The sequence below is a fragment of the Neomonachus schauinslandi genome, chromosome 11 (genome assembly GCF_002201575.2).
Source record: "Neomonachus schauinslandi chromosome 11, ASM220157v2, whole genome shotgun sequence".
In the NCBI taxonomy this organism is placed as follows: Eukaryota; Metazoa; Chordata; class Mammalia; order Carnivora; family Phocidae; genus Neomonachus; species Neomonachus schauinslandi.
Window position 1 is genome coordinate 82,676,324 of NC_058413.1, and position 72,089 is coordinate 82,748,412.

Consider the following 72,089-nt stretch of genomic DNA (forward strand, 5'->3'; position numbering starts at 1 on the left):
CTCAGACTGGAAGACAGGAAATTAATGCTGGACTGTAGGGCCATTTGTGCTAACCCGCCCATGGTTGCTTAGGAGAGCTCATAGGCACCGAGCCCTGGCCGCACCTCTGTGCTTGCAGAGAGCAACACCAGGCATTTCATAGCGAGAATTTAGACCTGAAAAAGAAGTGACCTGTTCTGGGTGGGTCATACCATGATGCCTACTTTCATGGCATGGAAATGCTCTAAATGAACGGGCTTAAAGAAGAAGAGGGAGATTGTTGTTTACTTACTTATTGCCAGAAGACTGGGGCCCAGGTTGGGGATTGCTGAGTTCCTTCTATGAACCTTGGGCTGCCAGTGGCAACATCAGAAGGACAAGGCCTTGATTCTGTGGGATCACCCAGGGTTAAACGCCAGCACTATAATTCAGTGGGTGATCACACAGGCGTTAGAATTGAACAGACTTGGGTTTTAATGCCCAATCTGCTGTTGATAAGGCAAGGGAAAGTAAGTTACTTAAAGGCTGTAAGTCTCAGTTTTCTCATCTGTGAAATGAAGATCATATAGACCTCAGAGAATTCCTATGAGTGGTGAGTGTGAGACATTAGAGTTAACATACCCCTCTATTCCCCACCACTGAATTTGGAATCAATCAAGCAGAAGATAGATTTTTTTAAGGAACAGACAAACAAAAAGATTAGGTTTATTGCTATTAGTGATATAGTAGAGAACAGGCTTGGATCCACCGCTAAAACTGGGGCTTCCGAATATTCTCAGAAGGAAACTCTCATGTCCAGAAAGTCAGCCCCCCATCTCTATCCTCTCTATTGTGTGCACATAAGCACGTGCACACACACACATGCACACACACGTGCACACGCAGTGGGTATTTCCTTCAGGAAGAAGAAATTCTGATGGGAACATAGAGAGAGGGGAATATGAGTCCAGGCTGAGAATGAAAAAGGTGAATCAAATAATTACTGGCACCCCATATTGATAGTATTATTATTTTATTGATATAGCTTTTCACTCATCTCTAAAGAAATGGGTTCATTAAACACTTTTTTAAAGGAAAGAAAAACAAAACAATAATAACAGAAAGCACTGCATATTTCCTTCATTGCCTGTTGTCTTTGTGTGGGCTCTCAGAGGGACCTGAAGGCAGATGCTGATTCTCATGGTTTTAGTCTCTTCAGTCATGGCAGGTGGGTGCTTTCCACACTGACAGATCCAAGCTTGACATTCAAAGGGGCTTTGAAAAACGAGTCCTGGTGGAGGCTGGATATACACGTCCATGGGACAATGAGTATTACACCAGTGTCTTCTGGGTTTACTCTCAGAGTTCCATGGCGAAAGGATCGCACTTCCAGAACCACAGCATTTAAAGTGGCTACTCTGACATTGCAGAAGTAACCTTAATGCTGGAGTCAGGATACATGCTTGAATCCCACCTCTACAGTGAACTTCAACATTTCATAACTTCCTCTCTCTTCATTTCACTTTCCCCACTTATAAAACGGACAATAATACCTGTCCAGAGTTCTGGACAGGATCAAATAAAGTAATTCTTGGTAATAGTAGGTGTTCATATACATAGATGCTGGATCTGGAAGGAATACATATAGAAAGGAATCATTCAATTCATTCCCCTCACTCGCACCCCCAAAGCGCCACATAACTTGAAGGGGAAGGATTTGAGGGTGATATAAAATAGTTATTTTGCAAGCTCATATGGCTAGTCAACAACATTTATGTGGCAGTATCATTTCTGCATGATAGTATCTTTATCCAGAAGTGACCTAAATGCCTAAGTTAATACAAAAATTAATGAATACATAAACATTTTCATCTTTTTATATCAGAAAAAAATGACGTTTTATTGGCTATAAAAATGTATGACTGTTAATTCCTCATGTTGATCTATTTGAACATTTTATTTCTTTTAAGATAAGCAAATTAGTATGAAAGCAGGACTTTTGGACAGGGCAGCAAATTGATTGCAACTGTGCAGGCCTGGTTAGGGAGTTGGTAGTGAGTTAAAGTTGATGGCTGGACTTGATAAGAATAAGAATTTGAAGATGAGAAGCAGCCAAGCACGGAGAGGAGTCAAAGATGGCTCAGTTATAAGTTTTTAGTCTGTGTGGCTTGGCTCAAGGAGAAGAGGGTTCTAGAACATGTGGTAATGAACAAAATTAAGGATGCCAGAAAATAGAATTTGTTTCTGACTAAATTAAAAGAGTGGATGAGGGGACGCCTGGGTGGCTAAGTCGTTAAGCATCTGCCTTTGGCTCAGGTCATGGTCCCAGGGTCCTGGGATCAAGCCCTGCATCGGGCTCCCTGCTCTGCAGGTAGCCTGCTTCTCCCTCTCCCACTCCCCCTGCTTGTGTTCCCTCTCTTGCTGTGTCTCTCTCTGTCAAATAAATAAATAAAATCTTTAAAAAAATAAAAAAAATAAAAGAGTGGATGAATTTTAAATACCTGCAGGAAATGATAGATGATAAATAGATAAATAGATGACAGAAAGATAGATGATAGATAGATAGATAGATAGATAGATAGATAGATGATAGATATAGTGGAAATATGTCTGAAACTTGAGATTTGGAAGTCTTCTGTACAAAGGAAGTAAGTAAAGCCATTGAAATGGATGGGGTCATTCAAAGATCTTGGATAATGGCTAAAATTAATGACAGGGAAGAGGTGGATGGAGAGATTTGTTAAAGAAGCTACAAAAATAAATAAACTGGGTGGTCTAATGGCCTCAGTATCACGGCAGAAGAGCATTTCAAGAAAGGGAATGATCAGGGTCAGGCACTGTAGAGATTAAGAAAAGTAGGATATAAGAAAAAGATCTCTTGATTTGGTAAGTAGGAAGTCAACATGGATTTAGAATATTTCCACAGGCCAGGGTGCTAGGGATTAAGGAATGGATGCATGTGGGGGTGAAGGCATTAATCTTTTAAGAAGACTAGGGTAAAAAATGAAGGAAAGAAAGAGTCTCTCTTGTTTTTTTCTTTCGTTGTAAGGGAAAAATTAGACATGAGCATGTTTATAGGTAGAAATAAAGGCAAGTGGAAGAGACCGAAGATCTACAAGTGGGAAAGGACCAAGATCCCGTAGGATCTGGAAGGATGGGCCAAGATCAAGGGAGACATGGAGGAGGGGCCACGGGAGACAGGGGTGGAATGAGCTCAGCTTAAATGAATTTACTCTTACTAGCAAGAAGTGGGCAGGATAGATGAAGGGTGAGGTTTGCAACAGCTATGAGGGGAATGCAGTGGGAATTTCCTAAGAACAGTAGAGGGAACTCCAGCAGTGAGCACTCAGCTGACGGTGAAAACACAGTGAACATCACCACCAAGTTCTTATTTTCCCTCATTGCTTCATTTTATTTGTATAGCATGTTAGACTTGCCAAGGTCAGAATTTGTTTTTCAGTGCTGCACTTTGGGATGTAACAGGAGCCGCCTATATTTTATTAATAAGTATCCTCCTAATCATGTTGATGTTTCTGGGTGAGTTTCTAATGTAATTGTCATTTATAAAACATTTGCTGTAACAGATAGATTCTTGATTCCAAAATATGTAGTTTTCCAAAAATTGTTTCTCATTTTTGGGAGTCATTCTTTATACTGAATCTTGGGCTTAATCTTATCTTTGAGACTTTGGCCACTATTCATTCTCTAACCATACCTCTTCTTTTTTGTTTTCTATTTGGTCATACTTTAGTGGGGACGTGGACAACATAAGCCTCTCAGAATGACAAATATGACCAAGGGATTAAAAAAAAAAAAAAGGTAATAGTTTGAGTAGTTTAATGATATGACTGTCACAGTCGGAAATGAGAACAAGGTCTACAATTCCTTTCTTCTTTTCATCAACAGGTAAATATTAAACACCCATGTGCTGGGCACTTTGCTTGGTGCAGGTAATACTTGGTGGATGAGCACATCTTCGGCTCCCAGTGCACTTAGTGTCCAGCCGAGAGAGGGAATGTTTTCAACTGTGGTATATAAATCTCAAATTGTCATTCTCCTGGTGGGGCTGGAACTCCTATCGGTGTTCGTGGAGGCAAAGCAGGATGGATAGTGGTAACATTCTCGAGGTCATTGGTTTCTAAATGCCAATCCAGGCACCGATGCTGGTCTATAAGGAAGCCCTGATCTGTGGAGGAATATGAAAAAGAAGGAGCTCAAAGCCAGCAGAATGTCCCCACATCCTGTCCTGTGAACAACTGTCCTTCAAACTGAGATTTTTATCCCCACATCCTTGTGAAGTAAAAATGTTTCCTTTATTTTTAAGAATTAATGATAAGTGGGGCGCCTGGGTGGCTCAGTTGCTAAGCGTCTACCTTCGGCTCAGGTCATGATCTCAGGGTCCTGGGATCGAGCCCCTCATTGGGCTACCTGCTCGGCAGGAAACCTGCTTCTCTCTCTCCCACTCCCCCTGCTTGTGTTCCCTCTCTTGCTGTGTCTTTCTCTGTCAAATAAAGAAATAAAATCTTTAAAAAAAAAAAAAGGAATTAACGATAAGAGATAAGAGACATTTTACTTGGCCAAAGACTTGCCACCTAATTCTACCTTTCTTTTCCTTTTAAATTTTACTGGCCTATACAACCCTGAAGTCTGAGAAATTCTGTTCAAAATGATCCCTGTTATGCAAGGAATACATATTTTTTGAGGAAAAAAAAAAAAGAACTCCTCAGTTGGGAAAATCCAGGTTGACTGCTGAGAGTTGATCAAATTTCCTTGTTTCCCTTTGCCTGGATAGAGTGCAGATTCTTCCAAGGAACTCACTATGAAGCTGAAGGGTGCTTTGTCAGTAAATCAATTTAATTACTGATTGTGGCCCAACACAGAAATATTCTTGAGACAACTAAAATCATGGCTGCATCTCTGACCATAAGGGCAGGAGACGTAAGTTTGAAAGACAAAACTCTAAGTGTCCCAAAGCAAATTAAAATAAACGACACCCAGAACTTCTGACAAAGAGAAGGTCTTAAGCTTTCCAGCTGAATTGTGTTTTCCTTTTTATCTCTCTGGCTGTCTTTTGTAGGATTTGAGGTGGGAATTCCAAGAGAAACCTTAATGTTGGGGTTCAACTTGACTAATTCTCTTCAAAAGGTCTGTGAATCAATATGGAGTGGCAGTGTGGGGGCCACTCTTGGCTTGACTCTAAGCTTCTGGAGAAGGGAGGCTATTCAGTTCATCAAAAGTAGCATTTCTGGGTTGGAACAGGTTCCTAGGGCTGCTGTAAAAAGGGGCCACTAGCTGGGTGGCTTAAGAACCACAGAACTTTATTATCCCACAGTTGTGGGGGCTAGAAGTTCAGAATCATGGTGTTGGCAAGGCCATGCTGCCTCTGAAATCTGTAGGTGAGATTCTTCACTTGCCTTTTCCTAGCTTCTGGTGTTTGATCAAAGATTTTTGGTGTTCCTTGGCTCACGGGAACAGCACTTGAATCTCTGCAACTCTGTCTCTGTGTCTCTTCTTCTTTTCTTATAAGGGAACTAGGCATATTGTATTAGGGGTCCAACCTACTCCAATATGACCTCATCTTATCTAATTCTATCTGCCACAACCCCATAGCCAAATAAGGTTACTTTCGCAGGTACAGGAGGTTAAGGCTTTACCATACCTTTTTGGAAGACACAATTCAACCCATAAAAAGTGCTCGGCAGTGAACATATGAATAATTGATTCTTGGAACTCCTACCAGTTAGGACTTTGGCTGTGGGCATGACAGATAGTGAACAGAGAAGTGTCTACTTTCTTTAGATCTGGAAGTGGCTATGAGTGTGTCTGTGTGTGTATAAATATATTTTGTATGTATTTGGATATCACATATGTAACTGTTAAAAGTATACTGTTTTTACTGTGTGCTTTCAGAGGATCTAATACATGGATTTTGAAGTAGTAATAATTGAACTCGCACATATTGTGGATCTCACCCATAGTCTTACAATTTCACACTCATGAGATTTTCCCTTATTGGAAGATTTCATTTATAATGAGAAAAATCAGCTTGCAATGGGACTGACCATTTCCTCCCAAAACAATCAAGTACTCCTGAGGCTGAGAGGGCCTCCAGAAATGGTAAGCGGTTCTTTCTTAAGAAAAAGGGACCATTCTTCTGCAGAAGGAGGAATACCATCTCTCTTAGGCTTCTGGCTTAGCAGCTCCCTTGAGGAATTATTTAAAGCCCAAGAAGAATTTTTACTAATTAATTTTAAAAAAAAAGTTTCTGCAAAACACACACACACACACACACACACACACCACACCCCACTTCTGTCTCCTGAACTCCAGTTCTGCAAGAGAAAGAACATAAAGTCCTCACATTATTACAATCTTGACCTTTCATGGAGAGGCTTAATGAGACAGAGGAAATAGGTTGAGGGCTGTGTGCAAGGAGCAGTTCTCAGCCCCTCAGGCCTCTAAAGGATTTGCAAGTAGGGTTTGGTGTGTGGTGGGGGGAGCTGATCCTTAGGCCCCCGGCCTCCTGCACTTGCTCGTGGGCGTTCACACTTGCTCACTTGTATCATTTAGATCACCCTCCACGTCCCCCCAGAGCTCAGAGGCCTGTTAATCTTTCCAGCTTGTTCTTAGGATGCTTTCTTCCCTTTTAACCCTTCCCCATTTTTCCTGTTCACTTCATTGCCTGAGAGAAGGTGCTGATTTGTGTCTGTTCTGTGGACGCCAGTTTGAGTAAAATAAAAAGGATGGTCATGCAAGTCAACAAACTTTTAACTTCCTCGCATGGCAACACCCACTTCCAGCAGTCCACGGCTGCCTCTCGCTCTATCTAGCTCTCCTTGAAACCCCTGGCAGCCGTCTGAGATTAAATGCAGAGCTCTTGAATAATCCAAACCCAGCAAGAAGCCACTATCTCAGCCAGAGGCTGAGTGTTCTAGACTGTCGTATTAAGAGGAAAGGGAAATTTTGATTTAAAGGAAGGCCCTTCATTTTCCAACAAGGAGTAGAAGTGATAACGTCTCTTCCACCCCTTGGCGACTCACCACTTTATTGAGACTTGGTTTCTCCATGTCCCACTCATTCCTTTGTGCTTGGATAGTTTGTCAAAGACTTTCACAAAGAGATTTTCTTTAACAAGAAATGCACTGAGGGAACAAACTGATGTATATTTGTGAGTTTGGTAAAATAAGAACTATGTGTTCTCAGCATGTGATCCTGCATGTTCAGACTTAGCTCACGTGCCACTCCTGAAAGTCACCCCCACCTCCCGGCTCTTTTTCTCTTGACTTACACTCCGCACCACAGCATCTCCCTGCTAGGCTGAAAAGAAATGGCCATGCCTTTCATGTGACCGTAGGGGCTGAGTCAGAAACACAAATACGATTCCATGACAAGGAATACTGTTTAAAGATTTTATTTTATTTTATTTATTTATTTATTTACTTATTTATTTATTTATTTATTTATTTATTTAAGAGAGAGAGAGAGAGAGAATGAGCAGGGCAAAGAGGCAGAGAAGGAGAGAGAATCTCTCAAACGGACTCTGCACTAAGCACAGAGCCCAACTCGGTGCTGGATCCCACGACGCTAAGATCATGAACTGAGCGAAAATCAAGAGTCAGACACTGACTGACTGAACCTCCCAGGCACCCCTTAAAAGTAGTGTTCTGTATATGAAAATCTACATTCTGATGTATTCCTCATAAATACACCACTTTGTAGATCTGGTTGCAACATAATTTAGTTAGTCAATAATCCTATACAATACTGTCTGATAAGAAATAACTGCAATTTGCATGATGTTCTGGGCTGTTAGATCTTTTCTTGTTACTCTACTAGCAAATTGCTTTATCTTCCACCTTTTTTTCCCAGTTCAAATGCCCTACAGCTGCTTTATAGAGCCCTTCAACTTACCATTTATCACTAATCCTAAATATCCCAGCAAGCAGTATAAGAGCTAAGAGACAAGAGCCTCTAATAAGAGGTGAAGCAATAGATTGGGACTGTTCAAGCAGATAGGGACTAGATAGGAAGCAGCCTTCTCCCCTTGGGAATGGTCCCCAGGCTCAAAGAGCTTGTCCCTAGATGAACATCACAGTGAGGAGCACAGATGGGGATGTGGGTGGGGGTCCAACCTAAACATGTTGCATTTTTTCACTAGATTTGCCTGAACAGCTTAGGTGCAGGGACTGTAGGTTTTCATCTTTTTAGCCCTTGCATTTAGCATACTGCCTGGCACATAATAGTGAGTGCTCACTTAATTTTGTAGAATGAATCCATACGCAAACAAATGAATGAGGAAGTCATTCTGGATTCCGTATAGTATAACAGTGCATAGTTGACTCGGGTGTAAGGTAAAATTCTGGTGGCAATTTTATATTTGTAATAGTTTCTGGAACATTTTCATAGTGTGGTAATGTTGCACAGGGCTAAGAATGTTCGTTCTAGCAATGACAGCCCCTAAGGTTCAGTTTCTTCCTCTGAAAAATGGGACCCATGGTGCTAGCCCCTTCAGAGTGTTGTACATGTATGTGGTCAGTAAGGAATGCGTGGACTTAGCATGGCGCCTCACACACTGTAAGTGGTATCACGATCATTGCTGAGGTGGTGATGATATCCTCTCTTCCTACTATTTAACCCTACTAAAATTTTTATCTCTAATATGTTTAAGGTCCATCTTCCTTCATGTTTTCAGTGTACATTCAGGGAACGTCCATCAGCGTCAAAGCTCTAGGGTTTGAGAACTGAAGAGCCTGCTCTGTGTGTGTATGTGTATGTGTGTGTGTACTATTCCTTAAAACCTTAAACATGGTTCAAGAGGACTACTATTTACTGGATGCTCAGACTTTGTACCAGGCTCAGGGACAGCAAGATACTTTATGTATATTATCCTCAGTAGTCTCTCAAAAAATATTTTGAAGTACATATTATCATCCCCTTATTTTACAGGTTAGGAAATTTAAACACGGAAAGCATATGTGACTCACCTAAAGTCTTATGTAAAGAAAATGGCAGGTTCAGGCATTCCTGGCTGCAAAAGCCATTCTCTTTCTGCCATGTTAGATCAGGGTGCTCTTCCTTATAGACTCTTAGTGAATGCCAAATTGGTAGGTCTACTTCAAGAGGTAGCTCAGAATCAAATACACAGACCTGAACTAGGATACAGCAGACCTGATACTTAGTCAACCACTCCCTCTAGCCAAAGCTTCTGGTAATCTCTCTGGGCCTCCTTGGCTTCCTCTGCAAAGTTGGTAGCACAATGGAGACCGTGCCAAGGGACTCAGGGTGCCCTTTACACAGCCTCTTACCTCTGACTCCAGACTTGGAACGCATCACACTTGTGACAAGATTAGGATAAATGTGAACCTTTTAACTGGAGGGAAATTTTCTCTTTCCTTTTCTTGGTTGTCTGAAATTCTGTGAGCCCTTGCATTGTTTAAATATAAACTGCTAAAATTAGCTGCTTAGAGTGTTCTCAAACTCTCAGCCAGTAAAACTCCGTATTGAATTAAACAGGAAATGCACACATCTGAAACAATAAACAAATACCCAGATATCTATGTTAAATGGAAGACAAAAATATGTCATTGGTATTTAGTATTTATCTCCTAGAATGCTCCCTACAATAGGTCTCCAGGAATCAGAGAAACATGGAGTTTTGGACCCTGGAAGGACCAGAGGTAACATTTGTCTAGGCTTCTCATTTTCTGGATAAGGAAAGAAGTTCTTTGCTTTACCCCAACTGTGTAATATTTTTAGGTTCTCCAGTGGCCTAATTTCCCATCTAGCTAATGCTCATAGTGTGAGGCCACATGGAGAAAGCATTGAGAACATCATACTTTCCACAATATGCCAAATCGGTCTAAGAGAATAGGTTTGCTTTCTATTTTCTGTCAATCAGTCAATCAATTAATCTATCCAACCAAAAGATCTCACCAAAATAAACCCTGAAATTAAACACCAAGATGACACAGTAACAAGGAGTCTGTTCTTGCTGTCTTTGCTGTCATTCTTAACACCTCTACATTGAAAGGACCACAGACAAAGATGTGAGAATTAGATTCAAATGTCTGCATTCAGGAGCTCCCAATTCCCATCTTTTACTTAAGCTTTCCTGTATTTTTAAGTTATACCTTTTAGTTATCTAGCTACGAAAATAAAATGTATAAAATCACACCTCTTGGAGGTATTTTCATTTTTTTCATTCCTTTCATTATCATGAAGAACTTTCATGCAGGGGTGCTAAGGTTTGCCCGAACCCTTGCACAATGCTCTCTTCCTTGGTAAATGATAGGATATTCTTCTTCCTCTTAAAAAAAGGTAATCTTATCAACAATGCTTCCCTGGTTAGAGGGATGGTTTGCTGCTCTTTGTGCATATGGATGATATTGTCTACTTCTGATATGGAATTCAGCCCCCACGTGCTCCCATGTTTAGCCTGTTAATGTGAGTTTTTGCCACTGCCTAAAAGGGATAGCAGGTAGGCTTAAATGAAATTCAGTGTTGTTTGTTCTTTTTTTTTTTTAACTGTCATTAAGAAAAAAAAAAAAGGATTAAAGAGAATCCAGTCCATAGCAATGTGACAAACTGGCCTGGCTGTTGGGAAATAGAATGTTAGCACATCAGTGAGCAAGAAGGCCATGGAGCTCCCAAACCAACTGTGCTATCTCCCTATGGGGGAAAACACCTGTTGCTCTGAGATTTTTTGAAAAGCATCTCTCCTCCCTGTTGAGAGTCACATACAGCTACTTTCTGCAGAATGTGTGCATCCAAGTTTTTGTTTGTTTGTTTGTTTGTTTGTTTTTTCCCCACCTCCCTCTCCTCCCCACCCAGGGAATTCCAGTTTGGGATTTGATCAATTCCCATGTTTGATGGTATCACCGAAAATGCCATCTGCATTGAGTGTGATTGTTCAGAGATGTCTTTCTTCCCAGATAAATGAACCATTCCTCCTCGACATAAAGAGTTGTTTCCAAACTGAAGAACTCCTAGGTCTTTATCGGTCTGAGACTCGGGTCTGTCCCCATGGATCTCACTGTCTCTAGGAAAAGGCAGCACATTATTGGTTCCCAGAAGCCACCAGCTTCCCTGGAACACAGGCTGAGAAGCGCATTTACATATCCTGCAGTGTAAACGGTGCCCTCTAGACTGTACAAACAAAAACACAGTACCAGTTGATTCTGCATTTTGCAGTCACTGCAAGCCCTTGGGACCAACGTTTTCTCCTCCAAGACCTAAACAGCATGGTGCCTTTTGAGAAATGCATGCACTACTTAGCCAGCTTCACTTCATTTCATGTGAAAGGAGAGATTATCTGCCCATATCATACTCATAGCTCCTCTATCTCTATTCATACTAAGTTATTATATTTGGAATCTACAAATTCTCTTTTATAGGGATGGTGAATTTAACCTGCTCAATACTAATCATAGTCTGGAAACAGTTTTTAATATATGCGGTACCTAAAAATTGTTAATCTACAGTTTTGCACTTTTTACTGTCGATCTATAATTAAATCATCTGAAAACACACTGATTTTACATCATTATAATAAAGGTGTATTCTGATATCTCTGATCACTGTGGCTCCCTCACATTCATTATTTAATTGCTAGACATTTTACTATCAGCTCATATGGTGTTATCTAAATTAATTGTGAACTTTAATGTACTTGGATCTAAAAAGGAAATCAGCTGTCTCCTCTGTAAAGAAGTCTCAGAAGGCTGAATAGACCAATTGTATGTTAAAAACCTAATATCCTCATTCAGTTAGGAACAAAATCTGAATGTTTAGGGAAATGCCCTTTTCAGTTTATAAGAGGTTCCACATCGTGACACTATTCTGTCAGTTGACTGGAAAGAGAAGTGTTTTATTGAACTGTTTGGTGATTGCATTTCTAAATTAATTTCAAGACAGCAAAATCAGTTTAAGAAATCCCCTAAAATACGGTATGTTCTGAAGTTCCAGAACTCTAAAGAGTTTGTTGGAAATTCTTGGCTGGACTAGGAAAGAGAGGCACGAGGGGACGTAATCAAGTATGACAGAGCTGTTCATTTTTGAATCCATGAGTGTAGATGCTGCAGATCACACAAAAGGAAATATATGTACTGTATGGACTAGAGAGGTAGATAAAAGGCAGAGAACAGTTACATTTTACCATGGATCAGGGCCAAAAAATATTTGACAAAATTTTATTGTAACCAATATAATAAATAAATGGTAAAGATTTCTGTTTGTCCTCTGTTATGATGCAGATATCCAGTTAAAAACTTTTTTGTACCTCATTTAGTCCTTACATTATGTGTGCAAGGAGATTTGATTGTCCCATTTTAAAGATGAGAAAACTGAAGCTCAGAGTGATCAGAAAACTTTCTTAGAAACACACAGCTAGAAAGTAGTAGAGACAGGATATGGAATCCTTTTTTTATATGCCATTGTCAAGAATTATTGAGGCTCAAGTCTGTAATATAATAATCTATACAATTCTATAGCAATGCTAAGAGTAGGCTCAGAGAGACTGTAACTTGGTCCAAATCACACTGCTAGTAAATTGCAGAGCTGGGAAAGGAGCCAAGGTCATTTTAATTCCAAAACTTATGCTCTTTCCAATACACCGCATTCCACCACCCACAGAAGTCCTCCCTGCTTGACTAAACAGTCTCTCTAGGGAAACAAACAATTATTTATCTGTGCAAGGTGCAGACAATGTAGTAGATGTATCTTAAAGGTCTCTATCTGTTCAAAGAGTGACAAGCAAATCTCTGAGATGGAATTTAAAGGGGGATCCCCATTTAGACATCTCACCCACTCTGAAACCTGGGGAAGCTCTCCAGCACGAAAAAATCTATTGGTATGGGATTCTAATCTAAAGCAATAGCATATGCCATGGCATTAACCATAATGTTCTGGTTTGGAATGTTAAAGCTTGCTAGTTCTATTCTTACTTTATGCTCAACACTTCCTCATTCCCTTGCACTGTGTGTGTCTGTCTTAACCACTAAATTGAAAGCTTCCTTAAGGCAAGGAGTGTGTCTCCAGTTAGTCATTCAATACATATTTATCGAGATCCTGATATGTGCCAGGCATTGTTCTAAGTCCTGAGGGTAAACTGTTAGGCCAAACAGACACAGGTTCCTGCTTGCACATTTTAGTGGGAGATACCAACAGACAATGACAGCAACAGGGTGTGAGAGAGTGTGATGGGAAAGAATAGTATATTGTGGGAGCACACATAACCCAGATTTAGAGGTCAGGGGAAGATCCTTGAGGGAACATCTAAGAGAAGCCCCAGATGATAGACCAAAATCACTCCTGAAAAGTGAGGATCATGGAGGTTGGTGAGAGCTCATAGTGGAAGGAACAGTCTGTAAGAAGGAGTGAAATAATCAAGAGAATGGGGTCTTCAAATTGGTGAAAGCTCAGTTAAGGTGCATAGGGTTAGAGAAAGGGAGAAGCAGGGGAGCACTCTGAGCTAGTTGCTACCCTCCCCAAGTCCTGCAGGACTTGCATAAAGAGTCCTATATCTGTTTGGATGTTTGTATGTTTTTTGTTGTTGTTGTTGTTGGTTTGTTTTGAAAGGCTTTGGATTGGTTACTCCAACTTGGGATTTGACGTCTACTTCTCTTGGCTTGTTTTTTCCCTAGTGCTGCTATCAAATTGCTATTTTGATCCTTGGCCGGGTTGCCTCATGTTGCCCCACTCCTTACCCGTTTTGTAAATGGAGGTCTATTAATACTTCATTCACAGTGAACTTGTTGGGACTAATTATCTGATGCCTGCAAAGCCTTGTGAGCCGATTAGCTGAGGGATGTGCCACCAGGTCTCATTGCTTCTCAAAAGCCCTGATTGCTTCCGGCACATTTCCCCCTTCTGCCTTTGTTGGTCTGCAGCAGCAGTTTATCCCAGTGCCTGTTTTCCCAGAGTCCGTTACTCACCAATCATCTGACACCTGGGGGAAGTGCTGGCAGCATCTCTGATATGCAGCCTGATTCCTTCAGACAGACCTTCACCCACGGACAGAGAAAGGATGCTGATCCCACTGTGAGGGGGACACAGCCCCACATTCGAATTCTTGTGCAAGAACGGAATCAACTTCCTGACTCCCCAAGCCTGCTTCCTCTGTCTCGTTTCAAAGTAATCCAATCCTGCTTTCTCTGCTCTCTGGGATATTACATCCTTCAATACTTGTCAGAAACAATTAATGGTGAGGAGTTTTTCTCCCTGCTTGTTTTCGGAGGAGAAATTAATAGTAAATATTCAGGCCTCTCTCCCGATGCTGCATTTTCTAGAAAGACAGAAAACAGAAAGTGGCAGCATCAGAGATAGAAAATGCCTATCAGTCTGTCAAGACACATTTCACTCAGTGACGAAGGACGGGAGGTGCCAATGCAAATAGCAGAGAGATCAGATGCTTGAGGAACTGGGCTGAGGAGGACAGAAGCCCCCTTTCCTCCGTTTCAGGAGCATCCTCTCCACCCCTCTTTACCCCCTGGCTATAGGATCACACTATGTTCCTCATCTGTTCCAGAGAGTTCTCTAACGTTCTGTCATTCCACTGCCACTGCATTCCCCTAGTGTGCTTTTTCCAGTGGGTGGATGGCAAAGAACAGACCTGGGCTCAATCCTCAGATCTCCTGGGGGCTCTCTATAGGACCCTGGGCAGGTTAAAATCACTGAGCTTTACTTTCCTCCCATGTAACATGAAGATAGGCACTAAACCTACAAAGGTGGCAAAAGAATTCTAACATCTAATTAACTTAGGTCTATACATGAAGCAAATATTAGGTCTACCACATGAAGCAAATATTAGAATCCTACCGCCTTAAAGTACTCAGTTTACTGAATTTTTATGCACTGTTTATAATTAATTATGATATATTGATGACAGTTGTAAAGCCATGCACATTTTTATAAAGAGCTACTGCGTGCATTTTTTTCTGTTGATTTGCAAAAAGCCCTGTGAATTAGGTAAAGATGGTATTCCTATCATCCTGATTTCAAAGTTGGGAAATCTGAGGCTTGCACTTATTTCTGAGTATGGTTCTATGCTTGCCATCTGTGCCTTAGTTAATAGTTAACTCCGGCATGTGAGTACACCCACAGTGCCCCGGAGGTTGGCTACGCAGTGATTACTGGGGTGGGTAGCTCTTGGTTAGATCAGACACTGATGTAGAGAAGGCCCTCCATTCCAGGGACCCACATATCTGTATTGGGTACATAAGGATAGATGGAAGTTCTCAGGTGCTCACTTATAAGACATAGAAAAGCCTTCTGAACTTTTCCCTCTTGAGAATTCACTGAGAATGGTTTTGATTGTGTTTGTCAGCTTCATCAAGTCCGGGAGATGAGAACATGCTTTTGTTCGTGAAATGATAGTATCCTGTCCCGCGTGTAATAATTTGCAATATGGTGTTTTCATCACTTGGAAGAAATTATTTTTTTCTCAGCATCAGTGCTTACTTTGGGGATTATTTTCCTTTGGGTATTAATTGGCCTTGGTCTTTACATTTATTCTTATTCCTTTTATTTCTCTAACTTCCAGTTTCCCCCACCTTCCATTCTTAACAACTCCAGTGGTGAATTTTTCTTTCTATTCTTCGGTATCAAAATATTAATTTTCGGTGGAATTTTTTGTTGCTGTTGCCTTTAGATTCTAGGAGGGAAAACAAGATAAGGCAATATCTCTTCTCTGTTCTGTTTGAAACACGGTACCAAGAGTCTTGAGGACAGCTGTGTAATGGAATTGTTGCTGGGTCCTCCCAAACTGAATCATGTAGAACTCTTACAAAATGACTCCAAATGCACTTTGGAAAGCACCAAGCCTAAAATATAAGTCAGATTTTGGTATCTGTGTGAGAAATAAAAGGAAATATGTGCTTTTATGTATTTTTGGTTTCTGGTTTCTCTTCCTGGAGACATCTTTCTCTTGTGCCTCAAGAAGACCTAAAAGCCCATATTCTGTCTTCAAGCCATGTCCTTGGCTCCTTGTCCATTAGTAATGCATACTAATAGGTGATTAAACATAGGGCATCCACCCCAGCCCCTCACAGAAATACAAGTCATGATCCAGGACAGTCAGTAACTACTGGAGTGTCTTTTGCTTTATATAAATTTTTAAATCCCTGCAAAAGTCTCTGTCAAATAGGTGACATTATCTCCTATCATTTACATTTCAAAGAAGTCCTTTTTCTGTGTGGAGTCACTTACATCACAGGAAGTTCCTGAGCTAAGATCCAACAATGTACTCTTCATTTCAGATTCCACATATTTTATACTACGTGACCACTTTCCCAACTGGATTGTTGGTTTGGGGTAACTTTAAATAGGGCATCCCATCTTTTATCTCTAGAAGTCTCAGGGTATCCTCCCCAGTTCCATCTTGAGGCATTTCTCCTACACATCATTGAACTACGGATGGTGTAGGATATCTACAAGCAATTTTTGCTGCTAGACACTCTCCTTTGGGACAAATCCGCCTTCAAGCATGAAATACTCTTCTCAGGGACTTCATAGTTGGGGTCCCTTGGCTGGAATCACCCTGCTGCTACTCGATAGTCAAGATATCCTGATATAATCCTCAGATGGAAGTATATCAAGGGAGCATGCTGGTAAGAACTGGATGGGAAGCCCCAGAACATCACTAAAGATATTCAAAAGTTGGCAAATGAGGCAGTGCCTATAGGGTAAGGATTTCCAGGTGTATATCCTTGTCCACTCACTGGGTGTGTGATTTTAGGCAGGAAGACTTGTCTCCTGGAGCCTCAGTTCTTCCCTCTGTAGAATGGATCAAACATCTGATTCCCATGCATGATGAGAGTCAAAGGAGTGCTTATGAGATGGTAAATGTTGGGCCCAGTATCTCCAGCTTTCCTGTTCCTTTCTGTTCCCTTTGCTAGAATGACGCCTCAATTGCTAATGCTTATTGAATATATCCCATGCCCAAGAATGTTTCTGAGCATTTAAAATGCATTCTCTCATTAGTGTGGAGAACATGTTTCTAAGGGAGGATCCTATCATTAATTAGATTTTATAAGAAATTGAGGCAAGGAGGAGGAATGTAACTGTGCCCCATGTCAAGTAGCTAGTGAGTACTGTAACCACCCCTCATCCAGGCAGGCTAGGAAGAGGGGGCAGGTATGTGTGTGATCAGGAATACCAGGATGTTAGAAAGCAAACAGAGGCAAGGAGGAGAGAGAGAGTCTGACAGCCTGGAGAGCACCTGCACAGACCTTGCTCTTGCACACGGCATCCCACTACTGCTGCTCCAAAGCCAGAAGCAAAGACTTCACATGGGCCAGCGAGGGTGTATGATGATTGTTGAAGAAGAGACCCAGAAGAACTTACTCTCTCCTTCTCTTCCTCCCCTCTTCTTTCCATGCCTCCCTTCTTCCATCATCCCTCCCATGTATTGTGCATCTATTACATGCTATTCTTCTAGATGTTGAAAACACAACAGTGAACAAAAACAGTGAGAGTCCACCCATCCCAGAGGTCATCCCTGGGGAGGCAGTGCTTGTGCCTAGATGCTTCCAAACAGGTAGAGACTGATGTGGCCCATGGTGTAGCCTCCATGACTTTTTGCTGGGATGCTAGCCTGAGCATAGATAGGGATACCATGGTTCAAGTTCATATCCAGGCACCAAAATGTTTCCAACAAGAAAACAAGACTGAAGAGATAGGACAGGATCAGACCTCCCAGACTCTAAAGCCAGGGAGAGCTGCAGGAAGAATCAACCATCTATTGGCCCAGACAGGGCATTTCAGGAATGGGAAAGAACATTTTTTTCTTATTCGCAGGGCCACATAGTGGTCAGACCTGGATTGTTACTTGTCCTAGTTATACTGGGTCCCACATCCTGAGGCTTTCTGCACGTTTAACAATAGCTCCAATCTGAGGCTATCTCCAGTGACTTCTTGGAGAACTTGCCTTGGTGCCCACAGCAGGTTAGACTGGCAAAAGAACTGAGCTCATCAGGCAAGTGCACTGAACAGCCAGGTCACTTGGGTTTGGGCTTTAGTTATGTAAGAATAAGAACTTAGTGTTGCAGGAAGTCCTCTGGACACTCTGCTCCATCTTTTCTCCTTCCTCTTCTTTCCTTCTTAGTCTGTTTTGGAAAAGACCATGTACTAAAACATGGAGGAATAAAGTAAATCTTCCTATTTGTAAATCAGGGGAGCTCAGGGGAGCAGAGTATTCCCAATCTAGATACGGTCATAGCAACTGAAATCTGGCCTGAAGCCACTGGCTCAGACCCAAATTTCAGTTACCCTGACTCCTCACTCCATCTCTAAGAACCCCCTCCCCTCCACTCTTGATCTACATCCCACAAGCTCTCCGGCTTGGCTTCTTTCTCCCTTCACCTTCGCCCGCATGGCATCAGCCCCACTGGCCTCTTGCTTTCTCTCATGTGTGTTTCCACTCTGGACCTTTGCAAGTGCTCCTTCCCCTGGCACTCTCTGCCGCAGGTGACTCAGGATCATCCTGTATTCGCTTGCACTATGGGATCCACTCCCCCCCTTGCCTTTTCCTTGATTTATCATTGGCCAACGTATTATATATTCTGATCTATTTCTTTTTTGCTTATTGGTTGTCATCTTTTTAATTAAAACGTAAGCTCTATGAAGGCGGGGACTTTGTTATGTTCACAACTGCCTACCCAGAACTTAGAAGGTACTTAATAAATAATAATAAATTGATTAAATGTTTAATAAGTGACTAATAACTAATTCATTAATATTTGTTCAGTGAACGTTCCCAGGGCATAAAGAATGGATTTGGCCATCTTGTTCCTAACTGCCCTTATAGTATGATTTCCTCTCAGGTAACATAAATTTGGATTAATAATTAACATTCTAATTTTTAAATGTAATTCTCATTTTTTAAAAAAATATGATTTCCTTTTAACTTTCCTTATCTCACTTCTGCATCAAAGATTGAGGAGAATCAGCTTGTTCCTACCAAATACAATTAACTCTTGAACAACAGGTTTGAACTGTGTGGGTCTACTTACGCAAGGATTTTTTTTTTTTTCCAAAAAAATGCAATACAGTACTATAAATGTATTTTCTCTTCCTTATTATTTTCTTTTTTTTTTTTTTTTAAGATTTTATTTATCTATTTGACAGAGAGAGACACAGCGAGAGAGGGAATACCAGCAGGGGGAGGGGGAGAAGGAGAAGCAGGCTCCCCGCAGAGCAGGGAGCCCCATGTGGGACTTGATCCCAGGACCCTGGGATCATGACCTGAGCCAAAGGCAGTCGCTTAACCGACTGAGCCACCCAGGCGCCCTCCTTATTATTTTCTTAATAACATTTTCTTCTCTCTATTGTAAGAATGCAGTATAGAATACATAAACATACAAAATAGGTGTTAATCATGTTAACTGACTATTTCTGTTATCAGTAAGGCTTCAGGCCAACAGTAGGCTATCAGTACTTAAGTTTTGAGAGGAGTTAAAAAATTTTGATAGGGCGGAGTTGGGGGTGGGCTGGTGCCCCAGCCCTTGCGTCATTCAGGGCTCAACTACGGATAGAGAGACTTGTGCTTAGATGGAAATGTATGGGTTTTTATTACATTAAGTGTTCTCGCATCTCAGACTTAAAAAACTAGCCTTCCTTTGAATGACAGTGTATTCTAGGAAGAAATACAGTGGTCTGGGTTGGCAGCCTGGTGGTGGTGAAAAGCATTGACTTTATAACCTCACTATTGAGGTTCAAATCCAAGCCTGTTCCAGTCACACACTCTGTGACCTTGAGAAAGTGGCTGAATCTCTCTGGGCTTCAGTTTCTACTTTTGGAAACTAGAGAAGGTAATGATGACATTAATTATGTAATCCCACAAATTTGAATTGAGAATTAAATGTGGGAATACTTGAACAGTATTTGAAACCAGGCCTAGCACACAAAAATGTTTGTTTAAAAAACAGAAACATAACAGGGCACTTCCTTTCCTATCTTTGAGGAACAAGTATTTCCCATCATACTGGGCCTCAATTTACCTACTGATAGAGTAGAGAGGAATAGGAAAGATTGGATTATTTCTAATTGTGATTTTATCCACTTTAACATTTGAAGTCTAAGGTGAGGTTGTCTGAGAGCCAGGAAGACAGATTTCGTGCTTCTATTTTAATGTAATTTTTACATTACTTCTGCCCAGGCCTTGAGGTTTCCAATGGATTATCCTGATCTCAAACCCAAAGCCTGGCAGGCCCTTCTGTTTCCCCTGCAGTTTTTTCCTGAAATGCAGAGCGGATACCCAGGGAGCATTCCCAGAAGCCCCTGAGGAGCTGGGCTAGGTGGGCGGGGCCACAGGGTCTCAGGGCATCGGGGCCCCCTTTGCTGCTGGGGCTCCCGGCATTGCTGGGGCGCATCGGGGGACATTGAATCACCAGAACTATGTGTGTGAATGGGAGTGGCCAAGGGTGAGAGGGTGGCATGTTCCTCAGAAGGACTTGGCAGAAGTCGTTCCAGAAGTCCCCAGTGACCCCGCCCAGCAAATCTCCAGGGCGGTGACTGGCAACCCTGATCTCTGGATGGTGTGACAGCTGAACTACACCCAAAGAGCTATGTTCACTGGGCTTCTTTACGTTCTCAGGAAAAATTGAAAAAGCTGATTCGTTGTACGTCTGGTGGACCTCCTCATTCAAAGTGTGACAATGAGTGGGGCGCTTGGGTGGCTCAGTCCGTTAGGCGTCTGCCTTCCGCTCGGGTCATGGTCTCAGGGTCCTGGGATCGAGTACCCCATCGGGCTGTCTGCTCAGCAGGGGGTCTGCTTCTCCCTCTGCCTCTGTGCTTGCTCTCTCATGCATGCTCTCGCTCTCACTCTCTCTGAAATAAATAAATAAAATCTAAAAAAAAAAGTGACAATGCGTTCATTGTCACTGCCTTCCATGAAGAAAAGGGAGTTGTGCCTATAACTCATATGCCCGTAGGCAAGAACCTCACTTCCTCTTCTCCTCACCAGAGCCCACGAATTCTCGAAGCCTTGAACAAGATGCCTATCTGTAACGCTTGCCTTATAGAGCCAGTTTTTCCTACTCAGGTCATTTGTTTGTTCATTTCCTCCATGCCCCATTCACAGAAATAAAAGGATCTTTGTCATTCTATACTGACCGTGACGTGTGTGGCCTTTCAAAGCTGGATATTGTTCAAATGGCAGGGACTGGGGCCAGCAGGCTGTGCCAGGCTCTCCTCGTCATTACCCTCGGTGCCAACATCCCAGCCTGTGTGAGCTAAGGCACGAGGACCCCAGGGAGAGGCTCCAGAAGACATTGCTGCTAGTGGGCTGTCATGCTACCAAGAGAACAGAGGGAATGTGGGCCAGTGCTGAACCACTTGAAATTCTCAGCAGTTTACTACCAGAGAGTTTCTTAAATCACCCCCAGATACATCCCTAGAGCAAATCTAAAGGCCAGTGAGCTCTTCCAATAATCAGTGGGTTTAACAGTCCTTACCTTGTATTTTCCAGAAGCTACCCCAAAGGTGTTGCACTACACTGAGCTCCCTGAATAAAGAAAGGAAAGAAAAAGTGAGGCAGGTAGGAAAAGAAAAAGAGAAAAAGGAGAAGAAAGAGCACCTGGCATATAATAGTGCTCAGTGAGTGTTTATTGGGCAGATGAATGGATGGACGGCATGAGTCATAACAAGGTCGCTGTAACAACGGAAGAGCAGACACCCAGAGTGGACCCTGGGCTCTAATCGCAGTTCTGCTGCTGTCTAAGGTGGCGTAGCTTCTGGAAAAATCACTCACTGCAACAGAATTCTGGTTTCTCATCTGCCCTCAAACAAGAGAATACCTTAAATCTAAAAACTGTTTGTGCATTCACCCATTCCAGAAACATTTGTGGAGGCTGTGCTTCTTATAGACTCAGGCAATAAAAAGGGACAACATGAAGGAGGTGAAGGAGCTCCCTGCCTCCCACGTGCGTAGGAGGTGGTGTTTCCAGGGGACCTGGCTCCTGCAGCAGAAGCCCACAAACCACAGGAGCAGAGAGGACTGGAGCACGCACGCACTTGGCACAAGTCACAGGTACCAAAAAGCTGACTGGAATGCATTCCGTTGGTCTCATCAGAGAGCCCTTCCTCAGAGACCATGGCCCTGTCGCAAAGCACAGTGAAATGAGAGTCATCCCATGGGCTACCTTTTCTTGGATTAGTGCCCTTTCATTTACAAACCCTGGCTTGTCCCTAAACCATTCAACCCCTACTTAGAACTAACCTTTTCTTGCACATTTTTGAAATTGTAGATCATTGCGATAGAAATACAACCTACAGAGACAGAATGCTGAATGCTATTTTTGTACCTGGTTTTGTCCACTTCAGTTACCAAAATCTTTACTTTAACAGTTAAGTAGGACAGTGGTGTTTAGGAGCCGTCACAGATCAGTGTGTGAGGAGCTCATTGTTAATATTCAGGGATTTTGTAGCCCGGTTTAAATCGTTGGCAACTTCAAATTGGCCCTAGTGGGAGTATTTACCTCACAGAAATCAGCAAACAGTACAAATCAGAGCTTGCTTTCTTTCTTTTTTTTTTTTTTTTTCCCAGAGAGCTGGTTTACCAGCCTACCACTGGTGTAGGTACTAGTTAATAGAATTTACCCAGAGGACTATTTCACAACAAATGCATGGGAAAGAATTGAAGCAATGCATGATAATAATACAGAATACTAATCATTCCCAAACTTTAGCCATTCCCAAACTTCACACTTAGCCCTATTTGTACATAACCTACATCAACATGCTTACTATTTTCTAATTTAAAGCTATTGATTTTTTTTTAGATTTTTTTTTAGAGGAATTTTTCTTATTGCTGTAAGTAAAAAAAAAAACAGTATCTCTGTTCTAATTGTAATAAATGAATAACATTAAGATAATCACATATAAAAATAAAAGAAAATAATCATATATATGGTATATATATATATATATCACCTAAAATCATCCTACACACCACCAGAGGCATATACAATGAAAAATAAGATTATAAAATGAGTTCTTATTATAGTCTCCAGTGTCTTTTCTCTAAGGAATGGTCATTGCAAAGGTTACAGTACATATATTAATGTATATCACATATACATTACGTGCATATAGTTATACATACATTAATACAAATGCATTAGTTATAGATATGAACTCATTTAATCATTGTAAAAAAATTCTATGAGGAAAGTATTGTCGTACTCCGGTGTTACAGATAAGGAAGCTGAACATGGAGAGTTTACATAACTTGCTCAAAGTTAGTGGCAAAGCCAAAATGGAGCCCAGGCAACAGAGCTCCTGTTCTTATGCTCTACATTTCGTGGCTATACTCAGCAACTTCTGTTAAAACTAGAAATACGTGTAATACCAGGATTGCACCAGTAATCCTGAATCTTGGAAGACGTGGAAAGCTATCCCATAAAAATAAAAGCAATATAATTTGAAGTACATATTTATGATTTAGGCTATTATAGGTTTGCTAGCAAAAAATAATGAATGTCCACTAGTAGGTATGTTATGGAAAGTGAGATGGAAAAGGAAAGAATCCTCTGTTCTTTTCCCTGCCATAGTAAAGAATTATAGGAAAGTAAAGCAAAGTTTTATTAAGGTGCACTCCAAGAGAAGAGCAGGCCAGTCAAGAGAGACGAAGGCCCTGGAAACTCTGGGCTGTGGGCTTACATCAGTTTTTTTTCTTTTGGTCACAACATTTGAGTGACAGGCCTGGATGATATAATAATTAGCCAACTAGGCATGTGGTTTCCCAGGATGTATTCAAAATACCTGCAGGGGGTAGGAAACCGCAACATTATTTCTATTCTAGACACATAGGTCAAATAAGAACAAGAGGCTACTTTCTGCACAAGTGCAACATGCACTTCCTCTTCCTTTGCTGGGAGGCAGTAACCACAGACCCACTGCTAGATGGCTGCAATGGGGTGGTCCCCGACGTGGTCCTCGGTCGGGGCTCTCCCTCAGGACATCTAAGGTCCATCCTCCTGCCACTCATGCCCCGCCTCCTGCCTAAGAGTAAGTGGTAGAATAAAAGGTTGTAGGTACAGCATAGAATTTGTGCGGCTTCTGAGAGAATAAATTCAAAGTAGGCTAGATAATTTGGAGGGATTTCCATGGGATATCACTGAATAAGGAAAGAAAGATGTAGACAAAAACTGTACAAGCATCCCAGTTTTATAAGATACACGTTGAAAGTATTCTTTCCCTGTCAGCTGTAGGTGGTGAGAGGCTTGCAAGTGTCTGCCCCGTCGTAAGTGTGGGGCAAGCGGTGCGGTTTGTGTTTCCCACTACTGCTGAGTATGAATGTGATTTTACGTCACCTTGCCATTTGTACTTGTTCTGTGAATAATCCGTTGCACATTTTTATCTGTTCATTAATCACTCCTTTTTAATTTGCAAGAGTTCTATTTTTTTTTTTGCTTTCTTTTTTTTTTTTCATGTATGGCCCCTTCCTTGTAAATCTCTCTCTCTTTCTCTCTCTCTCCCTCTCTTTCTTCCAACAAATCTCTTGTTTGTCTTTTGACTTTGCTACAAAAGTTTTGGATTTTCTTATAGTCCCACGTATTTATCTTCTTTTTAAAAAGCTTCTGTTTGTTTTCAGTCTCAGGTTAAGAGTTGTGAAAAGGAAAACCAAATAGACATAAATAAAACCTTGGCTGGAGGGAGGGTCTCTTTCCTAACAAGACCAGGAATCTAAAATTAATCCCCCTTCTGTTCCATACCCTGATCTTCCTCCTAAAACATCATCAAGTCCCCTTCCCAGGCAGGAGAGGTGACATTACTACTTAAACATTTTATGCCTCAGTAGCATGCTCTAAACACCCATTCCATTCTACCGACCAGTCCGTGCCATCACTGGACAAGCTTCCGAACAGGAGTGTGAGAAAAGAAGGTGGTAGGTTGAGTTACATTAGCATATTGATGGCATAGCACTCCTTGTATTTTATTATCCTAATGAGATGGGTATTAAGTTATATTTAAAGCTTAAATCTTCATTATATCCTATTACTATTGTGGATTTTTAAAAATCCAACATGGCTTTGAATCAAGGTAGATTCTTAATTTGGCTTTCGGGCTTATTATTTTGTCTGCTTGCCAGATTCTTCCTACTTTTTGAACTCAGTGCTGTATTTAAGGGGCTCGTCAAACATATAGTTAATTTAGTGTTCCTTATGAAGGTCCTCTGGGGCCTCATGAAGCAATGGAAAGATTACTGATTTTCTGGCTCTCCTCTGCTTTTGCCATCTCCAGTACACTCCCCTGCAAATTTGTCTCCCTCCAACCATCCCCAGACAAACAAATGCCCAAGCTTGAAGCTATGGATTCACCTGACTCCTCTCACCTTCACCCCAACCATGTAGGAGCAAATACAATCTGAGGAGACCTGTGTTTTAGCTGGCTCCTCTCCTCTCTTCTCTGGTCAAGCTCTCTCAGGCTTAGCCTCAGCTTCCTGGGCCTGGGCTATCATAAGAGCATCAGATCTCAGCCAATTCTCCATTCTAGTCTCCATCTGCTGCCAGAGCTGGCCTTCTAGAGAACACATATTTTGCCATTCTTCTTTGAAGAACCTTGAGGTGCTTGAAGGATAAAATGCAAGTTCTTTGTGTGGTCCCCAAATGCTAACCTCATCTGATCCCAACTTACCTACGCAATTTTACCCTCATTGACTGTCCCATAGACAAGCAGAAATACCCTGGTATGAGGAGTGTAGATTGAGGTGTGAAACAGAGCCAATTCACGCCCATCATGATTACTTAATGGAGCTGCTCTTGATTTTCCTGCTGCCTGGAATGTCCTTTCCTTTTTCTCTGGGAGATTAAATTCTAGTGGGTATTTAAAGCCCAATTCAAGTGTCACCTCCTCTCTGAAGCTTTCCTAATACCCTAGTGAAAATGAAGCCCCCCCTCCTTTGGTGCTCCTTGATCATTTCTAATACCCTCATGCTAGCATTTGTGTTGTATCTTGGTGAGTTGAGGTTTTGTTGTCATTCAACTGATTGCACACCTTTGAAGGGAGAGCCAACATCATGGTCATGTCTGCAGATTTTGCCCATAGCATAATCGAACGTAGCTGTTCCTGAATACAAGTATGTGGAAGGGAGGAGGGAGAGAAGGAGTGAGAGAGGAAGAGAAGAAAAGCAAGGAAGGAAATACGTTTAACCTTAAACAGATACCTCCCTGGACTACACATAGCTTGTTTGCTTCTTGCTTGCTTGTTTTGTTTTACTTCCTTGTTTATTTAAATTGATAAAATAAGCACTACCAAATAACTGTGATTCTTCAAGTTTTGCTTGTCATGAGGATTTAAAAGGTGACTTGCACTGTATCACACGTAGAGTACTGTATGTAAAAGTAAAAAATCACTTATCATTATTTTCATCATTAATCACATGATCATTTCTATTTTTATTAATTCCAGTTCTGATTCTAATGCATACTAAGAGAAAAAAAGGGCACTTGCACAGAATCTAGGGTTAACATATCCTGTGTATATTTTGCTGTACCTCATCAAGAAATTGATCCTTATCCCTCCTCCTCAATCCCCTACTCAGCAAACAGGGAAAGAAGAAAAGGCAAAGATGCTGGCACTTTTGACGAGGTGCACAGGGGAATGGGCAGAAGCGAGACAGGAGGTTTTGTGGAGCAAAGCCCAACAGCTAATACTAACGAGATTCCTAGAGAAGATAGCCAGAATTAAAAACATTGAGGGCAATGCTGAGAACTGCCTGGACTAAGAGAGTTAATCAGAAATGGGACCTCCAGAGGTTTGCCCATCTCCCAGCTAAGCATTCCAGCACCTGATCAGGTGACTTCAGTTGCTGATGGGTGACAGCTTAATTTACAAGAATGCCGAGCAACAGCAAATTTGAAAATAAACCAAACATACACTTTATAAGGAAAAGGAAATGTGATTCCGAACTCCATTGCATAGTTTCCCTGAAGCTTTACCAACCTTATAATTAGATGATAGCTAAATTGGATGAAACGTTCATATTAAATATTATGAGAAATTTATTGGAGATTGTGCTATACCTCCTATTTATACTTCTGGTCTAACTTGTCTCTCTTATATTAGCAGAGAATATGTATGCACGTGTGTGTATATGTACTGTAGAATTTCCATTAGGAATTATTTCTGATGTCTTAAAAAAAGATTAACCTTGCTGGTACCTAGTATAATTTATTTTTAAAAATGAAATTCCTACCACTGCGAAGGTTTTAATGGGTAGGCTTTTTTGGTATCCCTCCAGAAATCTCCCTGCCTGAGGCTTTCCTAAAAGGCTCACTCCCTGCAGATTCCAGTGGAAGCTCGCCTGCACAACAGCTGTGAAATCAGACCAGTACTTCTCAATAAAATCACTCTCAGACAAAAGATGGGACTCACGACTACCTGAGCATTTTGCGCAGTCTGAAATAACTTGTTTTTTTTAATAGCATGAGCCTTTGCATGCCTTTTCTGCCCACCCTCCCTGGGCAACCAAGGGGCATTTTGTTATTCTGGGAAGACAGATAAGCATCAGCCTCCAGGTTAAGGATGGCTCAAAGGACCAAGAACTTAGCTCCTCCTAAAGCCTAGTGCATTGTGGTTCTCTGAGATACGATTTTAGCAAACTCTTTGATATTGACTTTTCTGAGAAATTGTGATTCTAGCAATCCTACTTCCTCTTTTACACAAACCTAAGAGAACTCTTCCAGGGTTTCCAAAAATATAAAATAAGATCTGGTTTGCGTGGGCACTTGAAGGGTAGAAGGTGAAGGCACAAATTTGGGAGTTCCTCACCTTTATCTGTCACTTTCTGTCTCACAGAGAGGGCACCTGGTTCTTTTAGCTTCATCAGGACTGTCCTGGTGTTTCCTAACAGGTTCAGAGAGACCTCGCTCTTCTAGGTTCTTCTAAGAAGTGCCAGGACAGAGCTGGTGACAAGAATTCCACATCATCTAACATTGAGAGTGCACAGCTGCCTCTATTTCCGTAGATATAGAGACTTGTCTGTTTGGGATGCTAAGCCTTCTGCTCTATCCCCAATTCTGCCTTACAATCCTCTTTTTGTTTGTCCTGTAAAATGGTCCATGTTCAAATCCCACGTGTCTTAAATGATCTCTATGTAGAGTCTTTCGTTGTAGTCCACTCTCTAGAAACATGTTTTATTGAGTATCCTTGAGGTTTCCTGTCTTTGGTGAGGAATTTCCTTTCCCAATAATCTCTTAGCAATAAACATGTGAATATGGAATTTCCCAGATAAACCTGATAGGGTCACTAAAGCGTTCATGGGTTCTTTACTCAAAGGACAAAGGCTTCTCTTATTTCTAATAGAGCTCCAGTAGGATCTCCAGTAGGTATGTTGCAGGAAGCCAGCCAGTCCTCTTCCTGCTCAGTACGGTATTGTGTTAGCAGGTGCAGCAGAGATGAGAAGTGGAAAGAGAGTAATTACGGGACCGGCAATCATGTTGAATTCTAGAGGTCCATTGCTAATGATAGTCATAGTAATTAAATTAAAGAAGAGCTGTCAACTACAGTTCTTTCTTTGCTCTTTAAAAAATTTTTTCTTTCCTTTCAGGTGCCCTATTTATGAGCTTGAAAAAATTCTAATTAAGGAAATCTCTCCTGATTTCATCCTTAGTAAACACTGTATTCTTTCAGTCTAATCGAGATAAGACTAGGGCGATGTTTCTGCTTACTCTCTTCATTTACTGTCACAATGAACTATGTTAAAAATTGCACTTTCCAAAAGAATTTTTGTTTGATTTTCTTGTTCTTTTCTTCTCTTCTCCTCTCCCTTCTGCTTCCCTTCCTTTCCTTTCCTTTCTTCTTTCCTACTTTTATTGACTGAAAAGTTATTTCACCCAAACCCTGGATTGATGGTTTGGCTGAAATAAAATTATACGTTATTGTTCAAAAAACAATAAAAGATTCACTCTTTTGTAAACCTTTTCCTTTTTAAATTAAACAGTATATTGAATAATGTCATAAGTGTAGAAGAGGACATAAATTATGAATGTTAAGCTTAAAGAAAAATTTAAAAGACAGACATACCATATTACTACCTAAGAGGGGCTTGGGGTTACACGGATGTGTTTACTTTATTACATTTTGAGCATCTATGATGTATAGAAAGAACTTGTGCTGTATGAAGATACTCTTTAAGCTGATTTTGGTGACTTGGTTGATTCCTTCATTGCCTCTGACCAGGGAAGTTGGGTTTCTGGAGGTTATTAAATGGTATCTCCCAAGCCCAGGGTTGGTAATCTGAACTGTGTTGCTTCTTCTTGGCTAACTCCTGCTCTAGCTTCTCCCCATAGTCCATTTTCTCTCCATCACACTTCTGACAAGTCTTGCTCAGACTGTTGGACTGCCTTCTGGTATTGTTATGTGGAAAAATTAATAAGCAAGTCATAAAGTGCTTTGACATTCTAAAGTGCTATAGAACTGCTTAATGATGATAGAATTACCATAGAGCTGTCTGGTTCCAATCACATCTTCAGAGGGAGCCTAGATTGAATTGACAGCTTTGGTAGGTGAAATTGAAAATATATGAACTGTCAAAAAGATCAGAAATGGGTGGTGACATTGTCAGCTTTCCCTTCTTTGCCTTTGTCTGGGTTGCCTCACCCTATTGTAAAATATCTCTTCTAGAGCAGAGAATGCATCAAGAAGTCTGTTCAAAAGTCAAATGGGGATGGGTTAATAGCTATTCCTGTTGTGTTTTTGCTTGCATAGACTCCAGGTGGTTTCGTGAAAGGAGCTAGAAGGGATAATTGATTTTATGTGCCCAAACAACTCTACAGTGTTAGGTAATGAAATTCTGCCATTTTTCCAAAACATGTTCACATCCAGGGACATGACATATTTAGTACCTTAATCCCATAATTTCTCTTGAATTCTAAAGACCTTCACCTTCACTCCCCTTCAGTAGTCCCCTTCAGTTGTCCACTCTGCTGGCCACCTCCTGGGATTGGAAACTACTTGAAACTTCTATAACCTTAAACTCCACTTTCTGATACTGTCATTCCCTCTTTCTATGGCCCTTGATCTTCTCTCATATCTACAACTCTTCTATCGTATCTAAAAGTCCTCTGATTATTCCCTTTTGTCCAAGTCTATCGGTTTCCTCTTGGTTCCACCTAACTTCTTTATCCATCTTAAAACACACTCAACTTACCCTACCCCCTTTTCCTTTTGCCACAAGTGCCTCAAACAACCTCATTGCTGAGCCCCCACATCATCCTCTCTTCTTTACATCCAGGATCCCAAGCACTGCTGCTTGGAAATTATTTAGCTGTGTAGACTGGTATCCTTATAAAGTTATGGCTGGAGGCTAAGCTGTGCCCTTGGCATTTCTTGGTACTTTTTTACCTTTGACTATTTCAACTCAACCACTCCCTTCCAGCTTCCTACACATTTTTTTTTTCACTCTCAACAGATGGTCTTGCCCCAAGTTCACCTGATGAAATAATCATGTATCACTTCTCTCAAATTTCATATCTGCCTCCCATTTACAAATTTATCTGCATCCTTATCCCCACTGCCTTCTTCCTTTCCATCTCAGCCAAAGAGGGGGCAAGTAAGCCCTACTTCATGTGAACCCCACTCCATTAGTGAACCCATATGCTCTATTTTATATTCAGAATCATCTATTTAGCCATTATCTTAAAAAAAAATACACTCAAGTCTTTCCCATCATTGCAAAAATCTCCCTCAACTGTACTTTTCTTGCTCTTTCATTGGTTGAAATTGTAACCTACACTCATTTCTGTTTCCTCACTTCCTGGGAACTCCTCAAGCCACAGGAGTTTAACTTCCCTATGTCCTTGTCTGCTCGCATTCCTTTCACTAAAACCAGAATGGTCTTCCAATGCCCAAGCTCATACTCATTTGATTTTACGTCTCTCTGGAATCGATGCTATCAACTATTCCTTCTCTTTTCTCTTCAAAACTCAAAGTCTCCTTTGAGACTCCTTTGACACTGTTTGCAAAAAAATTGTACATTTCTGTAATTATCTGATAAATATTCATCTCCCCAATTGTAGTGTATACTCTGTAGAGGGAGAAATCATGTCTTTCTTGCTACACAAGTTAAACCTACTGCCTAGCATACATATTAGATTTACAATTTATGTTTAATTGATTGACTGGATGCTTTCATGGAAGATGTAATGCCATTCTTTCTCCTAGTCTTTCTCTCACTTTTCTGGGCTCTCCTTTTTTATTTCCTTCCTAGCACACTCTTTACATGTTGGTGTGTCTCAGGGTATCACTCAGCCTCTCCTTTCTCATTCCTGATAGCATGCTTAGACAACCTATTCTATGGCCATGGCTTCAAGTGCTCACTCTCTCCTGAGCTTTTAGCCTTATATAACTATCTTCCTACTGGATGTTTCATTTGAATTTCCATTGGTACATTAACTTCATCTCCACCAAACTTGATGTCTTCATCTCCCTCTATTTTCATTCCAGTCTTATATTATAGTCCATATCATAGCTATTGACATAATGTGCAATACCACAGCCCAAGAGGCCTGGCAATCACTTTAGATTGCTACCTGTTCTTGTCCTCCATGTCACTACTACTACTATTACTACTATCACACCCTGGCAATTCTATCTACTTAACAGATTTTTAATTTGCCCCCTCTTCACCATCCCCAGTGTTCTATTTTATTTTCATTGTTAGAATTTCTTGGTTGGAAGATAGTTTCCTAGCTGGTCTCCAAACTTGGTACTGTCCATTGACTTTCTGTAATGTTATCAAATTTTTTTTCTGTAATAAAATTATAATTCTATAATTCCTTGCTTTGAAAGATTGAAAAAAAAAAATAAAAGACTTCTGAGTACTTTCTGTGAGAAATACAAAACACTTGATAGCATTCAAGTCCAGCATAAATTTCCCTCCACCTGAATCTGTGCCCTGTCCTCACCCTGCCCTAGACTGCTACAGGCCTTCATGCATTTTCATGCTTTCTTTCTCTGCCTGAAGTGTGCTCATTATTTCCCCCTACCAGCTTCCTTCCTGGAAAATTTCTCTTCCTTCATATTTTGCTTCATGTACATCATCACCTCAGGAAAGACTTCTCTGAACAAGCATGTATTAAGAGCTCTCCTTTGTACTTCCATAGATTCCTCTCTCCCCTTCTATTTTAGTGATTATCACATTATTCTCTACATAATCTATGTTTGCTTCTCTGTCCTTCTACTAGACTGTGAAGAATTTGAAGGCAGAGACTATATATCCCCCATGCCTAACATACATAGTATCCATCATATATGAAAAGTTGAATAAATCTACATTAAATGAGTTATGAACTCTTCATATTTGTGGCCCTAGTGTGAAATAATTGGGCCATTTTCTGATCAAGCCTCTTAATTTTGGGGGGGAAAAAACTGCAGTTGTTTGGGGCAAAAGAAAGAAAGCATACGCTACTGCTGTTGAGCTGTGGGAAGGATGTGTTGGAAATTCCAATACTCTGGCATCAAGAAGGTTTTAACTCAGAGACTCCATGATGCTTCTTCTTTCCCGGGACCTACAAGCTGCACTGGGGGCTCATGTGGTCTTCTTCTACATTAATGGCCAAAGTGTAATTCCCAGATGGCTTCCCTTACCATTCAGGCTTTGGTAGGCTTTGACCTGCCTTCTCCAACAGCCAGCTGGTGTGTGCTTAGGGAATAGAAACCCATTTTAATACTGTTTTAAGAAAATCTGCTGTGCCTAAAAGTACCTAAGAAATAACCCTAAAGAATTTTGAATTATCCAAGAGTTTGCACATGCCTACCTTTAATCTTCCTCAGTCATGCAGACAGTTGAGAATTGGCTAGGATTCAAGTGACATGACACATTGTTCTGTTCAGCCACATACTCCAGAGAATTAGATGAGGGGAGTGAGCTGAAGATCTGACCACAACTTATCAGTAAGTCACTTCTTATATAATGGTAGACTTCCTTTAGCATCAACTGAGTAAAATCATGAAGAAGATGCACATATGGGGAGGTTCCTTGCATCCTCATGAATTATTGCAGGAAGATAGAGAGACCAGGCAGTGGGACCCTGAATGCCTGTTGCCTGACAGGCTGCAGGATCTCTGGGAGGCACTCATCTTCCTGACAACCTCGCAGTCTATATTTACCCCAGAACTTACCTGCTCTAGACCCCGTGCATTCAGGAACACACTCTGCTCTTTCCGTAGGTTAACTCATTGGTCGTGATCATGTTGGTGGTTAACAATACAAATAACCAACATTACTGAGTGCTTGGCAAATACGCAGAGCATTGCATGAGGGATCTTATTCCGTGCTACCTCAGCCCTTTCAGGCATGTCCGTGCATTGTTATTTTTGCATTTTCAAATGGAGAAATTGAGATATAAAAGATAAGTAACTTGGCTAAGGACACTCCACTGCTAAATGGCAAGCTGGAACTCCAAGCCAAGCAGCCTGATTCCAAAGTCTGTCTTTACACTCCAGATGCTATGTGTATCCCACCTGTGTCCTCTGAATTCCTATTTCCAGCACCTGAGTGTCTCAGGGTGTCTAAATACGAAGGGTCTCTGGGTGTCTAAACAGGAAGCCCACCGTTTTGCCGCTGGAGCCCACTCTGTCCCCAGGAGAGAGGTCAGAAGGGCTGGGAGGTAACGTACCCCCACCTGCCTCCCAGGGCAGCTGTCCGTCAATGACTGTAGGAGTTGGGGATGCACGTCGCTGTGGCTATGCCCTGCCTTCAGTGGGATAACTGAGGACACTGGCCCTCAAGTTCCCCACATGGGCTGAAGCCCCATCGGCCGGCTGTTGTCACTTTCCTTTCCTTGCCTCAGGCCCTGCTCCCCCACTGGTGTTTTCCTTTACCTCCCAAATAAACAATCTGTCCTTACAACCTTATCTCAGCATCTGCTTCTGGGAGAATCCAAACCAAAGCAAATGACTTGCTGTGTTAACCACTCCCAGGTCCCCTGCGAGGACTTTCAATGCCCTAAATAGAGCAAAGCAGAGACTGACCAGGGACTTTGAAGCCTGTGGGAGTGTCTGGCTTCTCTATCTATCCAGAGCCCTGGCTCTGCCTTTCTCTGCCTCTCAACATTATCTGCTTTTCTCCCTTCCTCAAAGCAGATGTCTGAGCCCTCTACAGGGCCTCCTCACCTTGCTATGAACACATTTGCAATAAGCCACTGCACCTCGCTCCATTGCACCTGGAAGGATAAATGGTTCTCACCTCTTGTCCCCTGGATCAAGTTATTTGGCGACTGGTTATTGCAACAAATACAACTGCAGGTGAAAGTGGCAAATCAGCCCCGCTCTGCTAGGTACAGCTCGCCTGGAAGCCCGGTCCACCCATTTCCAGGAACGGCTCTCTCCATCCGCACAGCAGAAACCCTACTCAATTCACCTCATTTAGCATAGTGACTGAGCACCTCTGGGTTTTGGGTACAGTACTAGACACTCTCTCAGGCTTGTACCTCGTGTTAGAAAACAGTTGCGCTTAAGAATATCTTGTTTGTCTGGAGTCCTGGACTCCTGAAAGTTTTTACTCGATTCTGGAATTTCACAGGAATCTCCCTGCTCCAAGCAATCACCTGCAGCAAACACAAGATGCGCTCCTCATTCCCCTGGCACAGAGAGTCCAGGGACAAATAAAGACCAAGAGAAAAGAAAGCAGAGGCAACAGAGCAAAACTTGTTTTGATTGTACAGCCGGGTTTTGTTGGACTTTTTTTGTTTTATTTAAAAAAAAAAATGTATCCTTACTTCTTTTGTATCTGGAACTTAGGAAAAGTTCAAATGTCTGTTGTCACTTTAAGCTTGAGCAGAAAAGATGAAAACAAACAAACAAACAAAAATAGAGCAATCACAAATGTACGAACAATATTCCCTCTCCAAAATTAATAGGTCAGCTTCTCAACTATGCTCAGCGGGTATGTACTGTAGATAGGAGAGCGATTATGTACAAAGTGTAGTAAGAATACTGTTACAAGCAGACCGTGTCCCCTCCAAAAGTCATATGTTGAAGCCCTAAGCTCCAATACCTCAGAATGTGACTGAATTTGGATCTAGGGCCTGTAAGGAGGTGGGTAAGTTAAAATGAGATCTTTAGGGCAGGCCTCATCTAATCTAACTGATGTCCTTAAACAAAGAGCGAGAAACACGAGGGACACACACATAGCAAAGACTGTGTGAGGCCACAGGGACAAGGCGGCCTCAAGCCAATGAGAGAGGCCTCAGAAGAAAGCAAATTTTTATTTTGGACTTCTAGCCTCCAGAACTGTGAGGAAATAAATCTCTGTTGTTTAAGTCACTCAGTCTATGGTATTTTGTTATGGCAACCCCAGCAAAATGATATAAATCCTCTATTGTGAATCGGGGCACCTGGATTAGAATCACAGCAGTGTCATCTAATTCACTCTTTGATCTTTAGAATATCGCTTTGTCTCTCACGAGCTCAGCTTCTCTATCTGATAATGTAATTATATTATTCTCTAAAGCTTGGTGAAATGACATATTTACAAAATGTGTGTGAAGGTACCCACCCGCACACGGGGTTTTCACACAGGTGCTTAATACATATTTGGTGATTTATTTCCTCGGTGTCGGAGGAGGAGACAGGATCCAAATTTTTTTTACAACTTAGCTGCCACATAAGTCACAAACATTTATGAGGGCTAACTAAAATATATGGCTTATGTGTTAATGTGGTAATAAATAGATCTTAAAAGATTGCAAGAAAGGATGCTTGGTGTATGATGTTCTCTGGGTACCAGGGAAAGACTTTCTGAAGATGAGCCCTGAGCTAGACCCCATACGTCAGGTAGGATTGGAGAACAGTGTGGAGGGAAATGTGTGCCTGGAGGCATGTAAGCTGGTGGCAGCAAGGAGTTCTGCAGGTCCGAGTATGGCCTGTGTTGGCGTCCCATAGGAGATAAACGTGTGCTCCTGAAGGCCAATGGGGAGTGCCATGCTCTTCTCTTTGGACTTTGGGAAAAGTGTGCCCCAGAAGAGAGTCTTACATTAGGAAGGAAGTTGTTCTTATGTTGTCTATGACTGCCTTTGACTCCAAGATTCTCTAATATGGCTGAAAATTTAGTGAGGATTAGTTTGATACATTGATAGACTTTACCATTGCGTAATTAGAAGCTAGTAAAGACTTTTTGTATTATGATATGATCTGTGATGATAAAATGTGCTCTAGCAATTCATCTGACAATGCGCTGGAAGCATCTGCCAAGGGGACAGCAGAATGTAGAGCTAGGTCTTGCCTCTGGCTCGACCATTTACTAGCTGTGTGATCTTAGGAATAGGATTTCATTCATTTATTTTTATGCATGCGTTTGACTCATTGGGGAATAATTTTGTGTATGCTTTCCATCTTCCAGGCACACTGCTGAACAATGAGGAAGTGGTAGTGATCACATCTAACCAACTCCTAATGCTAGTGACAGAGAAAGTATTGAGTGATATAGGGGTTAAAGGAGGTGTAAAACTATTCACGGTTCAAGGAAGTGATATCAAGGCTTCCCAGGAAAAGGATGTCAAATGGGCCCCCATTTCCCTACCAATTAAAAACAAAAAGTAGGGAGGGTGTTTTGCCTGCCTACTTTATCAGTTTCCTAAGAGTCCAAATAAGATGAATGTATGGGAAAGGTTTAGAAGCTCTAAATGCTAAATAAGTATAGGATATTATGCTCTAAAGAAAAAAATGGCAGATCTTTGGGCTGATTGCATATGGAAGAATGGTAAAGCCATAAGGAAAAGCAGGCTATAGTTTTCAACGGAGAAATGAAAGGTTTGGCCTATTTTCAAATTCTTTGAAACTAAGTGTAATGGTTTAAGAAGAAACATGCTGTTGCCTGAGGAGAAGGGAGCAGCAATGAGAATGGTGTTGACTTTTGAAGTGATCTGTGAATATATAATGGGTGCAACTGAGACAGGCAGGGCTCAGCTAAAGGAAAAAGGGATCATCAACATAAAGGTGACATCTGGGAGCAAGGTCAGTGTTTAGATAAAGAAATGCAAAAGAGCTTTCCTTATCTGGATTTTTAAAAAGAACGCTAGGGCACTGGAATTGTGTATCTCCAACGTGAAGCCAAGTGGGCTGGCCGCTGGCTGCTCTGGTCTGTAATGGGCACTTCTGGCTGCAGAATGAAGGCCTGCGGGGGCTGGGGGGTGGGTAGGACAGAAAGGCCATAACATTGATGCCTGGGTTAGTGGACTGACAGATGAGGATCTGTAATCTACCAGCTGAAGAATTGTGGGTGAGAAGAAAGCAATTGATTGAGCCTTGGGGAAAGCCCACACTTGGTGGGCAGGAATTAAAAATAGTTGAGGAATGATGAATAAAACATTATGGACTGATGTCCTTAGTGTGAGACAGGGTGCATTCAAGTCTGGTTTTCTGCCCTGCTCAGAGGTGAGGGTATTCAGTCCATTCTGGACAGGACTACTCATTTCCAGGAAGGAAGCAGGGAAGACAGAGCGTTTGCAGGGAAAGGCGTGGCTTCTTGGGAGGTCTGTGCGGTGTGCACATCTAATGTTTTTGTTGGAGCCATTTCTAATTATTTAATGTTTGAATCTAATCATTTCCTTGATTTAGCAAATCAAAGATTTTTTTTCCCCCTCTAGGGCAAAATACCTTCATTTTATTTTCTTCTCCATAATTAAGTAATTTCTTAATTAGTAATGTTCAACTTACCCAATCTGAAATGACACATTTTATTCCTTTTTATAAAAGCTTTGCGTACACACGCCCAGCCCCCGCCTGGTGGCGGAGTGCTTGTCACTCCTGTGCTCTTTTGTGTCCCTGAGCTCCGTCTCCCCCTTCACTCACTCTCACTTGGTGAGAGATTAGGCATCTCCAGCAGTTCTTCCTGAGCAGTGGGGAATCCAGCTGTGTCATCTCACACTGTTTGACTTCCTGGTGGCTTTAATTAGCATAAAGGAATTTCTCCTCAGAGGGGATGTCACACTGTGGCTTTGCGCCTGGTGGGCAACCCTACTTTTTGGTCTTTCACACTTGGCAGGCAGGGGGTGGGGCGTCTGCTAGAGAGGCCCTGATGGCCATGGCTGTGGCATTCGTCAAGGCCCTGAAGTGCTTCACACCTGAGGCCGGGCTGAGGGCAGGCTGCGGGGAGCTGAGCGCGGAGTAGGCCCCCTTTCTATTTTTGCAGGATGTCTCCCTCTGCTTGATTAAGCACAGCGTCAGATTTCACTTCCCTCATGTCAGCCTGCTGTAGGCTGCAGGAAATGGTAGGGGTCCAAGCAAAGGCTGGTCTGGATTGGACCAAACACCGCATTTAAGTCAGGCTGTCTCTTGGGCCACCGAGGCTAACAGTTCCCGACAGACACCTCCACCAAACAGCTCCGTCAACCCAGTGAGCACTTCCTGAGTGCCTGGTGTGTGCTCAGCCCTATGAAAACCTCACAGGGAAAGCAAGGAGAGAGCCCTGAGGAAGGAATTGTTTAGTGCAAGTTTTCAGCGTCCCTTTCTGTGTATGTGTCTCTGACATAACTTTACCTGAGACCCAGCTGGGTGCAAGGAGGGGAGCTCTCCCCGGCTGGTGGCTGCAGCTTTTCCCTGACCCAGGCCACCGGCCACTCTTTCCCTCCCGAGCCTCTGTCAGGCCTGGTAGCAAGGAAGATAATGATCCAGCGACCCGATGAGGCACAATTAATGTTAAAGTAATAGGACAATAATGCCTGCCTGTGATGGGGACTTTGAAATCTCCAGATGAAAGGCCCACAGAAGTACAGCAGTACCGGCTATTATTAGCATTTATATAGCGCATTTCATCTTCAAAGCACTTTGCAAATATTAACTAATGAGCACAGAATACTGTCTTTTCTCTCCCCTCCAGGATGGCAAGGGGGAGCCTCTGATGAATTTCCACTTAAATGGAAACATTGCTCCGTGACATGGAGGCAGAGGAAACTCCTCTCAGTAGGCATCTTCAGTCTGTTTGGGGAGGGCTGCTCTGACCGTCCATGGAAAGGAGTCGTGAGCCTGCCCTCTCCCCACGGGTGGCCAGGGAACCGGAGCACCAGCGCAGACCAGTGCTGTCCAGTAGAAGTATAATGGGAGCCACGTGTGATTCCAATTTTCTAGGGCCACTTTTTAAGTAAATAGGTGAAATTGGTCTTCTGTTATTTAACATGATATATCCATGATATTATAATTTTAACAACATAAATCTACTAATGAGATGTCTTACATTTTTTTGGTACTGTCTTTGAAATCAGCATATATTTTACACCGAGAGCACATCTCAGTGTGCACTAGCCTCATTTCTCAAGCCCAGTTGCCACATGTGGACAGTGGCTCCTGATAGAACAGCACAGACATAGACTGTCTTTGAGAAGGAAAGCCCAGAATGCCTGGTGGTGTCATCCAGGGCTGTAAGTTACACGGCAGAGTAGGACCATGGGCCACAGTCGGACAAACCCCAAATCCCATCCTGATTCAGAAACCAACTAGCTCTGTGACACCGGATTTATTATTTAACATATTTGGACTTCCTCATGTATAAACCTGGAGTGCTTCTACATCCATTGTCACAGTTTTTATGAGGATTAAGTGTGTCACAGTTTTTATGAGGATTAAATGAGATTATTTTTGTAAAACACTTAGTGCAGTAACTCGCATGTGATAATAATACAATAAACAGTAGCCATTGTCTTCTGAATAGAGCGAGCTCCTATTTCAAGGCCCTGACTCCATCTCAGTCTCCACTAGTACCCAACGCATCCTAGTTCTGACTCTGCATTTGCTTGGGTTTTGGCAATGGGGTAGACAGATGCATTCTCTCAGCCTCAACCCATGTGTGATCTGTGTTCTCCACATGGATATACACTCACAGCTGGAGCCCTCGCAGGGTCACATGATTTGAAGAGAGGAAAGATAAAGGAGGCTGGGATCTGAAGGTTATTTCTCCAAGTGTCTTGGCGCCTCCAAGGACTTTCCGCTGTCTATCCCTTAACAGGAAACACTAGCTCTTGCCCACCTTTAGCCTGGCCTTCCCCCTCCTGTGATTGACTTCTCCAAACCTGTCAGAAAGTCTCGCTTCTCCCGGCCTTTGTCCACCGCACTCCTGCTATCTAGAGCAGCTCTTCCAGCGATCTTGTGTTAACTTTAATCCTGGCTCTTGTATCCTATCATTGCATTTAGTGTTCACGGCACAGCTGGAGTGCACTGGCTTCTCCATAAATGCTTACCGAATCTTTGCCAAGTCACAGAGATGGGAGCTGGTGGTAGGGGACACAGCTGCCAGGGGCCTCCGGGCCCGCCCCCGACACCCGCGCCATGCATATCGTGGGTGCTCTGCGCTCTCTCAGCCTTGCCCGATGTTATTTACACCAACAGTTCCTTCAGTTTAAATCATTTTAAAATAAAAAACAGCAACGGAAATATAAGTCGTCCTGTTTCTAAACGTAACACTTCAAGAGACATCTTTTCAGCCAGAAGCTTTCATACTCTGAAGCATTTCCGAAATCTTACTCTCAACTTGGGAAGTGGCTCTCCTACCTGCAGTCCTTGATATTCTAATACAGAACATGCCTTAGCTCCAGTCTCTCGTCCTGCCCTCCCATATTCACGAACGAGGAGACGGGCGCTCAGCTGCTTGCAGTCTGAGCCGCTACCTGAACCTGCACCACCCACTGGTCATAGCTCTCTGAGTCCAGAAACTGAAAATGACCAGAGCATCCAGTCATCGATGAGGGAGGAAGGGCTGCTCAGGTCCCTCGTGGGTGTCTTCATTTGTGTAGGGCCGCCAGCAGTGGTTTTGTGGGGGCTGTCGAGCCGGAGTTCGGTTTCCTAACAGGATGCTCTCTGCCGGCACTGACAAGCCGCCTCGCGCAGTGTGTTCTGAGGTTTGCCGCGTCCTGCAGAGCAGCTCGGGTACTGGTGCTGATGTATGTTCGCTCTGCTCTCCCCGCCCCCCACCCCTGTCTGAGCTGAGTCTACGTTTGATTCCTTCCTACTTGCTTTTTCCTTCCCCTCCCTTCTCCTCTTTTTCCTTTCTTGCATTTTATTTCCCTGCCTTTGTGCTGGTTTCTCTCCCCATCCCACCCCATATAAATGTTGGTTACATAAATAATCAACTACCTCTTAGGAGAGAGAAAGGGAAAACTAGGAATTCATTTTTGAGAGATCAACTGGCTCAAGTTGATGTCTTACCGAGGGTTCATTGCCTCCAGGAATTTCCTCTGGGGGCCTCTTCAGAGCAAAACCCAAAAGCACAAAACACAACTGACCAACTGTGCAGAACTACTTGTAGGGAAAGATAGTGTGGTCAGGTGGGGAAAGGAATTCTTTGTGACCCCTGAGGTGGCCAGCTAAAGCTATGGAGCCCCTGAAGCACGAAATTTGATTACTCTTATCGTGCTGCACAGCTCCTGATAACGTCTGTCAATCGTTCAATTATCCAGCAAACGTCTGCAGCGGCAGGTAATGCGGCATTAGGCTGGAATGCTCCATCTTCCTTGCGTGGTACCTCTGAAATGGCAGCAGACCCCCCACACCAAGGAAACGGGCTAGCCAGGGATGACTTGGTGCTTAGATTGTTAGTCCTAAGGGTTTCTATCAAATGATTGCTTTCTTCTGCTTTTAAGATTGTGTTGACTCCCTCCTCAGATCAGATATTTTAAGAGTGGCTTGGAGAGATTCCAAAGTGATTAAGGAGTTTGGAGAATGAAAACCTCCAAAGAAAGGCTAAAGAACGAGCATTATTTAACGTGGAAGAGAGAGGCTGAGGGTGATTTACTATCTTCAAATGTGCAGAAAGGCCCACAAGTTGGGAGACTATTGGCCTGCTCTGAACTGTATCCTGAAGCCAAAATAAGAGGAGCTGAGTGTTCACAGAGCGCGGCAGACAAATGCTGGGCTGGACAGTTGGGAGACCTAGTCCCAGTCCTGTCCCTTCCATTACAAGTTATCTGTGTGACTTTGGATATGTCCCTTAGCTTTCTGGGCTTCACACTAGATGGCCTGTTTTATTTCCTGCATTTTTCATGATTCTATGAGTCATTAGGTTAAAATAGTGGTTAGACTGAAAAACGGCAAGTTCTCACTGGCTGATAGAGTACTGCCTAGAAACAGAAGAACCTGCTAAGTAATCCTTCAAGAGGTTTTTATGGCAATTTTCAAAGATTTTTGTTAGTTATTTTAAAAATGGAAACTGGGGTATTTTTGTGGAAATTGGAGAACTGGACTCTTTCGAAGAAGAGCTGGGTCTGAGGAGCCATTTAAATTATCCAGCACGTGGGAGGAACTGGAGAGCTGGAGAGACCAGCTGCCCTGGTTGTTCTGAGATTTGTCTAATGTGAACCGGCCAATGGTCTGGGCAGGGGCTTTATCTTCTGGGCTTTATCTTCGGGGGAGGAAAGACTTTTTCTTTCCCCCTCTCGAGTTCTATAACTAGGACCTATGACTTGAGCTGACAAGACACAGTTCTATAGGAGAAAAACATACAAATTTTACATGATGTTAATATTTTTACGTGACACTGGGGGCTTTAGAGAAAGAAGGTGTTAGACCCCGAGGGCTTAGAGACCACTTTAACAAAGAGTGATACACTGTGGACACATGACAAGACACAATAAAGAGGGGCTTTGGAGAGGGACAGTAAATTTCTGGATAGTGACTAGAGAAGACACCAGGGAAACTAATGAAAGAAATCAGAGTTATTTTAGTAGGTCTGTTTGTACAGATCCATTTTGGTGCTGACTCCCAGTCTCTGGTGATAAGAATGTTCTTCTCTTCCTGGTACAGGCAAATTTTCTAACAGGAAATTTCATGTCCTGCTCTTAGGTAGAAGAGGGGAGGGCCAAGAGCCCTCCGTGCACCTGCTGTTTCTCAAGTGCCTTCAGCCCAAAATAATCAATATGACAAAGTGGTATATTTTGGGGTAGCATGTTCTGAACCCCTTCACATGCTTCCTACAAAGGATGGTGCAGCAGCTGGGAAATGCAGCTGCATCTTTACCCTCTGTGACCTTCTCTCCAGTCCAAAAGGAAGTTCAGCACCTTTTTTGGCCCATAATTTCTCTGGATATATTTCCACAAAACTTGCTGTTGATCTTTATAAAAGAAGCTCATCTGCTACACAGTCCAATGCGGGATGGCCCATGGTTACCTGCAAGATTGGGCTAAGAGGAGCCCCAAAGGATGGCCCGAGTACCCAGGTGCCATGACCGTGGAAGCAGGTGTTGTTTAGCAGAAGTCAACAACACTCCTGACACAATCCCAACTACAAAGGCAGTATATCCTAATTAACTGCAAATGCCTTGCTCATAAACCTGTCAGCATTGGGCTCTAATGTCTGTACTTTTAATGATGCATTTGATTAGAAGGTAATTTTATTCACTTGGTGGCAGTCAGACCTGTTTGGTGAGGGTCTCTTTCCCCTGCTCTTTCTTCACCTTCCCTCTCCTGTTCAAAACATTTATAAAATTGTGATGTTCAAAACTATCTGATAAGTAAATAAATAAATCTACAAAGTAATGTCATAATGCCTCCTCAACACCAGCCTGTGTGTGTGTGTGTGTGTGTGTTTACTGTGTAGGTAATGGGGTAAAGTGAAGTGTGATTTTTCTACTTTCCCATAGGGGTCCATACTTGGAATCTCTTCTTTTCCAGCCTAATATTCTCTTCACTTCAAGTCCAAATAATTGACATGACTTCATAGTGCATCACATTTTACAAACTGATTCCATGTTCTTTTATTTCATTTACCTCTTGCAATAAACCCGTGAGATAGTTGTGCCTCTGAAGAAGGAAAAGCAAGTCAAAGATGATATCGTCTGTCTCGGGGACCCAGTCGTAAATCAGGAATTCAAAACCGACCCCAGTTTAAGTCCCAGGCTTTCTCTACCACACCATATGCTTCTTTCCGAAGAAGCTTTCTCTTTTTTCATTGAAAATGAAACCTGAGACTGACCCGCACTGGTAATTGTTGCTAGAGGACACTGAGAGCACGTGTGGCTGGGCACAATCAAGATTCTGGACCTCCTGGATCCCATTTCTTGCTGTGGATGCCTAAGGTCATGTTTAAGATAAGTAAAGGTCCAGACCTTGGGGTAAATCCAGGAGCCGACATGAGCTGTGCTTTGCCTCTCTCCCTCCGACCCCCCTCGTCCATCCTGTTCTCCTGATGGTGCAGGTACTGATTCTACTCCCCCTCCTTACTTCTCTTGTCCTTGCATGTTTTCTACATGTATCAGCTCACTTAATCTACATGTAATGTAGGCACAGTATTAGCCCCTGAAGGAATCTGCTCCCAAGGTCATCTAGCCCAAGGTTACAGAGCGGGGGGGAGTAGAGGGGCCTCCAGTGTGACTTCATTGCCTGAGGTCTCCATTGCTGCTTATGTGAATCAGCACATTGCTAGCAGGTATCTGATGAGTTAGGTGCTATGAGAGGCTCCATGGGAGAAATAATACACAATTTTTAAGTTGGGATCCCAGAAGGAGAGCGCTTCTCTAAATTATCGTTTAATGTCTATACGTCAAGGCACCACACACTTTCACCTAGGATTCTCTACACATAACGGCCTGAGTGTGGAGGGTCTTCTTTAGTAATTGAAGGTCGTAAAGGTTAAGCAGCTTTGAGTCACGTGTTGGTTGGCGGTTGGTGGCAGTGCAGGGATTTGATCCCAGGTCTGGGGGTCTCGGGGCCGATCCTCACTCCACTTCATTGCACCTCCTGTCTGTATTCATCAAGGGGCAAAAGGGGAGAACAGCTTGCTCTACCCATCTCCTCAGAGCTTAATTTTTATTCTCAAATGTTTCAAGTCTAGCTGCTCTTTAGGTGGTTGATTATACTTCTATGAAATCTCCATTTGAAGGAAAATTGTATCATGTGTTAGAACAGCGAAGAGAACTCATGACCTTGCATTGCTTTGTATTATGTCGCCTTCCCTGATATTCTCTTGTGCAGCTAGCAGGGAGTTTGACACATTGAGTCAGACAGCCCCTTATTATTAAATCTGTTTGCAAATGTGTGGAAAGTGCCCTGCACACCCACCCTCGTTATGAGTGGTGGCAGGTCGTGGATATGAATCATAGGCTCCTAGAAGCACTTGCCTTCTCCTTTTCCTTAAATCAGATTGTCAACATTTCAGAAACTGTAATGGTAATAATGCCGGGCCCGCAGAGCCACTATGCCACAGACTGCAACATCGGGGCACACCACTTTGAATAGGTGGACAGCTGGGTGAAAAAGATTCACCCTTCAGAGAAACAGCCTCCACCTCACCCCAGATGCACTAAGATGGGGTGACTGTGTGCACACCCTCTACTTTTATGATGCCCTTGATTGTATGGAATTAATTAACTGAGTTATGATCGCCAAAGAGTCTAGAAATGCAAAGTGAGGCATAAGGGTTTGTTAAAAGTAAAAAAATCTCATAAACTAAGCAGGTTTGTGTGTGGTGGGTGCCCAGAGGGAAGGCCCCTTGGGAAAGCCTCTTGCTCTGATTCTGGTTCAAAGCCTGTGTTTTGTTCCTTAGATCAGCATCCCTCCCTTCCTCCGAGTCTACAGGGAGGTCAAGAGAGGGAGCGGAGGGGAAAGGAAGGAGGTAGGGCAGTTGAGGCTTCTCCATCATCTACATCTTAGGCGGGGATGCTACTTGGCTTTCATTTGACTGCCACGCAATTCGCCCCATCTTCATGCCACCACTACACCAAGATGAGAGTTTTCCTTTCCACTTAATTTGGAAAGTTGGGGTTTCTATACTTCTGCTAAAATTCATGCAGTTCTTCCTTCATTCAGAAAATCTCTGCAAGCAGCTGACTGTGGGCTGAACAATAGTTAAGGCCCTATAAACGTGGTAGACAGAACTATACCTCAGATGTACTGGGAGGCATTTTTCTTATCCTAGGAATTGATCATTTTTTCCAATTCTGGATAAAAATTGTAGCAGGGTATTTAATGAAATATGTAATATAATCAAAGCACTGCCTTAGACATTCAAGTGAGAATACATGCACGTAGTAGGGTTTAGTAAGGAAGGAAATCATATTCATACATACACACCATGAAACTGATAAGGTAGTACATGTTAACCACACTCCGTAAAGGGTTTTAGGGGTTTTTTAAAAGAATTGAGAGTTCTAGGTGGGTTGGTCTGGGAAGGCTTCATGGAAGAGGTGAGAACAGGAGAGCCTTTGGAGGTGCCAGAAACTTATACTCAACAACTCCTATGTTTGGGTTTAGAACTGCTCTCCAATAATGAAATACATTTTAATTGAATGCTGAGCATCCTCTCCTTGCCCCAGGCAACCTGGTAACAGCAACTTTAGCAAAAGAAAAGCAATTAAATAGGTCCAGTTGGCTTCCTGGCGCTTCCTTTGCTGTCTCTTTAATGCCCTGGACCTGCTTCTGAGCTGGCCTCCTCCAAGCCCAGTCCCTAGATGAAGCCTCCTCCTAGTTTTCTGGATTTTTTCTTGTAAGGAGAAATCTGGAGACGAAGTGCAAAAATTTACTGAGAATTATGGGGTGCCATTGGGACACTTTGGTTTTAAATTGAGACCTCAGCCCATAAAAAGTCTGCTGCAAGCCCAGAGGTTTGGCTTCAGAAATTAAGGGCTGTCACTTTAAACTGATTTCCTCTTCCTGGGTCTGCTCTCCTGGCCCCAGCCTAAGGCAGAGGAGAAGGGATATTTTAAAGTGACAGGATTAAACAGCCTCCATGTGTGCGGTGCAATCATTTTTCACGCGAAGCCTCCTGGGCTCATGCTGAAGGGCCCTGCAGGATCCAATCTCCCTCTATAAATTCGTGGGAAGCCCCATGCTGCCTGGCAGCGAGAGCTGGCGGGAGGGGCTGCCTAAGGCAGGGTAAGGGAGCGAGACAGGAGGCCCCAAGAAAGGGAGGCTCCGCAGGGCACTGCGCCCTCAGGCCTCCTTGCACACCTGGGTAGCACCGCTGAGCACCAGTGGGCAGCTCAGGGCTAGCCCATCAGAGGTGCGGGGTGGGGACTCCATGAATGAGAGTCCATTTCCATGAGGTAGAGTGGAATGAGAACTGGAATTAGGAGCAGAAAGCTTGGTATCTAGCCTTATTTTGTTTTTGTTTTTAAGATTTTATTTATTTATTTGACAGAGAGAGACACAGCGAGAGAGGGAACACAAGCAGGGGGAGTGGGAGAAGGAGAAGCAGGCTTCCCGCAGAGCAGGGAGCCCGATGTGGGGCTCGATCCTAGGACTCTGGGATCATGGTCTGAGCCGAAGGCAGACACTTAACGACTGAGCCACCCAGGTGCCCCTAGTGCCTTCACCAAATTCTACCTTTCCAAAACCTCAGCTTCCAGATCCCCCCGGGGCCAGGGGAGGCTGTTTTATCCCGGACGCTGGGGGTGAGGACACCTGCCACGCTTGCCTCTCATGTTCCTCCTGTTGCTGGGAGGAACAACTGAGCAGTGGATCTGAAAGCACTCTGTAAAGTGCAGCGCTGGACAAGTGAACGTCCTTTATGGTATCCTCACGGCAGTGCCCGCAGAACTGGACGTGAGTGGTATGCCCCTAATTTGCTGTTCTCATTACACAGCAGTGAGTGCGTCTCTCCTTAGCACTTCTGCCACGCCATTGCTAGAATTAATGAATAGGATACCTCCCACCCCAAGGGTGAAGGTCTCCTAATAAGGTTGGAAGCCTCAGCTAAGGAGTGGAATAACCCCAGCCCCAGCTCTGTAGGCAGAGTCCCCAGGGGCCTGGCCTTGGCCATTGTCCTCTGCGCAGGAATGGACACTGAGCATGTTGCCCTCCGGGTCAGAGCCTGACCCAACTTCCCCTTGTGCCTGGCCACAAGGCCCAACTCCCGCCCCCAGGAAGCCTTAGATGGAGAGATTAAGTCCAGTTCTTGTTTGCTTGGATCCCGAAGCTGTCCCCACTTGTCCTGTGGTGAGAAAAAAGCTGTCTGGGAGAGGTGGGCGGCTCCTGGCCACTGGCTGGCTCTGCTCCGCAGACGCCCTTCGTGCTGGGGGGCGGCCACAGAATCTCCAGACAAAGCCACAGGGAACCTCGTCTAACGGGTGGGGGGTGGAAGAACTGCCTTTTTTATTTCCCTTGCTTTAAAATCCTGTGATTTTTCTGAGCGATTCTTAGCTTGCCGGCTGAGCTTCGCAGCCACCGATATATTTAAACTTTCGGTATTAAAGATCTCAGAAGCCTCTCCCAGGAAATTACCTCCCCAGTTCAAGTAAGCCAGGTGCCCTCTTGAGACGTGTGGGATTCGTGTCCCCAGGAAAAACCTCTCTCTTTTCAAACTGGGAGATGGCAGTGCATGGGCCTATTACTGGAAATAGATACATTTATGAATTTCAACATCCTATTAGCGGTGATGATCTGACAAAATCACGAGAATGGAGATATTTGGGTGTACAGCTGACAGATGATTTATGTGCTCAGATATCACGAGGATGTAGAATGTGTCTCCAAAGAGGCCCTTCAGGAGATGGTGCGGGTGCAGGCTGGGGGGGCACAGGGTTCCCAGCATTATGACACAGGGGTGCCTCAGAGTTCACGGGGCCCCTTCAGGACATTCGTAACGACGATGCCCAGGCAGAGACACAGAGAGGTGTGCAAGTACGGGTAGGGAGGGGCAGCTTGTGGGGACAGCACTCGTCGCTCACGCACCGGTCTCCTTGAAACAGGTTTGGGCTGACACAGGCAGATCAGCCAAGGTAAATTTATTTTCCTCAGATGTAATAATTTAACTGGAATTGATAAAATGAAATATATTTTGGAATCACTATCTACTCCAGTGAGATTGGATCATGACAAGAATATATTGAGTTATGAATGTCTAAATGTGGCCGCTGAGGGACTCTCTCTCCCGGTGTCCATTGGACATGGGCCCTGCTATTATTAATTGCCTGATTTGGGCTCCCATGGCTGTGTTGACTGTTTATTCAACCCATTCTCCCTCCCTTTTCCCCCAGGGCAGAGAGTTACCTAGATCTTTATTGGCTTTTATGCCCTCTCAAGCTCCATCCATAAGAGAAAAATTGAATTGGTCCCATTAGCTTGATTTTAGTAGCCATGGAGAAGGTAATGGATTCCAGGCCTGCTTGCCATTTAATTTAGATGTTAAAATCTTGCATATGATTGACCTAGATACATCACTCCTACTGCCTTAGAGAGTTGGAAGTGCACAGGAGCGGGTACCGTCAGCCCTTGTAGGTCATCAGTGACCGCATTTGTGAAATACCTAGTTAATTAAGCAAAGATGGTCACCAAATTGAATCCCCTCAGGGATAGAAGAAAGAGATTGGGAAGAGAAACCGTCATAGCGGGCTCTCTTCATCTCAACCAGCATCATCTGAAGTAGATAAAAAGACACGTGCTTTGTCTTAATGGGAATACAGCAAACCACCCCTCGCCCCACCCTACCAACTCACACACAAATTGCAGGGTTTTAGAACCATGGACCACAGCCCCATGAGGACAAGAACCATGACTGGCAGGTTCACTGCCATATCCACAGGGTGTATTCCTGCACCTAACCGGGGTGGGGGTGGGAGCCGGCTGGAGGGAGCAGCAGTGTGGAGATTTAGGACGTATTTGTTGGAGAAACCATAGGGTTTAGATAATTTAGGCTATGTCCAATCTACCTATTCTTCAGCTTATTCTCCTACTCACAGAGGGCTCTATAGCCAACCTGGAAGCTTTCAAATCCCAGCTTTGCCATTTAAGTGCTGTGTAACCTTCTACGAGTCACTCAGCCTCTCTGTGCAGTTTCCTCATCTGTAAAATGTCATCCCTAATAATACATACCACATAGGGCTTTTTGTGGATTAAAATACTTATTGCATGAAAAGGTCTTTGAAGAATATTTAGTGTCCATTATAAACATGTTAGTGTCAACTGCTATTATTATTAAACGGTGCTTCCAACTTGCTTTTCATTCATCTGTCCTTATGCCTAATTAAGATGGGAAACTCCAACTTATCAGAATTTTCAATCTATTTTGCTATAACTTAAAGCTCTTTTCCTTAAGCTGATCTCACAGAGGTAATGCAAATCCTCTATCAAAGCTACCTGGGTGACCGTGGATAAGTAAGGTCCCTGTTCTCTGTGAGGCTGTTTTGCTTTGTTTTGTGTAATGTGGAGGCCAAGCTAGATGATCTCCAGAAGACTCTTTCAGCCGCACTGCAGTGATTATAGGCCATGGGAGCAGCACCTACACTTAAATTATGTACCTGGGCCCTGGTATAAGTGCTTTTCTTCTATTAACTCATTTAATTCATACAAGAATCCCACTGAGGAATTTCAGTTTCTATCTTCATCCTAAAGATGAGGGAGCTGAGGCACAGAGAGGTCAAGGAGCTTGCCATGGTTGCCCAGACAATGAGTAGAGGAGCCAATATTTGGATCAAGGAGAGAGTCTGTGAGGGTATGAAATAGAATCAATACCTCTATGGTTTTGTTAGTATGGTTTTGTGAATCTTCCTGAACTACGGAAAAATCTAGAAATCAGAATATCTCTACTCTGTTGGCTTTATACAGTGACCTGACCTTGGCATCAAATAATATTTTCCATCCATAAATAGCAAAGCACATCACTGCCAAATAAATGAGGGAATATTTGCCACTGTGAAAATGCCCCAACGAGCTGAGTTATTACTACTATGTCATGATTATAACAAGAATAATGTGCATTTATGGAACACTTTATGTCCTCCAAGTACTCATGGCTGTCCTAATTAGGCAGCCTGTTGACACATTCCCAGGAGATGTCTGCAAATGTTTATTTCAGTGTTTCAGTGCCAGGAAACTTTAAAGTACCTCTCAGCTTAGGATGGAGGGTCGGGGAAGAGAGGTATGGGAAATCCAGCAAGGCTGAGCCCCAAAGAATGACTGAATAAGGATCAGACCTAATATGTTAGAAATGCAATACTTGATCCAATTCTCTTTGGACTATGTAAATCAAAAGTTAATTACTGGGAGGACGCCATTTGTATTTTTATTGCTCTATTTACATTTTATGAAACCATCTGGTATCATTAATATGCTCAAAGTCAGTTTAGTTTTATTTGTAATTTTACAGCAAAAGAAAAAGTTCATTCTTCCTCAAGTGGGAGAAACCACAGGCCTGACGGAGGAAGGTGACCGGCATGGGTGTGGTGTTGGCTGGAACAGTGACCAATGAAGTGGCTCCTTGGCTTCTCTTTGGGTGGGATCTGGGCAGGTTTGGGGTCTCCTGGCAGCTTTTTGACTGGCTTGGTCACTTGGAAGGAGGGAAGTGCTCTGAGCCGAGGGATAATCTGTATTTCTGGGATGTGGATAACTTGTTAAGAGTTGTACAATGACAGGTTGAAGACCAGTAGAACAAGCCCACCAGCTGCCCTTTCTGGGAACCAAGCTACAGTGAGCCGGTCCAAAATATCACTGTCTCCAACCAGGCCCATCTGCGGGGCATCCCAGGGGCCACACACATGGATGGAACCTACAAGCCCTCTTGTTCTTTTTCTCTTGTTCAGCTTCCCTAGGACACAGCTGAGTGGCCCCCTTGGAGGTGGTTAGGGAGATGAGAAACCACCTCCGGCCACTCTTGGCACAGGGACTCATGGCAAAATGCTGCCTCCCAATCTCGACCCAAAGTGAGCAGCTGCTGGAGGATTACAAAGCACTGGACCTTCTCGTTTTCATTTTAAATGTTATCTCAGCTGGGCAGTTCTTGCAAATGAGCTCTTCAGCCTCCCTTCCTCTCTAATTCCGCCCCCCACCCCCCAACCACCACCGTACACTCTACGCAAATATGCTTTGGCCAAAACCAGGGCCTACAAGTGGTGCACATTAACTAAATTGCAGCTTACTGGCTACGTTGGTGATGTTCCCAGATTGAGTTCCTCTGGCTTAACACTTGGATGCTAATGACAGGAGCTGGTGGGTCAGATGTGACAGAAGGATAGCCTTCAAAATCGAAATGGCAAGAGTTAGCATCACAGAACTTCAGTTTTAAACTAGTTCATGGATCCATAAGTAAGGTACAGTGTGGATGCATTTTTTTTTTTTAAACAGTGGAAACATCTTTCTTTCTGCTACAGAAAAACTTGTACTTCATAACTGTCTGCAATCGTACCCTGCAGGTTTCAGAAACACAAAACAAAACCTTTTATTGATTCTGCCGAAAAATAACTGTAGTTTCTTTCTCTAAGTGATCCCCCGGTGCAGTTTCTTCCCTGTGACCCCTGTCTCCATAGTTTTCCTGACTCTGCCACCTCCTCCCATCCAGTTTTTTTTTCTCTGCTACAAGATATGAATGGGGGGAGAAGGATCAGAGGCTTTGAACAGGAAAAAGAAATGAGAAAAATAGAACAAAAACACTGTATGTGCTTGATCATTTCTACCAGATACTACAACTTCTTGGGACCCAGAAAGAATGTTTTGTCCTTCCTTCCCTACTCCCAGCTGGAGGCCATTTCCACATCTGAAACCACCACACCAGGCCATGAACAAGGACAATGGTTAATCCCTGAACTCTATCAGTGGGCACCTGAGAGTCAGGGCCTGATCTGGTGCTCCATGAGGATTGGTGCAGAGACGCCTTCTCTCCCCGCCCAATGAGGCACCATTGCTCCTGCCTGAACTGGTCAGGGCCCGGCTGCCCAGCTCTTGGCAGGATGTCACCCTTTGCTCTGATGCTTGTAGTTTCAAGATTTGGTATTCTCCAAGCAAATTCCAAATGTCCGACATCTGTGAATCTGGGACCTGGGGAGGGCTGACCAGGTGCTCTCATAATTCCAAGTGCTGTCCAACCTACCCTTTGTCTCTTCCTGTCACTGTGCAGCCCATGTTTGATTCATGATGGGGCCCTCCGCTCCTCACGCCACCCCTCCCTTCTTGCCCCCTTACGCTTCCACGCATGTCCAATTTAATCCTCTCCTCCTTCCTTTGGCATCTGGTTTATTTTGTATATAAACTGCTGATGCAAATGTCCAAAATAAATTATGCTGAATAATAGATGAAAACAGCTACATAATTTATAATGCTAGAGGCCAGACAGAGCTGCATGGGCTGTGTTCAGGCCGACGGCCCCTCCTCAGCTGCTTACCACAGCCTACTGGGTGTTTACAGCTTTAATGTATAGCTCTGTACCAACAGAGCCCCATGTCTGTGGCTCAGACGGTCTTCCTTGAGGTGTGTGTCTGCCCTAGCACGGACCCAGACTCCTCTGCCCAAGCTGCAGCTGCGTACTCATAGAAAGAGTGTGTGCCACACCTGCCCATCAGCCCAGACCCTCAACCTGGCTCTTCCAGTATCCCTGGCCTCCCATCCGGCAAGCCCCACCCTGTGCTCTAACCACCACCCTGCACCTCTGTCCCCACCCCCAAGTCCTCTTCCTCAGTTTCTCATCTAGCCCTGGCCTCTGCGCTGTTTCAGCTTCTTCTGTACCCTTCCACTCACACTTCCATGGCAACTGGGTCATTCATGGGCCTATAAATTTCCCCAGACATCATCTTCGCTGGGGCACATCAGCTCTGATCACTCACAGTCCCAGAACCCCCTCGAGTGTGTGGGACTGCTGGGCCTGGACTGGCAGCAGGCCATACACCTGGGGACTCACAAGTCTGGCCCATTTGCCCTGACCTTGGGAAGCTGCAGGTTGGGGGGGGAAGTACACAGCATTGGAGTTGCAAAGGGGAAGAGAAAGTGTCCTTCAGTTTTGCAAACTCAAAGAGCCAGCTCTGCCTATAGAAGATATCTTCAGAAGAAGAGAATATCAGTAATCTTTCCCAGTCGTTGGTGTCATAATTGAGGATTGTGGAATGGCTCAGATCACAGCACCATGTGATCGCCTAACAAGAAATCTGAGTTGTGTAATTATGAGAGCAAATTCACACAGGTCAAAACTCATTAGCCGAAGTGTAAAAACAATATTCTGTGATAATACATCATTCTCTGTGTAGCCATGCACGTTCAGCTTAATTTCCGTCATGCCTTTGCACCATCAGCAGATGTGACACCCTCCCCATGTGTGCGTCCCTCTCCCTGCCTTGTACCTTTGCATACGTGGCAAGTCTCTGACCCGGGAGCTGGGACCCAGGGCTGTGGGCACTGTGCTAAGAGATTCTGAGTTTCCCAAATGCCCACTGTGGGCGAGGAACTGTGTTGGCACAGGGAGAAGTGTTATCTAATTCACACCTTAAACAACTTGGGGAGCTGGTGTTTGCTCCCTGTTCCCGAGAAGGAAACGGGGCTTTGACCCAAGCAATGGTGCTCAGATCTCACAGCTGGCTGGTGAACGAGATGGGGATTTGGGACGCCACAGAAACAGTCAGGGAGCAGGAGGCCGAGGTGTCTTCCGGGATCCAGTTTTCCTCATAGGTACCAACCTACATCACACGGTGGGACCCTCTGCATCCTGCGCTTCTGAGGGAGCAGTGGATGGAGCATTACCAACCACAGGCTCAAAAGTGGTGACCTGTCAGACTCTTGCTGTGTCACATAGACAAGTGACCAGGACAGCAGCTGCATTTGAGAAGGCCTTCTGAGCATTAGAAAATAGTCTGGGGTTCTAAAAAAGGAAAGCAGGTTCAGGCCATGACGATAGTTGTGGAATGATTTCAGATTCTCATTTCCAACAGAAAGATGGAAGGGCCATGTAACTGTGAGATTAGTTCCGTCCATTTTCACGTCTGTGACTCACCAGCAAGGCCTGGGAGATCTTGCACTGCTGAGCAGAGAATCCAGACAAAAACAGTTTTGTAAACACACCCCAAGAGAGGCCAGGGCCTCTGGATCTGGGGACTTTTTATGCATTTAGAGGCTCCTCTGGCTCCCTTGGAGTTGTGGCTTACACATGGAGGACGGGATTTGTGAGTGGGACTTTGCTGTCTGAGACTTTGGGAGAGAGGTTAGTGGTGGTGGAGGTGGAATATCTGAATGATTTTAAGACCTGAAATAAGAACAGCCTCAGGCAGACAGAAAACATCCAGCATTTGCTATCCTTAAGCAGGCTAAAGTGACTTGTGTCTCTTGAAGATCCATATGCTTGCTACATGTCTGGAAGGCACAGGGACGGCCAAGGGGGCCTCCCCTCCTCTGGCCTCTGACTCCCAGGGATCCAGATGCCTGTAGCCCCTCTCTTGGAGGCTCCTGGCTGACAGCTTGGAAGCCCTAGGAAAGCAAGGGCAACTGTGAAGAAAGTGCTTCAGAAGAAGAGTTGGAGCCCTGGCTTTTCTGTGACCTTCACTCCTATTTGATTCCATAATGCACTTCTCAGGTTAATGCCTCCAACACAGCTCCTTGATGACTAATTCTCAAATGATTCACATGCAAAAATTAGACACCCGGTGTACCACTCCTCTCCCAGACTAGATAAAGAAGCCATTTGCCCCTCCTGTCTGGCATGCTTTTCATCTGTCAAACAAGTGCTCCCACTGGGACTTGGTGGCCTAGGGCATACCTGTCCTATCTCCCGTTGCAGAAGCCGGGGAAAACCTCACCTGCTAGACTCCAGCATTCAACTGCGCAGTTTGGAAGAGTCTCAGGGTTGATGGAACTGATGGATATTATAATATTTGGCCAAGGAATAATGACACAGCCTGTCAAGGATACAGGGTAACACTGAATAGAAATGATGTTACTGTAACCACTTTGTAGTCAGAATCTGATCAGCATGAGCAGTTAGCAGGATTTTTCAACTCTGGCGTTATTGACAGTTTGAGCTGTGTATTTCTCTACGATGGGGACTGTCCTGTGCCTACAGTATTTAACAGTGTCCCTGATGTCTACCCAGTAGATGCCAGTATCACCACTGCCCCCAGTTGCTACAGCCCCAAAGTGTCTCCAGACATTGTCAAATGTCCTCCAGGAAGCAAAGCTGTTGATAACCACTGAGGTTAGTAATGTCAGCCTTCTCCATCGGAGCTACACAAAGTGAGGTCCTGGGACAGGTAGCAGTGGGGTCATCTGGGGGCTTGTAAGAAATGCAAATTTTCACCTCACACCCAGACCTCGCGAAGCAGAAGTTCTGGCTCTGGGACTCAGGGGTTTACGTTTTAATAAGCCTTCCAGGTAATTCCTATCCATGCAAAAATTTGAGAAATGGTGCCACAAGTAGCCACTTGCTCTCCATGGCTATTGGAATGGTTTTCATTAAATTAACTGAAATTAGAAATTCAGTTTCTCAGTTGCTCTAGCCACATTTCAAATGCTCAGTAGCCGCCTGTAACTGGTGGCTACCAATATGGGGTAGGGTAGTTATAGAACATTTTCATCACTGCAGAGAAGTTCTACCAGAGTGCACTGTTTTCCACCATAATGAGGTTGCTGCCAAAATGTGGATGCCTCCAAGAACCATCAGACTGTCACGTTTGCTATCAGCCAAGTCTTATGGAATAGGTACCGGCTACCTTCTGGTATTATGTAGCTAGTTATAGAAGCAAACTGAGAGAAGCTGCATTTCTTCCACCCCTAGATTTGCATGTAAGATAGATATAACAGCATCTGCCTCCCCCAGGGCCTATCTATGGTAACAGTCAAGGCAACTGGCCAGAGGAACATAAAGTTTGGGATAAACTACATAATACAAAGCAGGCCTAAATCTTACTTTAAGGCAACACATTAGGGTAGGGAAATAAAAACAATTATAAATCCAACTACTGTCCCATGAATAATAAAGGACACAGGCGCGTGGTGTCAGATACTTTGCTGGGGCACTGAGCTTCCTGGTGGGATGATGGGGACTAGCTCATTGTACTGCCTGTCCCACTGGCCCCTGTACAACTGATGAACTCGGAAGAGCACTAATCCCCAAGACTTCTGAGAAGTTATTTTGGGGCTCTTACTCTAGCAAACCCGTAAGTAGAGCTTAGCATGCTCCAGAGGAAGACATAATAATTCTCATGGCACCAAACTTGCAGGCAGTCCCTGGACTAGGGTAACTGTAGCACGCATGCCACCACTCCCCGCCTCCGTGCCTCCCGCAGACATCATAAGTCAATCCTAGATGCAGCCAGTACCAGCCAATCCACATTTAGACTCACAGGAGGACACCGGTTCACAGTCTCTTAGTTGAAAGTCAGACTCTCTTATCTGCCTCAGTTTCCTTCTGGAAAACCCAAATGCAACTAGCCTGTACAATAGGATGCTCTACTTCATTTCTCCTTTAGGGACCAGAGATGTGTTTCTTGGCTTCTAGAAGGCAATCAAGTAATGTTCATGTCCTCCTTCCTTCTCTATGGACAAACCCTTTCTTTCAGCATGAGCTGTAATTCGCTGTCCCTCACGAAGCTGCCAGGCCCCCCGGAGCTGCACAGACATAAGTCCCCAGCTGAGTTACTCCTGGGTTGGCTGATTCCAATTTGGATTATACCAAGCCTGGAGTACTCTATGATTTATTCTCAACTACAAATGAAATAAAATAAGACCTATAAAAAGTGCACAGGACATTCCCACCCCGATCTGCAACAGTTTCAGCAAGACCTTCTCTGCAGGAACCCAGTCTTGAGTGAAATCTGCTCAGTGAGGAAAAGCTCTTAAACCTCTGCCAGACAGCCCAGTGGGCTCAGTGTTATTTGTCTCCAGCCTCCCTCATCTCCCCTGAGACAGGCTGGAAAAGGGCTTCACTGAACAAGAAAATGTAAAAGGCACTGACCCCCTCAGCCTGGCTGCAGCAGCTGGCCAGCTGGAGCACCCACCACCCAGCCTGACGGTTCCTCCCGCTGCTGTCTGGCTGGCTCATTCCTCTGGTCACCGTCTTAAGTGCTGTGATCCTGTGAAAGTGTCCTCTTCTTGGACCCCACTCCGGTCCCCCCACTGTGCTTAAATTAGAAGTACTTTGAAGCATAAGATCAGGCAGTGAGCTTCTGGCATGCTCATTTTCCAGAGGCTCCAGGAGTCCAAGACCCGAACAAGACAATGGGCTTCCATTCTACCCATGGGAAGGGGCGAGACTGATGAGCAATTAAAAGAATGAGGGTTCATCCCTGGTGATCTGTTTGTGGGGGAGTGCAGGGGGACAGCAAAGGGGCTGCAGCAGCAGACAACGGTGCTAGAGAATTCTAGCCAAGAGAGATTGTGAAGGTTGACTGGAAACCAGAGGGACAGGTATGTTTGGTGGAAATGGGCCACAGATCTAAAAGTGAGGGACTGTCCCCATTCTCTGAAAGGAAATGACCAAGTTCCTACAAAGAGGAGAAATGAGTATAGTCAGTTGACTTGGGTGAAAATCTTATTCTTCAACACAAGCTACAGATTATACCAAGCCAAGCCATGTGCTCTGATTAGCTCTATTTCTGACACACAGTATTTGCTTATGGCTGTATACACATTTATACAATTATTTATTTGTACCATATATACTGATACATAGACTACATATGTTTGTTTGTATATAAATTACCTATATATGCATACATCTATAGGACACATACATTTGTATATATACATACAAATATAAATATATACATATAAATACATATATGTACACCACAATACATATATATACACCACATAAAGATCTGGCTGCAAAATGCGTATGTATATACATATTCGTTCATATAAATGAACCTATGGGCAAATTATGACATGATAATCAAAAAGGCATAGTCTTTGCATTCAGATAGTTTCAATTTTGAGTCCCTGTTCTGTCACTTAGGGAAGGTGTTCCCTCGGGTGGGTTATTTAATTGAGCCTTAATTTCCTGTTCTGAAAGTAGGCGTAATGGCACATATAAATTTCATACAGACGTTATAAGCAGTAATATAGTGAATATAAAACATACGGAGCAAGCGATGAATGGCCGATATAGCTATGTTCCCACCTTTCCTGCTACTACATCTAGTTGAAGAATGACTCTCTTATTCTCTTGGGTGGGTAATGAAAATAGGGCAGAGTTGGTGGCATTTCTGTTTGAGGTGTTCCAAATAAATTCATCCATTATGTACCATCCAGAGGGTTCCTAAGGGATATCTTCTTCTTCTTCTTTTTTTTTTAATCAAGTTGCTTCTATTGCAAGAATGACTCATTTCTATTTTATAACTGGGTGATTTATTGGAGGAGTTCCCTGTTGGGGTTTACAAAACACAAGGGTGCAGGTGACAGCTTGTAAATCCAGTTTCAGGGAGGTAAATGTCAGCTGCATACAAAGGAGAACTTCCTAAGAAAGTTGCTTCCGGGGAAGTGGGTTCCATGTCATACAAAATGCTTCGGCAGAGGAAGAGCAATCGTATGTGGGAATTTAAATATCAGATGAGGGTTGCACTACATATTTTTTGAGGGCCCCTTGGAACAAGAAATCCACATATTCCCTGGCTTTTTAGACAGTGCCTTCTGAATGCAGTCTGCTGTGATTGCTGTATTACCTGCACACCTACACCCACCCCACCTTCCTCCTGGTGGCCTCTATTCATCAGTTACAAGGCCTTGAAGGAATCCAATAGTGAGGAGGTGAGATTACATTTTGAGGAAATGGGTAAACTGAAATGGGGCTGGGATTGAACTCAACCGGGCAGCCAGCTTCATTTAGCGGCTACTGCAGTCTTATTAGGAAAATGCAGTGATCCAGAACAGCAGCTCTTGCCTGCTTTCCTGGTGGCAGGGCCGGGCACCCTGCAGGTGGAGGAGGCAACCCTTTGCACTTTGCTTTGGGCTGCCTCCCTGCCAGGACCGCAAGCCTGGGCTCAGCTCCCTTTAGAGATCAAAGTGGATGTCCGCATGCAATTCAGCCCCTGCCTACCATGTCTGTTCTCTGGGAGCTTCCTTCCAGGTGAATTTCTTCCCTTGTCTCACTAAGTGTTCCCCCAGGCCATTCTGATATATGTTTCTCTTCACCAGTCTAAAGGTAAAAACATGTTGCAGTGGACCCTGGGACTAGAACGTAGAATACACTGAGTATCAAGATCAGAACAGTCATGAAGGGAAATTAGAAAATGATGTATGAAGTACATTTGAAATATCCATGAAGACAGTATCTGTCCCTGTGAGGACAGACAGCAAATGAATAAGGATAGGTGGGAGCAACTCGAACAGCAGCAATGCAGGTTCCTCTTGCTAAAAAGAATGACTGGAGTTCATAAGATTTCCACCCCAGCTATTAGTAACCTCACAAGCCCCAAGAGATGGATGTTTCTGCATTTTTTCAATCCTCAGGCTCTCCTCTCATGCTCTATCTCTCTGTCTCTGCCTATTTCTCTGCCCTCGTCTCTCTGTTTCTTGATCTCTCTGTCACACACACACATGCTCAAAATACCACCTTTTCCTGAACTCCTTTGAGCTTTACAGGACCATAAGCCTATGAGAAGGACCTTTGGTTCCCTGGTTTATAGCTGCTTAAGCCTTTCCCATCTGTAAAAAGGTAGAAATACTTAAAGATATAACTAGGTATTTTTGTGTCTATGGCACATTCAAAGATATATGCTCACGCCATTCTAAAGGCAGCCTTGGAAATTTCCAGATGAAAAATGTCATAGAAGTTTGAGATTCTGTAATTATCTATTTATATGCTATGGATGCCCAATGAGGAGTCCAGAGATTGCCTCATTTGCTGGCTATATAGCTGTTCATAAGTAAGTGTAATGTGACACACACCCTATATTGGTACATAGGGATGGGAAAATTAGTTATGTCACATCTGGAAGCCACTTTACATTCATAGGTCATAAACCAAGAGGAAAAATAACCAAAAGTGTCAGTATTCAGTTTGTTTACTCTGAGCAAAATGCAGCCTCTTAAGCTGATGAGTGGAGGGTGGAAGAGATGGAAAAGGCTTTTAGGAGCTCACTTTAAAAGCTCAAAAGGTGTCTGGGACATTAAATAGCTGTTAAAAGCTCTAGTTGGATAATTTAGGTGTAAATGAGTATGAACTATATGGATTAAATTTGCCTTAAAATGCCAGTCTGAAAAATTAAAGAAAGACTATTTGAGACAAACACAGTTTGCCTTTTTTCAAAATCCGAACGTTTTGAAAAAATAATTTCAGAATCTCAATGAGAGCTTAAATGCAGTCAGATTTAACTGTCCCTAATGATCTCCCCCATTAAAAGCTACAATTCAGTAATAATCATACCCACATTAAAATAAGTACATGTGTTTATACACACACCACATAAAGTGTACGAATTTAGTCTAGGCTTTTAAAACCTTTTCTATCATAAATATAAAAAAATAATAATAATTAAATAAATATATATAGTATATATAAATATATATATATACACACACACATATACATAGAAAAGTTCAGCCTGTGAATCTGAAAACGTGGATTAGAAAAACCTTTACAATTTAATATACTTGTTTATTTCATCCTTTTGGGTACTGTCTTTTATTTTTATTATTATTAAAATTGGAAAATTATACCTTTATTGTATATTTTGCCCCCAAATTATTACTAAAGTCCCTCATTTTGTGAAATTAATATATGAAGAATTTCTGTGCTTCCTTCTGAGAATAGTCACATTTGAAATAATATTACACTAAAATATAAGTTTTCAACTTTAATTGTAACCTGTAGAGCTTTCTTTCTACATTGTGTTCTTTGTGCAATAAAGTTGTTCATGAAAAAACATATTTTTAATTATTCATTATTATTATAATTATTGCTCTATTAAGACCATCCTTTTGCTTGATTCTAATGTGCTTTTCTTTAGAATTTAAACATTACGTGCAACATTTGACAAAAAAAAAAATTCCATTTCACATATCCTGTACTCTCTATTGCCCTGTTTTTTAGAACATGTTGCCTTTTCTCTCTTCTTAACTCATCAGGGTGTTGCGGGTTCAAAAGTAAAGGGACCCAAGCTCGACAGATGAGAAAATTGGGGCACAGAAATGCCCATGACCTTGTCCTAGGTTACAGTAGCAGACAGTGGAGGTATTAGGCTACAGAATGACTTACTATTCTTTCAATTTCCAGGGTTCCATTGCAGTATACAACTAAAATTTAAGGTGACTGGCTCAATACTATTGACATGATTTTTGGAGTTTTTGAGGTACCATCAGAGTAACAGTTTGATGTAAGGTTGAAAAGAATGATGACAGATATGTACCTGGAATTTTAGCATCTGGAAATCCACACTAACGATGCTGTGTCATGAGATCACTCAATCTCTTAACAGTTATGAGGCCAGATTCAGTCCCGAAGGGTCTGACACATGTTAGGGCATCCCCGAATTTCACACCGGTGACTCACGTGGCCTGCGTCAATTACCATGGCAGTACCAATTAAACCCTGACTCTAAACCATAATTTCTGTGAAATCATGGGTTTAATTTAAAAATTACCCCTTTAAAAATATTCAATATATGATTTTGTTTAAATTTCCACCCATATACCATCTAAAGCCCCTGTGTATGGTATGCACCCCTAATTTCTAAAACACTGGTCTAGCCTATTGGTCTGATAGAATATCTTTATTAAATCCAATTCAACAGACATTGGCCTGCTGTGTGCTAAGATCTCAGTAGCCCTTGTGATTCAAGGGTGAAAAATACCCATTTCCTGTATTTAGGTGCTCCTTGACTCCTTATATTCCGGTAGTAACATACATCTTATGTATCACTTAGCTTTTGCTGCACGACAAATTAACCCCAAAGCTTACTGGTTTTAAGGAGCAAATATTTATTGTTTCTCAAGGAATCTGTGGACGGACTGAGAGCCGGCTCTAGTCTGGGCTAGCCCAGCTGATCTCTGAGGTCCACTGGAGGCTCAGCTGGGCTGGATGGTCTCACATGTGAGATTGCCTTGATATCAGCTGGAGTTACTGAAAGGCTTGGCCTTACATCTCTCTTCATCCCACAGGGTCTTATCCCCATGGTGGTAGTCACAGGTGTCCCAAGGGCAGTAAGAAAAGTCTCATGGGCATTGTCTTAGGGCAAGTTTGCTAATGTCTCATTGGCTAAAGCAAGTCCCGTGGTCAAGCTTAGCTTTAGGGAATGAAGAAATAGACTACATCTTTTGATAGGAGTGGCAGCAAAGTCACATTACAAAGTTGCTTCCATGCAAGGATGTGAGGAATTTGTGGCCACTTTTGTAATCTACCACATCACATTACCACATAATACATCTTTTAACATGCCAGAGTAGAAATCGGTACGAGGAACTAAAAAAGGAATCAGATTTGATGTATTAAGGAAGACTTTGCAGAGTTGATGACCTGTGCATAAGATTTTGGAGGACAAATGGAAGCTCTTTGAGTTTAAGAAATCTGATTAGAAGAACTAGAGCCAGGAAAGATAGATACAGAGAATCAAAGAGTCAGAGTGCATAGGGGACAGAGTTAATCAGACTCCATTGCCCTTGCTAAAGGATAAGGCTGGGCTGTAATCATGATCCTGAAGTTATACATAAAGCACTATATTGTTCTTAATACTTTTAATTTTATTATTGTGGGTTTTTTTTTTAAATTTTAGATTTTCTCTCAACCCAAATGAAAATTAAATATCTTTTTGGAAAAGGAACTTTGTGTTGTTTTTTTTTTTTATTTTCCAAGGTGTTTTGTTTGCAAGTCATCCTTTACAAATTAACTATGAAAATTAAGCTTGCTTTTCTTTTGAGAGGTATGCTTGAGAAGATGCACACAATTAAACCAAGACCTAGATGCTCTCTAGACTATAGATTCTGAGAACATAATTTTTTCCAAGCTCCTCCTTGTCATCTGTCTCAATTTATTAAAACGTTAAAATGCTTTCTTAGTCACAATCTGACTCATCCCAAGTTGTAGCTGGATATTTCATTTTATTATTTAGAGCCCTGAGTGTTTCAAAAAAAAAAGGTTAAGCAAGATTCCTTAGTTTAGTCATTCACACAAATACTATTCTAGGCACCTGAGTAAAATAAGCATAGGGCCATAGAGTCATGGAGCTTCTGGACTAGCAGGAGACAGAGAAAAACAACACTTCTGGCAAGGAAGAAAATCATAGAGATTATTAGATGACAAGTGTTTTGGAAAAACTAAACAAATAGAACAGAATAAGGGGAATCAAGAGCGCAGTGGAGTGGGCAAGGTAGGCTGCAATTTTAATAGGGTGCTCAGGGTAGGCTTCCTGGAGAAGGAGACCAATGAGTGAAGACTTGAAGGTAAGGGGTTGGCCAAGTGTGGGAAAAGCTTTCCAGGAAAAGGAGGCAGGAGGTGCAAATGTCTTGTTACAGAAATGCACCTGACATATTTGATGAACAGCAAAAGCAGTCAGTGTGGCAGGGATAAAGTAACAATGAAGGAGAGTTGTAGGATGTGAGATCTAAGACGTGATTGGGGAAGATTATTATCCAGCCTTATAGACTGTTGGAAGAACTTTACACAATTATCAGATTTGTTTTATTGTCCTTGCTAATTTGGTCAATTGGATGGGTGGTTTCATCTTACTGTGATTGGCATTATTGTGGGTGTTTTCATATTCAGGTTCAAACACATGAAAAATCCTGACTCCCTGTCTCACTGTGCACTCTACACCCTGTAAATGCTCTGCTTACAGTGGTATATATTGTCCAGGTAACACTGGGCATGGCCAGGCTGATGCCATTGGAGTTCATGGTGCTGTTTGAGTATGTAGACTACTTCATAGTATTTGTGATCACAAGTCCCAGAGTCAATATCTTGGCTTCCATTCTGCGTTCTTTCACTCCATACCTAGGTGAGTTTGGGCCAAATGCTTACACTCTTTTTTTTTTTCCCCCAAATGCTTACACCCTTAAAGTCTTAGATTTGTCTACTTCATAGGGTTTTTGTGAGACTTAAAAGAGATATTGTGTGAAGAGCATGATGTGATGATGATAATAATGATGGTGATGATTTAATCCGCATACTCTGTTTTGCCACAAAGCTGGGTGGTTTTCTGTCCTGGGAATGTCTTCTGCCACAAGATTCACAGTTGTAGCTATAGGAAGGCCTTTGAGTCTCTTGGCTTCCTCCTGGGAAACTCCTTCCCACTCTGTTGATGCCAAATCAGAGCATGGTCACAAAAGCCTTGAAAGAGTTCAAGGTTTTCACAGCCTCCAAAACACACAAACGCTTACATCACCTCTGGTTTATATGCAGCTTGTGTGTGGAAAAAAATCTCTAGGGGCTCAAGGCTGTTTATTGATAATGTCTCATTGCAGTGTGGTAAATACATTTATCACAGGCGCAAAGCTCTGAAGTCCCATTGTTCCAGGTGTGTGACAGAGAGGACTCAGGACTTCCAAAGGAAGAAATCAAAAGGACACTTTGCTTGGAGAGTGGAGTTTGGGGCACTGGGTGCTGTGGTCTCACTTAGAAGCCCTCAAAATGATAAATAACAACCTACCTGCTCTCCAGGCTTCAGAAAACCATCATCAGAAGGCAGAATTTGAAGGAATCAAACTTACAGAAATATTTGAGTCCTCATGAGAGGCTCATCAACCAGGTGATGATTGGAAAGCTGAGGTTGCAATGGGCAAATCTCCATTTGGAATGATGTTTCATTTCATCTCTATTAGTAGGTAGTTGTAGTTCATAGAGAGATTTCCCTGTGTATCTTCTTTATTTTGCTAGATTCTCTCCTCTTATGAGAGTAAGGGAATCATGGCAAGGATTGAAAGTCTGGGATGGGGACATGTTATCAGAGGGCACCAAGAGGTGTAAGAGACCCAAGTCATTCTTACTGTGCACCTGTTCAGTACCTAACACCTCAGGTAATCCTTGGTAGTCTCATAAAATAGTGTGTTCAGTAAAGCAGATTCAGAGAAGTTAGGTGAACTTCCCAAGATCACACATCTATTAGGAAGTAGAAGTGGAATTGGAATTCTCATCTTTCTGAGTTGAGGTCCAGGTTGAGTTTCACTAGAAAACAGCTTCATTCCATTCCACATTTCCCCCAAAGAGAAATAAGTTGTAATACACATAGGGACCCCCAACTTCTCTAACACCATTAGCTTAGTCACTTCCACTATGGTGGAACTGGGAATGAAGAAGGCAATAAAGACGATATGTCCCTTTGAGCTTAGTTTTCACGGCTTTGCTAGTCAAAAGGAAAAGAAAGAGGTTCAGTCAAAGCAGCACACAATGCATCTTAATGTAAAGCTCAAAGGGAAGTTCATCAAAGAGAACCCAGGCCAACAGAAGGAACTTATCCATGGAACTCTGTTGTGTCAGAATTGGTAGAGCTGCAAAATACCCGAGTGGGGCAAACCTGGAAAGAGGGAGAGAAAAAGGAAAGAATGGCAGGAGAAAGAGAGACAGGAGAGCAGAGCGAGGGAGAGCCACATCATTTTCTTTATTATCCTGTCCATTTGCCTTCATTTTCCTGATGTTTGTCCATCAGCTGCTAATACCTCATTCTCTAAACAATAAATACAACTTGAGCAAATTAAGTGAAAAAGCTTTGGAGAGCCCAATTATTCTGTGTCCCCCAGTTGCTTGGAAATGGACTTCATTTCCCTGTAATGAACAAAAATAGTGAGTGACAGCCTGGCCAAATGAGGCACGTCCCAGCTCTGGCTTCATCTGTCAGGCAGATGACTTTATGGATTGTTGCTGCAGCACACACAAATGTGTGTGTGCGTGTGTGTGTGTGTGTGTACACATATGCATACTTAAAACTAAATTGAAAGGCACCTGCTCCTCGAAGAGCTGCAATTTTTTTCCTTTCCAATTCATCATAGCAGTTGCTACCTCTTGAAAATCTAGTAAGTTTCTGAGAAAAGTCATGTTTATTATGGAAGTCATTTATTAATAATAAATAGAGGTAAACTCTGAAGCAGGAATATTTTGTTTCCCCATACCTAGTGTGAAGGCATTATTGGGTAACTTACTTCTTCTACCTTATAGTCTGGACTCTTTTTTTAGTTACTTCTCTAGATATTTTTGGTTCATTCATTCATTCAACAGATACTGTATGAAAGTCTGCTCTCTGCCATGACTGTAATAGGTGCAGAGTGGTTGCAAGCTGATTAAGCAATATTTCTCTATAAGAATTTCTTAACTGGTAAGGGAGACAGACACATCAAAAAACAAATATCTAAATTATAATGTGTTATATATTATGCTAGAACATTCCCTTTGAGGAATGATATAATGTCTTTGAAATTCAGATTGGTAGTACTTGCCCATAAGTACTATATATTTATTATGATGGGTGTGCTCTTTGTCAGAGTATACACACTTGCATTTCTATTTTCAACCCTAACTTTAGCATTAGGACAGCTGACAAGTGTCCCTTTTCCTATGTGTGATGTGAACCTTTCATTCTTAAACTCCTTAATACTGAAAAAAATGTCATTTCTTTATCATCTACTCAACAAATAATTATCGGTCATCACTTCCATTCCAGGTATCATACTAAATGCTGGGATTCTTGAGGTAAACATGGCTCATACAGTCGCTATCCTTATGTGGTTTTAATCTATCAAGGGGAATAGATATGAAACAAATAATTGCACCATAATTATTTAATTACAGCTGTAATTAAGTGATATGATGGAAAAGGGCAGAATGCTTTAAGAATGTATAATGAGGACCTGACATAATTTGGAGGAAGAGAGGGAGGGTTCAAGAAAAGCATTCTTGATAAATGAAACCTATAATATGAGTTGGTCATGTGGAGAGGATATAGGACATCTTTTCAGGCCAATTTCTTTTATAGTTGTTTCCATATAAGTATGTCTTTTTCTGAGACTGGGTGGGTTTCGTTCTGAGACATCAGTGGGGGATATGAAAGCAGGGCTACCTTGGGAGCAGTTAGGACAGGGAGCCATGAAGTGGCAGGACTTATAGGGAATGGGAAGCCCCATACCCTGAACTATAACCTACTCTAACCCTTAATATATTCCTTTGGTCCTGGAGAAGGCCATTGATTTAGACAACATGTGTTTCAGTCTTATAGTATCCTTTATTCAACATGGGTATTCTTCTAGAATAGCCAGAACTTGCAGAGCCAGAACAGCAGAGAAAGGGTAAATAGCGGTGAGATATGTGTCAAACGTGTATCAAAGACCACCTTTTCCTACTCTGTGTTCATTAGTATAGATATATGAGTAGCCAGTCCTGGTGTCGTATTTATGATGCCCTACTGACATACTTCATTTAACTTTATCATCCCAAACTATTCATACAAAAATTGAGTAATTAAGAGAGGTTTAATGAGTTACTCTGTGCCACATTCTGTGCCTAGAGTTTACTCCAGAGATTCAAAGTTCTTACCTACTCTTCTTTCTACTATGGCCCAGTTGTCCTGTCATAAGTCCATAAATAGCAGAAGTCAAACCAATGAATCACTGAAGTAGGAATTAGTAAAAGTTTATTGTGCACACACCAAAAAGACAGTTTGCAAACTGGGACCACTCAAAGCAAAATATGGAGTGAGGATCAGGGTTATATTGTTATAAAGCAGCATATATAGTAAGACAGCAGTGACTATTCTTCATAGTGATTGGTTACAATATTAGACTTTTTTTAAATGATAGAGAATTGGTTAGTGGTGATATCATATCAACCTTGGGAACCAGCTTAAGTTTTGCTTACGATTTCCAGAGGCATAAGCAAGAACTGACCCAGGTCAGGTTAAGTCTTACAAAATAAATTAAGTTTTGTTTGTATGACTAAACTGGTTTTATCTGCTCAGGGAATTTCAAGGCTGGTCTCTGTTGTTTCTGATTTTAAAAGCCTCTCCACAATGATTCTGACTATAGCAAAACACATGCAGTACAGACTTCTTCCCTGCATCAATTCACCCGCTTATGTACTTATACTCGATAATACAACACAACACAGTGCAAAACAATACAACACGACATGACATAATGCAACACGACACAATACAATACAACAATACAGTGCAATAAGTGTTGCTGAGTACTTCCTATGTGCCGAGCAATGTACCAAGCACTTGGGATACAATGCGGAGCAGAATAAAGAGGATTCTTGCCCCAGTAGAGTTTATAATCAAGTTAGGAAGAGCAATAACTCTTTAATATAGGGTGATAGGTGCCCCCTATGTACAAAGAGTATAAGATGCCATGGTAACTCAGAATTGGGTACGCTTCACCTTGCCCAGGTGGTTAAAAGCAGTTTTAAGTGTTAATTACATGGCTTGGAGGTGCTAAGCAGATGGGGGAAAAAGGAAGGAAATATTTTCCAAAATGAAAGGACAGCCTGAGTGAGGATCCCATGCTGGCTAGAACAGAGCATATTGCAGGGTTCAATATGGCTACAGAAAAGCAAGAGGGGGATAGTGGCAAGAGGTAAGGATGTCGTAAGGGTTATCTGGTTTTCTCATATTAAAAGATAATCATAGTGACATCAATGCATCCAGAAGCCTGGGCCTGAAAATTACCTTTGGCAGTCTGCCTTCTTCCTCTGTTGAGATTGTTTTCTGAGAGTCTATATACTACACCACAGACTTACGGTGCCTTGGCATCTAACAGTCAATGTCGACCTCAGCAGTAGTTTTTGAATGAATATATGATTAAAAATAGAATTTGAAGGAATCTCAGAAGCTGTTTAGTTCTACTGACCCTACCCCAACTCCTGCCAATAAAAAACTGAGGTCTTGTGATAGATGGTCAACTGCCCAAGGTCACAGAGCTACAGGAACATCTAAAGTTACAATCAAGATCATGCAGTCCAAAGCCTTTACACTGAGTTATCATTTTCATTATTCATTGTTAGGAGAAGTGTCTAAAAACTCTGATATTCAATCGTTAATGTTCTGAATTTAAAGCCTGTTAATTTGTTCAGCTGAGATTTTCTTACGGCTTTCCTCTGGAAAATCAGGTGAATGCACTGCTTGGTCTGAGCTTTGCTCAGCAACCCCGCACTCTGAGTCTTAACCTTTCAGTTCTAAGACTCTGTCAATGGGCCATTGTAGCTCTGAGTACATAAGTGGGAGCAGAGAGGGCAAAAATGTGTGCTCTATTCATTCACAAATTTGTTGACCAGAAGGATCTTGTGAATTAGTGCACTTCTTGTTTTCGTTTTGGCCCCAGTTGGCAAGCAAGCATACCTGTGATACAGGAACAGAAGGTGCATAAGGTAAGACAATGCAATCTTTGGTCAGCCCTAGTAATCTCTCAGAGTAATACTGGACATTTGCTTATTGGGCTAGCCTATAAATGGCCTTTCAAACCCACTAGCCTTTATGTACTTAATGGCTTAGAATTGCAAATGTTTCCAGGAGCACAGGATGTTACAGAAGGAGTGATAGAGAACAGTAATTCACTTTGTTTCCTTCCTTTCTAACACATTCTTTGTACTCTTACTGAGGAATCATGGAATCCAGCAGTTTTACAGCTGAAAGAGTCTTTGATTATCTAGTTTTTATATTTTATAGCTCAGGAAACTGAGGACCCCAGAAGCTACACAATTTCCTGAAAGTTCCCTAGCTAGTGGTAGTATAGAACTGACTATATCAATGTCTCTAAGAAAAGATAGCACACACAGACATAAATATGGCAAGTTTTACTCACTGCCTAATTACTCTGTTTTTTTTTAATAGCAATGGTTCCCATCCATTGAGTATTTATGCTGTGTTAGGCACTGTGTGAGGCATTTTTTTGGTCTATTGTCTCTTTAAGCCTTAAAATAATGTTATGAAGTATAGCTGGTATCATCATCATCCCTGGTTTAAAGAGTAAGAATTAATCATTATTAAATGCTCACTGTGGGCACTAGACACTGTTTAAAATCCTTTATGTGCATTAGCTCTTGTAGTACTCATAACAGTACTGCTAGAAATCCCCATCTCACAGACAGGAAACTGAGGCAAAGCAAAGGTGCATAAGGTGTCCAAGATCATAAAGCTAGCAAGTATTTGGAGGCAGGATTTGTACTGGAGCCCTCACTAAGTCTCACTCTACACCATTACATGTGTGAATTACATTACAAATGTGAATTCACATCTGTCAGAATCCAGAACTTTTGCTCTTTCTCACTGTGCTTTATTCTTTCTAAGTTTATAAACACAAAATATAACTTACACTAAATGTCATCTTCTTGGGATTCTTAGTGACAAGCGGTAATACAAACAGTAATCATTTATCATAAAGTAATTTAAGGTCAGTATCAACTGATGTCCTCTGATCTTCACACTTCTGAGAGACAATAGCTACAGGGAATCAAACATTCTCTCTGGTCCCTAACCTGTCACTTCCCTGCCCTTTGGAAAACTAAAATTGCTTTTGTTCATTAAGAAATGCATATAGGGGCGCCTGGGTGGCTCAGTTGGTTAAGCAACTGCCTTCGGCTCAGGTCATGATCCTGGAGTCCCGGGATCGAGTCCCGCATCGGGCTCCCTGCTCGGCGGGGAGCCTGCTTCTCCCTCTGACCCTCCCCCCTCTCATGTACTCTCTCTCATTCTCGCTCTCTCAAATAAATAAATAAATCTTTAAAAAAAAAAAAAGAAATGCATATAATCCTGCAGAAAAAGATAACTATATCATTGTATTCCCAAGGCTTTCAACATCACCCTCCCCCAACAAACAAACAAACATAGATAAAACTTCCTATTTGTTTAGTGTGTGTTTTTCGGATGTTCGGTAAAGGTCTTGCTGTAGGGTATGGATCAGGCCACAGGGGAATAATGAAGTATCAGTCCATTGGCAGTCTTTACATCTTCCTTGGTGCCCAGCTCTCATAATATGCTTCTGTATAAAGATTTTATGTGCATCACATGATGAATACCATATAATCCATTCCTTTTTCATATTTAGAGTAACAGAAAATGGAGAGTAAGGATAGGCTTAAGAGGTCAGGGAGAAACCAACTAGTCATGTGAATATCAAAATAGAAATGTCAAATTTGGGTTTACAAATAATTTTCATGGTAAGTCAAATGACCAGTTTATTGTTTTTCTTCTAATTTGGCATTTAGATAATAACCTTGCCTTAATTCTGTCTTGTCCTTTTATTTTCATAATGTATATTTCACATAGTTTAAATACTTCCTAACTGATGATGCCAGTTCTCTGTTAAGGTGAAAGAAGTCCTGAGGCACCTGGGTGGCATAGTCTGTTAAGCATTCGACTCTTGGTTTCAGCTCAGGTAATGATCTCAGGGTTGTGAGATCAAGACCCACATTGGGCTCTGTGCTCAGCATGAAGTCTGCTTAGGATTCTCTCTCCTTCTCCCTCTGCCCCTCCCACTCATACTCTTTCTCTCTCTAAAATAAATAAATAAATCTTTTTTTAAAAAAAGGATGAAAGAAGTCCCTTTTCCATTGCATGTTTTTAAATTGTCTTGCAATGAAGAGAAATTGTTATTTAAAAACACTTAAATAAT